At 48.0% G+C, this 72089-nt stretch overlaps 1 protein-coding gene across 3 annotated transcripts; it reads left to right on the forward strand.

The window, feature by feature from the left end:
• The first annotated feature begins 5679 nt into the window (after positions 1-5679).
• On the forward strand, positions 5680-52751 carry LOC142579341 (uncharacterized). Of its 3 annotated transcripts, XM_075689420.1 has the most exons (5): positions 5680-6086; positions 12606-12686; positions 35120-35411; positions 36834-37017; positions 45629-52751. In XM_075689420.1, the coding sequence occupies exons 1-5, from the start codon at positions 5998-6000 to the stop codon at positions 46096-46098; spliced, it is 1116 nt and encodes a 371-aa protein (XP_075545535.1). In that variant the 5' UTR covers positions 5680-5997; the 3' UTR covers positions 46099-52751. The 3 variants fall into 3 exon arrangements, with proteins under 3 accessions (XP_075545535.1, XP_075545536.1, XP_075545537.1); XM_075689421.1 differs by lacking the exons at positions 5680-6086; positions 12606-12686 and adding an exon at positions 26466-26728; XM_075689422.1 differs by lacking the exons at positions 5680-6086; positions 12606-12686 and adding an exon at positions 33699-34183.
• The last annotated feature ends 19338 nt before the right edge of the window (positions 52752-72089 follow it).

Below are 72089 nucleotides of genomic sequence, written 5' to 3' on the forward strand. Positions count from 1 at the left end.
TTCAACATTTCTTGCATTATAAAAGTAAGCGTAATTCAAATTCATTTCTCAGTAACTCCTATTTGGACCACGGGGTAGGGAAGCAGAGCACCCCGCTCTCTCCGCTCGAGCGGGTGAGTGATCCGCCGGGCTAAAATTCTTTTTTCGCGAGCCGCTCCGCTGGCGCAACGGTGGAGACCGCGAGCGGAGCGAAACGTAAACCCGCTGAGCTAAAACTCTCTAGTGTTGCTGATCTCGCTACGTATGTCTAGCATCAAAGGTAAAGTAAAAGATTATCTGCAGCTTTGTTCTTGGATGTCAAGGGGGCATATGATAACGTATCTCACGAGGCTTTTCTCGATGCTCTTGAGATGGTTGGCCTTGGGGGCCGAGTTGTTTAATGGATCTCTAATTACTTATTTATATTATCGTTATTTATGTGTACCGGCGATGGCCAAACCGCACGACATTACACCTACCGAGGTGTTCCTCTAGACAGAGTGCATGCTACGCCCCACCCTATTAAACTTCACACTCATTGGTCGCGTTGGACATCTGCCAGCAGCAATCAAGATATAAATGTGCGCAGACGGCATATGCATATGGACTTCAGGCGTGACCCGTCCTCATATGTGTGCAAGACTTCAAAAAGGCACTACTTTGACAGCTGTATACCTCCGCAACCAATGTCTTGAAACCTGGTCAGACAAATGTGCACTAGTGGTATTCACTGGCATGCCAATGACACCCTATGCCATTTCTATAAATGGCCAGATAATTTCTTACGAGAAGACTCACAGATTTCTGGGCATAATCATTGACCGAGATCTCTCATGGAGCCCGCACGTTACCTACTTGAGACAGCGCCTGACAGATTTTTCCCAGCTTTTCAAGTTTCTGGGTAGATAGGCTTGGAGAAGGTTAATGCATGCAATGTTGGAATTGTACAGGGCTCTCTTTCTGGGCTTTTTGAGATACAATTTGCCCGTACTGAGCAACACTTGCAGAACAAGTCTTCGTGCTCTACAGGCTATTCAAGCTCGGGTTCTGAGAGTTTTTCTCGGTTTGCCTAAATGCGCATAAACCCTGGCGACTATTGCAATCGCCCGAGACCAACCAGTACAAACACATTGCGGTGGAAGTGCTGAGAGTGCGCATTAGGCGCTTTGCTCGAGCCCGTTCCCACCATCTTGTAACACTACCATCAGAAAGGCCGCAGGCATCATTTTGTATTATAATTTCAGATTATTACACCCGCCTTCCATCAGGCTTCACCTCCGCAACTAAGCCATCGATTCCTCCACGGTGTTTGGCTCGACCTGCAGTATACATCACCACACCAAGAATCAGAAAAAATGTCTGAAGTATCGTCACCTGCTCTTAAACAACTACGCTCATTTTGCACGACAGGTTGGCCGACCACGCACATATTCATACAGATGGATCAGCAACTCTACAGTGTTCCTCTGGAGCCGTGATTTTCCCAGCGAGGGCCACCACTATCAGTTTCAAGACGTGTCACCCAACGGCATCGATAGCTGCGAAACTTGCAGCTATTCGTGCTGCACTTGGTCTCGTCAGCAAAGAGCAACTTCGAAGACGGTCCATAATCAGTGACTTGAAGGCAGCACGGCAGTTTTTACTATCATCACTGCGGCGCAGACCACACGAACAGCTGGTATTCCAGATTAGAGAACTAATACATACCTTGGCTGAGAAAGACACGACGTGACATTTCAGTGGCTTCCAAGTCACTGCGGCGTCATAGACAGCAAGTACGCCGATAACACTGCTCGGTCGGCTCTTCAAGGCGACAAAGAGGAGTCGATACCGTTATCAAGGACATATACCGCTAGAAAACTTTGAATGCTCACTCAGGATATCACGTTCTCCACGCGGAACACATGAAGTTTTCAAAGCAACCGGCTGCGCCACCTTGACTCTTCGCCTTCGTATCCCAGCTCGACTCTGCCGACGCGAAGCTACCCTGCTTTGTCGAATATGGCTAGGAGCGGCCTTTACGAAGTATTTTGCTTTCCGAATCGAATGGGCCGAGAGGCCTCGCGCGATGACCTGTGATAGCGAGGAGACTCTTCAACACCTTCTCTGTGACTGTCCTCTCTACAGTTACTAAGATGATCGCTCGCAATCGCGACAGCGCACTTCGGAAAAAACCATTAACAGAGGAAACCATTTCAGGATGCTGACATCACAAGCCATCGCAGCTGAGTACGACAAAGGCTCTGTCAGTTTTTAAAGACAACAGAATTGGGCAAGCGGATGTAGCCCGAACTGATGTTTACAGTGCTACACATTGTTGTGACGAAAAACTGACTTGTTCTGTAGACGAAGATGAAACGAAAAACGTTATACAATATTTACAGATAGTGGGTGATAGAGCACAGGTAGCAGTAGGAGCGCATCAGACCGACCGGGCGACTGCAAGCGGCTCTCTTATCTCACAATGGGCCGGTTCTCCCTTAAATCCCTTCGGCGACCCCTCGTCGGCAGGAACCAGGCGGGGCAGGGTGATGACCTCGCCCGCGTCGAATTCTTGATTCGTCGCGGAGATGGCTGGGCACTTCTTGAAGTCGCCTCCCGTGTCGAATTCTTGATTCGTCGCGGAGATGTGGGAGTTCTCGTCGCCTCGTGGTAGCCACGTGGTGCATGTAGTATGGCAGCTCCCGTCGCCTCGTGGTCGCCACGTGGCGCTCTTAGTATTGCACAACAACATGCTACTGTGCTGTGCGGTGATTGTATGCAGTGCCAGTGACCGACTGTGACTGTGTATCTGTGCTCGCTTTCATTCACTAGCTCTTCCTTCTTGTAACTTTACCTCCCCCTCCCCTCTCTCACAAGCATAGGGTAGCAAACCGTGTCTTCCCTTCTGGTTAACATCCCTGCCTTTCCGCTTTATTTTGTCTCTTTTCACAGCTATATATGCATGAAGGTCTGCCCACTTAGCTACGCTCTAGTTAGCTTATCGGTCATCAAATACTAAATATATGGCGCCGGAGCTAGTAGCGCCATTTGTCTTGCGTTCCGCCAACTAACCGCTGTAAAGCGTTTATAATTAGCTGTGGGGTTCAAGAACATCTTCGGGTTGCACATAGAGATGGTTGATACTTAAGCCTGTGAACACAGTTTACCACGAAACCATCGACGATATTTTATGCCCCTGCCTCGAATACTCTGTGTAAGAGAGTCGTTTAATGTGCTCAGCTCGACGGAAGACCATGCTGGAACAAGCGATTCTACATCGAGATGACTTATCACTGCATTGTGAAGCTTTAGAAACACCAGTTTACATTTCTGCGATTTGCTGTGTCTCCTGAACGCCTTTAAAAGGATACTAAAGATAAACAATAAATGAGATTAAAGCAGTGTTTTCTTTAAAAAATCAATTTTCCTTAATTTCGCGCTAATATATGTTGATAATTAGAAGTGAGAATAAAATTCAATGCGTCATATTTTTTTTTCAATTTTACGTTGCAACGTCAGTGTAGCGTGATGGATTTCAAAACTGTTTTTGTATTTGTTTGTGTTTGAGCCGCGCCAGCACAGTGAAAGTGTTCGCAACTATACTCCACATTCTGGCCGACCTCTCTGCCAGTCAGTAAACTTTTCCTTGCTATGTTTAATTCCTGGCTCCTATAGAATACACTGCAGTCCATCTTTAGCGATAAACAATTAACTGTAGGTTCCTGGCAGACGCCGTCAAAACAAATTTCGTCACGGCAAGTTGGTGCGGGAAATTAAAGGTTGCGGGGCCACCCGCCTTTCCTTATTGCACCTTCCTCTGGCTTACCGAGCCTCTTCTCGCCGTAAAAGTGAGTGGCGTTTTTGTTAGTGTAGAAGCGTAATTATCTGATACAGGTGAAATCATTTTACCCTTTAGTGTCCCTTTAGCACTTCAAATTTTCGTATTTTCTATCAGGTGTGCCGTTCTCCTCCTTTCTCTTCCTCTTGTGATTCTAGCCCTTCTTCCTCCATTCCATCACGCCGGCTACAAATCCGCATGTTCACGTTTGTCCAGCTTATCTGCTGCTTCTGGATCTTTCTCTCTACCGCTCTCCGAAGTAGTCATCTTTGGCTCGCGGCCAGACCGATGACGTGCTTGTCAAGGGATAAGAGCCGTTGTGGACTTTCGAAGAGGAGCAGTCTAGGTGAGCGGCTGCGTAGAGAAGCTGTCCTTCTGAAGCCGAATTAGCCAGCCACTTTGCGATAATTGACCGACGTCGCAGCTCTTGTCCAAAAGTTTATCTCATTCATAAAGAAAGCCTAAGAGAACGCAAGGCTGCCAAGACAAGGGGATGTCTACTCCATCGCTGTCAGAGTCTTTGCACGATGATTCGAGGTGCTTCCCTGCAGTAAGCTGGGTCAGAGGACAATGCCTGTAGATCACTATTTACTTACGCGTCCATTTCTTAGTGCCGCTAGAAACGTTATTTTTTCAGTCATGCGAAATTTAATTCCTACATTCAGCAGCGATAGGAGGCGAGGCGCCTATGGTTCTATTCACGCCGACTTGCTGTGATATTGGAAGGCTTATAGCAGGTGGACGTCCCTTCTCAAATTCACAATTTGTAAAGCATTAATAAGTTTACTTCAAATCCCAATAATCTCAAGAAAGGACGCTTGAACCTCTGGAAGCAACGAGAGAAATATACTAAGGTATGCATTTCGAGCAATGAAAGGTGAGCGGGAAGCGCTATGAGCGGGCTGGGATCCTTCGCAGCCAGGTCCGTTGCCAGAGGCGAGGTGCCGTATTTATTTTCGCACTCTTTTTATAGCGCTTATGTCTCGACAAGGGTTGTGGAATTCATGCCACGTGTGCCACGGCTTGGCGCACTTTTCTTTCGATCCATCAGTGCTAGGATTGTCAAAGTGTGGTTAACTCACCTAGAGGCAGGACTTAAATTAGTGCCTATTACGGCAACGTGACCTTAAAGTAAATTGAAGCATTGTTTAGAAACCATATCTATGCATTTTTATTATAACTATATATTCTCCTTCTAGAACACCTCTGTCTAGTTGAAGATGCTTTTCGCGCGTTGACGAGCCGGCAAGACGGGACCGAATCCCAAATGGAAAATCGGGAAGTTCTCGCAATTGGTTACGTCGCATGAACAAAGAAAAAATTGAGGATTTGGAATCGAGACTCTAGCACTGCAGGTCTCTTAGCAGTGTGCTTCAACAAAAGTGCGCGCTGAGGAAGACACATGAAATGTTATTCGGCGCTAATCCACCCAATCGACTTAATACATTAGGCTTTCACTGAGGAAAATTTCGCTACCGATTCTAAAAGAAGGCGCAGCGGACACAGCGGCGTTTGTTCCTCCGCCTCACAGCTCGTCCGCTGAGGCGTGACGAACTTTGCCGCAGCGGCTAGCGCGATGCCTCAACTGATCAGGTAGGCAAGAGGCACCCCGTGGCGGCTTCATTCATCGAGCACCTTCTGCGGCTTTCCCGCCAGACGCCCGCGTCCCGCCATCTTTCAACCGACGCGTGTCCCACAGGACCGAGCGTCGGAGCGAAGAAGAAAAGCTACCCCGCCGCGCCCAACCCGCGGACGTCCACGTAGCAGCGGCGGCGGCAGGCGCGGGCGAGCGCACGCGCTCGGCGCGCCGGTGTGTTGTCTGTTTGAGCGAAGCCCCCGCGGACCCGTAGCAGGGAGCGCGAGAAGAGCTGGTGGCGGGGGCAAGCCGGAGTGTTGTCGCAAGATGGCGTCGTCCAGCCCCGACCACCGCGCTCGTCGCCGACGAGCACCGACCGCTTACCGCGAGCTACAGGTGTTGGCCAGACGGTCCCCGGGCGTGGCGACGTGCAGCTGCCTCCTGTGGGGAAGAAGGGGGCCCCGGTGCGTGACATTGAAGCCGCTGCTGCTCAACGGACGTCCCCGCAGCCGAGGGGAGAGGGGGGACGGCGTCCTCAAGCGAGGGGGCGCACGACCGCCACCGCCGGGTCGACCCTAGCGGGCGCCGCGAGAACTAGACCTCTCCTCCAGCAGAACCCAACATGGCGCACACGTCGTCCGCTAGCAAGACGGCGCGACTGAGCCTGCGAAGCAATGGACACCAAGTCGACTCGGACGCCATGGACGACCGGTGAGTGAGCGACTTGGACGCTTATAACCTAATTGCAAGCGGGACTCGGCAGCATGCGCGCGCGTGTAGCAGCGTCAAATGCGAAGCGTTTGCTTTATCCCCCAGCCGTGACGCCTCGTGGGAGTCGCCTCCACAGCTGTCGTCGCAGTGCCGTACGCGTCTTCACGACCTCTCATAGTCGAGGTCGTCGCATACACTTTGAGCCTGTTTTATTCGTCGCTAGAAGAGTGCGTAAGCGGAGGAAGCAAAATCCTGCGTCAGTTGGCTTCGTCACCGCTTCCATGTCTTGGCGGCGGAGGCACCCCTCCGGCCGCCGCCGCTGTCCGGTCGATGCCGTCGCTCGTCGGCTGCACGGGTGAACCTTCGGGCCTTGTCGCGCGCTCTGCCCGTCGCTGCCTTCCTCCGCTCGCGCTCTCGGGAAAGGGAAAGCTCCGGCGGTGTGCCTGGCTTGGCGCGCTGGCTCGTCGCACGGGCAGGCCCGGCTGGGCGTTCTTTTCCTTTGCTGCACGCTTGTTGCTGCCGCCGCGTCGTGGGTGGAGTTGTCGCTCGGCGCGGTCTGCCGAGCGGCGCGCGCGCGAGCCGGGGCTTCGCAGCTGCAGCAGGATGGGCCGCGCCTTCGTGGACTCGTGGGGTTCGCGTGCGCGTCTGCAGTACAGCGTTCGCTGCTCCTTAGGCGCTCGCGCTCGCTTTGAGCAGTTCGTAATATATGGTTCTCGTAGCTGCGACAGCTAGACGTGCGGTCCGAACGCGAAAGGCGCGCTCGCAGGAATGTTCTGCTTTTTGCCTCTTCAGCGTGACCATTTCTAGCTTTCTTTCCCTTTCGGTCTGCGAGACGTTTTGCCGTTCTCAGGAACGTGGTGTCCTGCAGTCTCGAGGGAAGTTGCGAGAGCTGGAGAGGCCTCATTCGATGTATTCCTTGATTAGGCGGCACAACTTAAAAATTGTTTTCTCTTCCTCACTTGGCCCGTTCCCTCATTTCTTAAGCGAAGCTTTCTTTGCATCTTCGGTCGACTTTTCCACTCTGCCCCTACTGTCGCTGTCTTGCACGCCCCATCAGGAGGGGATTCAGAGCGTGTATATATGTGGCAGGAGCGAGGCAGAGAAGGAAACGCTACGCTAGAAAATTATTTGGACTTTTCCACAGCGCCGTCGCAATGCCCTGGGCGTCGCCACAATATCTTCTAGATTGCTGTGACCCGTGACCCCCCACAAACGCGTTGCAGAAGCTGCCGCGCGAAAGCATGGTAGAGAAAAGGTAGGGAAAGTAGGGAGAGAGTGGGTAGAACAAGTAGAACCGACGCAGTCACGAAACGAGTGAATAACAGCCTTGTCGCTTTTCGCTCTTCGCTCGCGTACATGGAGGGAGGGCGAGGGAGGGAAAGGACGACTTAGGAAGTCAAGGAAACACTACTACTAGTCACAACAGCGGTTGCGGGCAAAAACGATAAATTCAAGTTCAGGGAACGGTATCGTGCGCTTCTACTGTTTTTCTGAAAAATAACCACTGTGGAAATTTGTCAAGTGGACAACAGACGCAGGGCGTGCGGATGCAAAGCCGCTTAGCAACACCGTAACGTATAGGCGATACTACGGAAGCGGCCGCACGTCGAATCAACACTTCTGTGCCTGCTGCGGTAGCATTGCCTCTATGGCGTTGCTCGAGGTCGCGCGTTCTATCACGACCGCGGCAGCCGCATTACGACGGGTGCGAAATACAAAAACGCTCGTGTGTTTAGACTTTGGTGCACATTAGAGAGTTTTAGTTTAGGGGACGCAAGCGTCTTGCGTACGCAAGAACTAGGGGCCACAGTACTGCGCATGCGCAGAAGCGTCGGCGCATGCGCAGTACCGTCGCCCCTAGTTCTTGCATACGCAAGCCGCTTGCGTCCCCTTAACTAAAACTCTCTATTAAATAAGAACCCCAGGAGGTCAAAATTAATCCGGAGTGCGCCACTGCGACGTGCCTGATAATATTGTGGTTTCTGCACGCACAGCCTCATAATTCAATTAATGTTTACTTATGCCACGAGGTAACAGCATTGCTAACCTTTTCGGAGATTATGAACAATGGCTCAAATGCCTCAAACACCACCACCAATGCCTCAAACAAACACGTCTCGCTGTGTGTTCTGTCTACTACAACGACAAGCAGCAAGGGTGCACGCAAGGTAACGTTTAAGATCAACTCGCCATTCTCGTATCGTACTAAACGTTGAAGAAGTGAAACATTCGCCGTCGACATCGCCGCTAATGATCGTCAATCAAAGCACACAGCAAAGAAAGCTTCGCTTACATCGTGGGATCCGCAGAAATTTTTCTCCTCCTCTTCTATATATTCGTAAACCATCAGTGATTCATTTGAAAGACGTCATCCTTTTCTGCTCACTTGTTACAGTTCTGTCGAGTCGAAATGAATTAGAAAAGAAAATGCACGATACATGGTAAGCGCTCTGTTTATGGTCATGTCGCTATTGAGCTTTCATGCTGACTTCCGAGAAACAACAAGAGTTTAGCTTTTTTTTCTTTTGTATTCTTTGTGTAGATTCCCCGATAGCGTGTTTCTTCGAACATCGACTGTTAAAGGAAACCTTCCGTTACGACTGCGACTGCTCTTCGATTATATAGCTACTTCGTTGAGCCTCGCTTAAAACGGACAGAAACTGTCTTGTCGGCGCTTGTATTTGGAGTTAAAAGCAGTTTTTTTTTTTATTCCCTGGGAATTTCAACCAATGTAGCGTCTGGTCAATGACCTGCATCATAACGGGGATATTTTCTTGAAAAGGCAATTGGACTTCTAAGTAAAAACTTGGTGAATGACGTAGTTATTTCAGGATGCCATGAAAAAATGTATATCATGCTTACGAGCGCTTCTAGCCGCAATAATAAGTTATCTGTGAAAAGGGGAGAAAAAGGAGTCACGTGAACCTTTTCTCAAAGAATGCTCCTTTATTTATCGGGAGGGCATGCCTTTTGTTGCAGAGATGTGATTTTCACGCTGACTTGTCTGAACTATAACTTCACGACCACACTCTTAGTTTACTTAAGGAATTCCACCGATATTTTACCTTACAAGTAAGTACATATACTCCATGCTAAACGGCGTGCGCAACGATACCACAGCTACGAGCCACGTCATGCTGTGAGAGAATTCAACTTGTACTCGCGTGGTGCTCATTCTGGGCTTGCGAATCCATATTTGGCCAAGAGCAGTCACGAAAATTAATTCGTGGCTTCAACTGTCCATATGAGAAGCACACGAGAAGGCAACACACATCACTTTAATCAGATGACGTTAATTTCTCGATTGCGTGTTCAGAACGTCGTTCTTCAACCTTCTCCTTGCACCCCCGGAAGTTTCCCGTGCCCTGCACGAGCGTCCTTCATCATCTGGTTTCGTCGCCAGGAACGGAAATCACTGCATGCATACCTGTCATGGCACGCTAAAATGTGGTTTCCCTCCTCTGTAGCGCTGACGACCTCCGCCGCCGAGATCATGTTGGTGGCCTAATGGCCTCATGCTTGACCCCCCCGCCCCCCCAGCCTGGCCCCGTGAATAGGCGCATAATCCCTTTCTGCACTTAGGCTTTGTCCTGCTTGGCCTAATGACCGGAGAAATTTACCAGGTGATGCCTAAACGGACCCCTAACAACATCCGTCCGGCTACGTATATACGATGACTAGGCTTACACTACTCGCCGAGTACCTCTGTTCCGCCACTCGCTGAACATAATACACCTAAGAGTGGGTTCCAATTCTGGCCAGCATGGGAGACAGTCTACGTAGGCAGCAATGGAGACAGCCGAGACAGCTTTGATGCCATGTAATGGAACACACTTCTAGCCGCCTGTAAGACGTACGGAAGACACTTCTGCAACGTGACGCCACCTGGCGGCGATAAGTACATGTTGAGAAAAGCAAACATTATTTCTGTATATTAAGCCTTTGCGCCTGCAAACCTGAAAAAAAAAAACGCTGCAGCTCACATTAAGGGCGTAGGATAACATGTCTACGTTTTCTTGTTCGCAGACGTCGTCTTTCCAACGTTATGGTGTTCTAGAAGGGGGGGCTCTAGTTCACTATACCAACGTCGTGCTCAGCCGCCACCTTGTTTGGACAGGAAAGTTGCCTACATCGTTTTAAAGCGAAGCTTGCTTTTACTCTTCCTTCGACTTTCCCACCGCTGCTCCTGACCGAATCGGGGAGAGGGGGGGAGGGTGGGAGGGTCAAAGCATGTGCATACATGACAGGGGCGAGTTGTTCTTTGACGTCTTCGTGAGAATCGGAACGAGACTTAAGATGGCCGCAGTCCACTTAGCCGTTTACGGCGAGTATTTGAACACAGCCTAAGAGAGGAAAGGCCACGCTAGAAACTCGTTTCACCACACCGCGTCGAATGTTCACAATGCGCTCTGGAGCTCCCTGGCCGTCGTCACCTTAGCCTCTTGACAGCTCTAATTATCCGTGACTCCCCTCAGAAGCATTGCAGAAACTGCAGCGCTTCCCTTTCTTCTAAGGTGCGAGTCCAGAGGGGACGTAGGTAGAACTGTAGGGAGGAGGGAGGAGTTCAGGCAGTTCCCATACAAGGGGAGGGGAGGGGGGGTGACGTGAGAAGGCATGCAAACGCTACTACTATACGACAGTGGTTTCGGGAAAACTGGATTTAAGCTCAAGATACGGTACAGTACGTTGCGCCTATTTCTGAAAAATTAACACCATGCAAATATGTCAAGCGTTTGTCGATCCGAGCGGTAGTGGCCGCATTTGAGAGAGCTCGCTTAGCCGTAGCTGGTATAATCCATGAAACTCAAACATGTGCTTATTAGGAGTTATAAGGCTTACAAGTGTGTCATCTTTTTTTCTTGCAGAAATTTAATTGTTGTTTAGTTATTGCACCCCCGCGTCGACACGTATGGTTCTGAAATGACGTCGAGAGACTCGGGCTGCAAGACAGACGGATGCCAATTCGCGCCCGCCACCTTTCACCACAGCAGGGCCCACTACGAATTAGGAGCGAGCATGATAGCAAGATTAGACCGTGACATCCTCAACTACCCGTATAAATAGTTAAAGATGTAAGCTTTGGTATAATGCGTTAGTAAATGTCACTTATGTATTTGGTTACGTCCATTTCTGTATCCTATATAGCGCCCATACACCCTCAGCAGCACGCACAAGACCTTTCACGTCGTACCTCACTGCGACTGCGTCCCCGATAAAGCCTGCCCGATTTTTTTCCTTCTTTGTTGTCTGTTAAACCGCGATCGCACGCATACTTCGGTCGTGCCTTGGAAACGTTTGGGACGTGTGTAATGTGCCTGCTTCTCACAGTCTTCCCTAGAGATAGCGAGCGCGCTCAGACGCTATGGTAGACTGCACCCACCACCTTCAGCATCGGCCCACATTCCCCAGTTCTTTATTTGTGGCAGCTAACGCTATGTAGAAGGTGCACGACATTGCACCGCCTTCATGATCGGCACTGGTCGAACAGGTTCTAACGTTTTTTTCGCCAGAGTGCAAATGCCGTGTTAAAGTACATGGCATAGACATATAGGTACGTACGAATACGATTGTTTAGATTTTAGTCGCAGAGAACGTCACAATTCGTGTTTCTCTCGCTTATGCCATTTCAGTGCCAGTGTAGAACTGAACAATGTACATGTCGTAAACTACAGTACACTCGCGTACTGCTGTAGCTGTTATCTCAAGATTTTATGCCTTCTAAAGTAAGCGCTGCGAGCCTAATGGTGACTCAATTTAAATCCTCCGAGCTTCTCGAACAGCTTTAGCGTTTGTTGAATGACGGCATGGACGTATCGATGAATAAATGTTAAGCACCGCATTGTTTGACGATGGGGATGATAGTTCCCCCTTGTTATACTGAAGTAGAACTAACGCTTTTGTAGATCTGAAGCACCACGAGTATAAAAGAAATGACGGATGGTTTTACTTCCCATAATGAAAGTAGTATGGCCTCAGTACCACCATAAATCCCACGGTTGCAGCCGAATCCATTGGCCGAGTGTAGCGCACTATACCCGCTCTGCTGGAGGAGAACAGTTGTAATGTATTTCCGTCGTGGACATTGGGGCGAGCCTCACCTCCTTCACTTCAATATCTCGTGCATGGATAGCACTACGTTTATTTATTTATTTACTTATTTATTTATTTATTTATTTACCTGTTTATTTATTTATTTATTTGTAGTATGGGACGCCCCACATAACGCTGTCACTGGACAGGTTCTTTAAAAATTTCAAGAAATAGAAATAAAGGTTAATTAAAAAGAAACCTTCTTGCTCATAAAGTAAATGACATTTAGGAAATACATTGCTTGTTGTGGTTACTAGTTGCAACTTAAATATGAGTTAAGTGTGCAGAATAAGAAACCATGTTTTATATTATTCCTTCAGCCAATTGGGGTATCCTTTTTCTACCTTTTCTCTTTTATTTTTGAGGGCATGTGCAATATTTAAAAGAGTTTTATTCCCAACATTTCTCTTGTGAATTTTCTGCTTCCAGGTCCTCCTCACCGGATCAGGAGTCGTATTCCCGCTCGAAATACGAGAAGCCCTCCAGGAGCTCGAGGAAGTTGGACACTGAGTGAGTGACGCGTAACCGATAGACGAGGCTGCTATTTTGAAAGCACTGGACAACTGATACGAACGTTTTGTCGTTGTCTCGTACAACTGAGCGTCAAGTTTACGTCGTCACGCAACGAATCTATAGGCACGCGTAGGCGCGACTTGTTATACTTCGAAGGGACATAGTCTCAGATGATCACTTTCGGTGACACGCCATCCCTTTCGCGTGACGTAGGGCTCAACCAGCCAATCAGCTTATCCGGTTTCGCTCAACCAACCAATAAGCGCTCGCTTAAAGAAAGGTCGCCGCAAGTGACCGTTCGACAATACGTCCCCAGTTTGGCCGTGACGCTGGGCTTACAGCGGTACGGTAAGACAAAATCAGACGCTTGCCGTAATCAAGCCGTGCAGTTACCGCACAGTGATGCCTTAGAGGCACGATTGTGTTTCACTTGATATTGTCTATAGTCGGTTCAATATGTAACCGCCATGCAGTGCAGTGGTGTACGACGCTGCCATGTCGCGGTGACCACAATAAGGCGGGAGAGAATTGTAGACCTTAACTGCACAACATCGAGTGCGCTCGCACGTGATACTGCATTCCAGCTGCGGTGCCGATTCTCTTTTGTCACCAGGTTATGGCGCTGTGCCTCATAATTTATGCTTTATGGATCGCTGTGGCGATCGGCAGTTCTATAAACACCACACTGCGCATCATCAAAATAGACACTCGTCTAATAAAATAGCCTGCATTGCTTGTCGCGCGCGGTCAGAGGCATGACTTGGTCGGCGTCGCATTGTTTGGTCGCGAGCTCTCCTCGGAAAAGTTTCGTGACCGTTCGGCTATTGCGCACTCCCGGATGCTGCGGCGTGGGGCTGAAACCACGGCGGGTTGAGACAACGCGCTGTTGTTGGGGTAAGCGCGCACCTGTACATTGCTAGCTATAGTTTCAGTTTGGTCTTTGTTGTCGATGTTGACGCGGACGGCATAGTCACAATCTTGTATTAACATAGTAAGGCGACCGCGTATCCTTGCTTCGGGTAAAATCACGAACACAGAACGAGTGAATCCTCCCGGCTTGTTTGTTAATCTACTTCGCGCAAAGAAACTTCGAGCTCACTTTTGCTGGCGACCCATTGCGTTCTAGCTACAAGCACGAGGAGTACATATACACAAGCAGTATATATATATATATATATATATATATATATATATATATATATATATATATATATATATATATATATATATATATAGTTCTTTCTCGAAGTCCCCTCCACCCCCACCCCCCAATACAGCGCCTCATAATCAGGTCGTGGTTTTGGCACGTAAAACCCGAGAATGTAATTTAAATTTAGCAGTCAAAGGCGGAAGCTTTCCGTTCCGGTGGTAACCTGGTCTCCCCTCGCAGTGCCATTTGCCTCAGCATCTCGCCAAAGGAACATCCTTATCAATGTTCGGTCATTGCGCGGAAGGCGTTTCCCGTATACTGCGAAAGGTTCGAGCGTTCGCGCGCGTCATTTTGCACCCAATATAGGCGACGCGCAACGACGTATAGTTCTCGCTCGGCAAAGCTTCGCTGCCACACCGCCGGCGCCGTTTCCACAGCCTCCTTCCGTCCGCCTGTTATCTTGGGGCGCCGCGGAGCCGGCTTGATCAGCAGGATGCGTGTTAGCGCGCGTCTTCTTGTGCCACGCTGTGTCGGCGGCCGTGCTTCGAGAGCATCGTCGGAAGCCCAGCCGTCGAGTGCCGCTCGGATGTCGCGCTTACGTGCGTTATGCGGCCTGACTCACCGCTTCCCAGCGCTGACGCATAATTGTTATGAAGGTCTTGGCCGATATCGTAAGACTTGCCTCCGTGTTCACGGACACTCATGATGCAAATAATAGGAGAAAGTGAGGGGGGGTCAACCGGAACAGAAAATCCGGTTTGCTACCCTAGATGGAGGCGCGGACGGTACTAGAGAGAGAGAGAGAAGACGGTATAGAGAAGATAAGAAAACAGTGGAGAGTCAGAGGGGACAGACACAGATCACAACCGGCAACGATCACTGCACACTATCACAACACAGGATCACACGCAGCAGACTGTGTGTGATCCTGTGTGATCCCCGATTAATGCTAAAGCTACTTTTGCAGGTTTGCGTAGGAAGCATGTTCTGCTACCCGCCGTGGCAGTTCAGTGGCGATGACGTTCTGCTTCTGAGTTCTGCTTCGATTCGCAGCAGCGGCGTCCACATTTCGATGGCAACGAAATGCAAAAAATAAAAGAAAACAGAAAAAAAAACGTTTGTGCACTTATGTTTAGGTGCACGTTAAAGAACCCCAGCTAGTCAAAATTAATCCAGAGACCTCCATTATACGGCGTCTCTCACAGCCCAAGAGTTGCCCCAAGACGCTAAACCCAATTTATCATGCAGTCAATCAACTTCCCGACTGCTCGTAATTTGCTCGGCCATAATACATTTGAAGCCTAGACTTGAGTACAGACAAAATACGCGAGTCTAAAGTCCCAACCGTCTATTGGTCTGTAATTTTTCAAGTCTTTGGCGTCCCCTTTCTTATGGATTAGGATTATGTTGACCTTCTTCCAAGATTCGGGTACGCTCGAGGCCATGAGGCATTGCGTATACAGGGTGGCCAGTTTTTCTAGAACAATCTGCCCACCATCCTTCAACAAATCTGCTGTTACCTGATTCTCCCCAGCTGCCTCCTGTTTGGATCGGACTGCTGGTACGATCTGTTGGGAACTCGGCGCTGACGCCCGTGGTTGTACCTGGGTCGCAAGCCCCAAGGGTAGCGTTGGCCTGGCGGCCTGGGGTACAACTGCAAGCATCCGAAGGTCCCGGCAAAGCATGAGTCGACAGGTAACAACGAAACAACTTGTTTATTTTAACATCGCAAAGAGTTGGCGGTCAGGTTTGACCGAAGTAGAGAGACGGGAGAGCACTTCACTCAACAGAAGAAATCGGAGCCCTCCTCTGGCGTCCGGGGGCAGCTGTTTTTATACTCTCGCAGTTGAGGGCAAGAAGGAACCCCTCAAAAGACGAGCACGTGAATGTACAATGGGCTAATGGTGACGCACACTGTCGTAGCGATGCCGTAGCACCATGTCGTGGCGCTGCGCACGATCTCGTAGCACCTGGTCGTGGCGCTGCGCAGCACACTGTCGTGGCGCTGCCGGTCGGACACAATGACTGTAACGAGAAGATGGTCCCTGCTTTGGCATCGCCGGTTTCGGGCACAATGACTGGAACGAGATCCCTGCTTTGGCATCGCCTGTTTCGGGCCCAATAACTGGAATGAGATCCCTGCTTTGGCATCGCCTGTTTCGGGCACAATGACTGGAACGAAATCCCTAGGCGGTCGCATCGCCGCAGACGCGCCTGGAAACACCTGGCGATGAGTGTTGCGGTGACGACGATCGGGCCAAAATGTCCGCCGCCCCGCCGCCGTCGCGCCGGCAAAACCACGTGTCGCAGGCGAAACGCAACAGACCGCCCCGCCGGGGAAAGGAGATCCCGATGGACAGGGGACTGCATCCGCTGTCCGGAGGGATGTCGCTCGATGATGCTCATAACCGAAGTCGGGCGTCCCTTGACGTTTCTTGAGCGCAGCGCACAGAGAAGGCCTCGTTCTCTCGTTCAGGTTCGCACGGGACACTGCAAAGTGACTTCGGGAGAGTTCACATTTTTGTTCTCGTTCCCGGCAAGCGTTAGAACTACGCTGAAAACTCAACCGCTCAGTCAGCAAGCACGGCACAACCCTCACTAAGCCCTGCCAGGCTCTTTCCCCTTTTTATACCACTGCCTAGTTCCTTACAGTAGTCTAGCATCACTCAGAACGCGTCCACAAATTGAAAAATTGCACTAGAAAGCATATCATCACTTTGAAACACTAAACAAAAGCAATATGTTAAAAAAAATCCTGCCTCAGGAAGAAAAACATCAGTAACAAACAATTTTGAGGCTGATTCCTACGTTAGGGGCTTCGACTTAAGCCATCGGCGTTACCGTTGAGACTCCCCTTTTTGTAACGCACCTCAAAGGAATATTGTTGTAAAGCGAGGCTCCAGCGCAGGAGGCGGCCATTTTTGGGAGAGATGGTCTGCAGCCATTGGAGAGGGCAGTGATCTGTCTCAATGATAAACCTCGAGCCGGCTAGATAGCATGACAATTTCTGAACGGCCCACACGAGACATGCACACTCTTTCTCGGTGGCGCTATACGCCTGCTCACGACTGGTCAGCTTACGACTAGCATACAGGACGGGGTGTTCTACTTCTCCATTTTCCCGTTGGCACAGTACAACGCCCATGCCTCGCTCACTAGCATCGCACTGAACAATGAACCCTTTTGTATAGTCTGGCGATCGTAGCACAGGCTGGCTTGTTAGGGCACTCTTTAGGGCGCTAAAAGCTCTTTCCTTTGTCTCGTCCCAGACGACTGTTTGAGGCTCTGTCTTTCTTAGAGCATCCGTCAGGGGAGCCGCGATATCAGAGTACCTAGGGATGTACCTCTGATAGTAGCCGGCGACACCTAAGAACGACCGAATATCGGTCTTTGTGCGCGGTTGCGGAAAGTCTCGCACAGCGGCCACTTTTATTTCAGAGGGGCGGCGACGACCCTGACCAATCACGTGACCGAGGTAGACAACCTCGGCCTGTGCTAACTGGCACTTAGGAGCCTTTACTGTCAAGCCTGCTTCGCGCAGGCGGGTTAGCACTGCCCGCAAGTGTGTCATATGCTCAGACCAGGATGCGGAGAATATCGCTACGTCGTCTAGATACGGTAAAGCGAATTCTTGCTGTCCCCGCAACACTTTATCCATGAGACTTGAAAAACAGTATGGCGCGTTCTTCAAACCAAAACTCAACACTTTAGGACGGAATGTTCCCATTGGTGAAATGAACGCCGCATACCTACTAGCCTCTTCTGTAAGTGGAACCTGCCAATAACCCCTGACAAGATCTAGGGTGGAAATAAACTGAGCGCTACTAACTTTCTCAAGGCGCTCCTCGATGTTAGGGATCGGATAAATTTGATCCTTAGTGATGGAATTAAGCCTGCGGTAGTCGACGCAAGGACGAGGTTCCTTGCCCGGTACCTCAACTAAAATCAAAGGGGAGGTATAATCACTCTCACCTGCCTCAATAACACCGAGCTGTAGCATTTTCTTTACCTCAGCCTCCATAATATCGCTCTGGCGGGGTGACACCCGATACGCCTTGGATCGTACTGGCTCTGTGGAGGTAAGTTCTATATCATGAGTAAGTACAGAAGTCCTACCAGGCCTCTCAGAGAACAGACCTTGAAACTCTTGTAATAGCTGGTGTAGTTCGGTTTTCTGCTCAGGCGACAGCGGTGCTTTACTGATAAGGTCACTAATGACTTGACCGGTGTCTTCCCTGTTCGTCACTGAGCCTAGTCCCGGAAGCTCGACCGGAAGCTCTTCAGGAACGTTTACCATCATGCACACCACTGCTTCCCTTTGTCTATAAGGTTTGAGCAGATTACAGTGGTAAACTTGCTGTGCTTTCCGCTTTCCTGGCAGACTTACCACGTAGTTAACGTCCGACAGTTTCTGAACAATTCGCGCTGGGCCCTCCCACTGCACGTCTAGTTTGTTGTTTAGCGATGTGCGCAATATCATGACCTCATCGCCAACCTCAAAACGACGGGCCCTGGCTGTCCGATCATAATAAACCTTGGCCCTCTGCTGGGCCTTTGTCATTGCTTCACCTGACAACTCCTGTGCCCTTCTTAAGCGTTCGAGGAGCTTAAGCACGTACTCCACCACGACTGGGTCGTCGCCCCTACCTTCCCATGATTCTCGAAGCATGCGAAGCGGAGATCGAAGCGAGCGACCGTACACCAGTTCAGCTGGCGAAAACCCCGTAGCCGCATGCGGCGCGGTCCTTAAAGCAAACATCACCCCAGGCAGACACAGCTCCCAGTCAGTTTGATGTTCAAAACACAAGGCTCTCAACACGCGCTTCATGACGGAGTGGAGCTTCTCAACGGAATTCGACTGTGGGTGGTACACTGAGCTGTGTAGCAGCTTTACCCCACACCTTTCGAGAAAAGTTGTCGTCAAAGCGCTAGTAAACACTGTGCCCTGATCTGATTGAATTTCTGCAGGAAAACCAACTCGCGCAAATATGGACAGTAGTGCATTAACTATCTCAACTGAGCTGAGTTCTTTAAGCGGCACTGCTTCAGGGAACTTTGTCGCTGGGCAGATCACAGTCAAAATGTGTCTGTACCCCGTGGCTGTTACCGGCAGAGGTCCCACTGTATCAATAACGAGCCGTCTAAAAGGCTCCGTAATGATAGGTACCAATTTCAACGGCGCCCTCGATTTGTCCCCTGGTTTGCCCACCCGCTGACAAGTGTCACATGTCCTCACGAAATGGTCTGCGTCCCGAAAACACCCTGGCCAATAGTACTCTTGCAAGAGACGGTCCTTAGTTTTCTTAACTCCTAGGTGTCCGGACCACGAACCCCCATGTGACAAGCGCAACAGATCCTGACGATAGCATTGAGGCACGACCAGCTGATCGAACTCCACTCCTCGGCGGTCTAGATACTTCCGGTACAGGACTCCACCTCTTTCCACAAAACGCGCAGTTTTCCTGGCGATACCTTCTTTGACATTGCAGCGCACGTTTTCCAGGCTGCCATCCTTTTTTTGCTCGGCTATCAAAGCCGTCCGGCTGACTTTTAGCAACCTATCAAGTCCGTCTGACGTAGGCGCGATGAGCAAATCAGTAGATAGCTCTTCTAACTTTCCCGCGTCGGGCGTTTCCTCTCCAGTATCTGGCGCCTTTAACGTTACAGACTCTAGTTTATTCAGTTCGGGCGTGCTCTGAATATCAGCTTGCTGCGCCTCTGACCCTTTTTCGTTGTTTGATAACGTCGGCCCCGCAACTACCGCCTTTGCAGCGAGCTCCCGAACCTTCGATCTGGTTAAGGCCTGAACACTAGCTTCACCAAACAAAAGCCCCTTCTCGCGCAGGAGGTGATCGGACCTGTTTGAAAATAGGTACGGGTACTGGGGTGGCAGCATAGATGACACTGCCGCCTCCGTCTCAAGCGCTCCGAAAGGTCCTTCAATAAGCACTTTTGCTACCGGCAGACACACGCTATGAGCTTCCACGGCTTGCTTGATCCACGCGCACTCGCCCGTGAACATATGGGGTTCTACGTAAGACGGGTGAACTACATCCATCGTAGCTGCGGAATCGCGAAGCACTCGGCACTCTTTCTCGTTCACGAGGAGGTCTCGCATGTAAGGCTCGAGAAGCTTCATGTTCTCGTCAGTGCTGCCTATTGAAAAAAACACAACTTTTGGTGTTGTTTCCGGACACTGCGCCGAAAAGTGACCCGGCTTCTGGCACGTATAACACAAGCGCGCTCGCCTCATCTCGAACCGCTTTCTGCGTTTGGCTGCCGCCGTCTCTTTACGTTTGGTCGGACTGCTTTCACTCGCATCCTCACTACGCGTGTCCCCCTTTGCTCTCATGGGTGTGAACTTCGGCCTCTCAAACTTCGAGCCAAATTCACCCTTTTGACCGTCCTTAGCTCCGCGAGCTCGACGCGTCACAAACTCCTCGGCTAGCTCAGCGGCTCTAGCCACCGTACAAACGTCTGGCCTATCCAAGACCCAGTATCGCACGTTCTCCGGTAACCGACTATAAAACTGTTCTAGCCCGAAACACTGCAGAACTTTATCGTGGTCACCAAACGCTTTCTCTTCTTTGAGCCACTCCTGCATGTTCGACATAAGCCTATACGCAAACTCTGTATATGACTCACTTTTGCCTTTCTCATTTTCCCGAAACTTCCGACGGAACGCTTCCGCAGACAGCCGGTACTTTTTTAGCAGACTCGATTTTACTTTGTCGAAATCCTCTGCTTCCTCTCTATCCAAGCGAGCGACTACGTCGGCCGCCTCGCCGGGTAACAAAGTGAGCAAGCGCTGTGGCCACGTTTCCCGAGAGAACCCCTGCTTCTCGCACGTTCGCTCAAAGTTAACCAGGAACAAACCAATGTCCTCTCCAAGCTTAAACGGCCGCATCAGGTCAGTCATTTTGAACAATACGCGTTCTCCTGCACCGTGTGCCTGACTTCCATTACGAGCGCGTTCCATCTCTATCTCGAGACGCTTCATTTCCAAAGCGTGTTGACGGTCACGCTCTTCTTTTTTCTCTTGTTGCTCTCGCTCTTTCTGTTCTTTACGTTCGCGCTCTTCTCTTTTTGCAGTCTCCCTCTCTTCAATAGTCTCAAGGCATTCCGACAGCTCGTCATCCTCAGCCTCTAACTCAAGAATAGCCTTTATCAGTTCTGGTTTTCTGAGTTTGTCTGAGACATCCAGACCCAACTCTCTTGCAAGCTCCAACAATTTCGGTTTGCGCAACGACTTCAAATCCATGGCTGCTCTGAATGCTGCTTTCTCTACTGCTTACTATTGTCTTGCCGCAAACTAACCCGGCAGCAACGACAACCACAATTACCAGCTCTGTTTCTGACACTAACAAAAAGCCTGGCAACGCTCAGAAGAAGAAAGTCCCGCACTCACCAAACCTCGCAGGCAGGAATTCCGCGCAGTCGTTCCGCTGCAGGCAACCAGTCGTCACACAGGGCTCGTTGCACTGCTCCCGGATCGTCGTTGAGCTGCTCAGCATACTGTCAACTGCATCTCTTTGCTGCTGGCCTCCGTTGTCGTGATCTCGCCGCTGGCAGACAGTTGTTTGAAGTCGTAGGCGATCTCACCGCTGGCAACCAGATATTTGGATCGGACTGCTGGTACGATCTGTTGGGAACTCGGCGCTGACGCCCGTGGTTGTACCTGGGTCGCAAGCCCCAAGGGTAGCGTTGGCCTGGCGGCCTGGGGTACAACTGCAAGCATCCGAAGGTCCCGGCAAAGCATGAGTCGACAGGTAACAACGAAACAACTTGTTTATTTTAACATCGCAAAGAGTTGGCGGTCAGGTTTGACCGAAGTAGAGAGACGGGAGAGCACTTCACTCAACAGAAGAAATCGGAGCCCTCCTCTGGCGTCCGGGGGCAGCTGTTTTTATACTCTCGCAGTTGAGGGCAAGAAGGAACCCCTCAAAAGACGAGCACGTGAATGTACAATGGGCTAATGGTGACGCACACTGTCGTAGCGATGCCGTAGCACCATGTCGTGGCGCTGCGCACGATCTCGTAGCACCTGGTCGTGGCGCTGCGCAGCACACTGTCGTGGCGCTGCCGGTCGGACACAATGACTGTAACGAGAAGATGGTCCCTGCTTTGGCATCGCCGGTTTCGGGCACAATGACTGGAACGAGATCCCTGCTTTGGCATCGCCTGTTTCGGGCCCAATAACTGGAATGAGATCCCTGCTTTGGCATCGCCTGTTTCGGGCACAATGACTGGAACGAAATCCCTAGGCGGTCGCATCGCCGCAGACGCGCCTGGAAACACCTGGCGATGAGTGTTGCGGTGACGACGATCGGGCCAAAATGTCCGCCGCCCCGCCGCCGTCGCGCCGGCAAAACCACGTGTCGCAGGCGAAACGCAACACTCCCCTTTGCATAGCTCCGAAGGCTTTCTTTACTTCTTCCGGCGTTACTTGTGGGATGTAAAATTCCTCTAGACTATTCTCTCTTTCAGTATCGTCGTGGGTGCCACTGGTGCTGTATAAATCTCCAGAACTCCTCAGCCACTTGAAGTATCTCATCCATATTAGTAATGATATTGTCAGCTTTGTCTCTTAACGCATACATTCATTCTTGCCTATTCATAGTTTCTTCTTCACTGCTTTTAGGCTTCCTCCGTTCCTGAGAGCATGTTCAATTCTATCCATATTATACTTCGTTATGTCTGCTGTCTGACGCTTGTTGATTAACTTGCAAAGTTCTGCCAGTTCTATTCTAGCTGTAGGGTTAGAGGCTTTCATACATTGGCGTTTCTTTATCAGATCTTTCGTCTCCTGCGATAGCTTAATGGTATCCTGTCTAACGAAGTTACCACCGATTTCTATTGCACACTGCTTAATGATGCCCATAAGATTGTCGTTCATTGCTTCAACACTAAGGCCCTCTTCTTGAGTTAAAGCCGAATATCTGTTCTGTAGCTTGATCCGGAATTCCTCTATTTTCTCTCTTACGGCTAACTCATTGATCGGCGTCATATGTACCAGTTTCTCCCGTTCCCTCCTCAAGTGTAAGCTAATTCGAGTTCTTACCATCCTATGGTCACTGCAGCGCACTTTGCCGAGCACATCGACATCTTGTATGATGCCAGGGTTAGCGCAGAGTATGAGGTCTATTTCATTTCTAGCCTCACCCTTCGGGCTCCTCCACGTCCACTTTCGGCTATCCCGCTTGCGGAAGAAGGTATTCATAATCGGCATATTATTCCGTTCTGCAAACTCTACTAATAAGTATACCCTGCTACTCCTAGAACCTATGCCATATTCCCCCACTGACTTGTCTCCAACCTGCTTCTTGCCTACCCTGGCTTTGAAGTCGCCCATCAGTATAGTGAATTTTCTTTTGACATTACCCATCGCCGATTCCACGTCTTCATAGAAGCTTTCGACTTGCTGGTCATCATGACTGGATGTAGGCGCGTAGGCATGTACGACCTTCAATTTGTACCTCTTGTTAAGTTTCAGGACAAGACCTGCCACCCTCTCGTTAATGATATAGTAGTTCCTGTGTGTTACTAGCTCTATCCTTATTAATCAGGAATCAGACTTCTAGTTCTCGTCTCTCCGCTAAGCCCCGGTAGCACAGGACATGCCCGCTTTTTAGCACTGTATGTGCTTGTTTTCTCCTCCTAACCTCACTGAACACGATTATATCTCATTTACTGCCCGCTAGTTCCTCCAATAGCACTGCTAGACTCGCCTCACTAGATAAAGTTCTAGCGTTAAACGTTGCCAGGTTCAGATTCCAATGGCGGCCTGTCCGGTTCCAGGGAGCATCCTCTGCTGCGTCACAGGTTTGACCGCAGCCGTGGTCAGTTGCTTCACAGCTGCTGGGGACTGAGGGCCGGAGTTTGAGTGTTGTATTCATATAGGAGGTTGTGGCCAAGTACTGCGCCAGGTTGGCCAATCCTGCTCTGGTCAGGGAGTGCATTACCGGTTCTGGTCACCGGGATCAGTCCGCACTCCAGGCCTGTTTATGCAATTTTATCAACACGCGGATTTTTTTATAATCCGGGGGCAAATTGCGCAGCACAGGGATTCGAACCACGGTCCTCTTGCATGCGAAGCGGATGCTCTACCTCTGCGCCACCGCCATATATATACATAAGTGACCTGCTTCCCACACTTCACACACATACACTTTTTTCCACACTTTGACAGTCCGAATGCTAACGATACGTTGAGTAAGCAGAGGGTTTAATTGGGCTGCAGCTCAATATGCGTGGACAGTTTCGAGCCGTTGTCGTGGCGGCGTGCTCGGTATCAGAAACGCAACCTGCCTAGGGCTCTCAAATTTTTGTGCTGAAACGTAAGTATCAATGATTATAAAACAAAGGTTACCTTCCGTACACCTGACTCAATTATACAACTTTCTTGCTCAATATATTTTTAGCCAGTAATTCGACTTTTTGTTTGTTTTTCACGTCGTATTTTACTGGCTCCACAATGGAGGCCAACTAGACATTTGTATACGCCTGCGGTGGTAAAGAGCAGCTAGCAACGGAGTCTTCATGGGAGCCCCGAAGCGGCCGTATTGCTGCAGAACGTCAGTGACTAATCATCACTGAGAACAGTCGGCAAATAGAGCTTTAGTACTTCCGAAGGGTGTGAGAACTCGCTTCGCTATCTTTGATGCATCAGTTGCTCAGTTTTGCGTACATCTGCGAAGGATTTTTCAACCATTACAGGCGAAATTCGTCCACTTCAGAGCTATCATAGCCTGTCCCAAATAACGTGGCTGATCCCCAAGGCAGTGCAGCTTGACAAGTGTGGACCGATCCCCATGGCAGTACTGTCTTACACAGCGTCTCAATATAGCTGTCACGAGGGGAGAATGCGAGAAAGAGGGCACGTGACGGACGTGCCAAACGTTTCAGAGCGACCCTGACACGGGAGAAACAAGCGTGTGATCTGGGCCTAATGGCTAGAACATTGGGCTGCTGTGCCGGAAGTCTGAGTTTCGATACCGTACATCGGCTACGCATTTCTTCATAGCACTGTAGGCGTACTTCACCCGCTTTAGCGATACCTAATAGAAAATCTGAGGTTTATTGAGCGTACACGAGCGCGTCCCAGTGTGCCCGAAATCGCAAGCATGTAAGAAATACGAGGTACAGAAACATACTCTGGATAAACGAAAGTGCGCAAGGATAAATGAAAGCACTGATACATTAGCATACTTAGAGAGTTAGCGATGCAAAGTTCTGGCCTGGTCTTTTTCTTTGCTGATAGAACTGGCAATAACAGGTCACGTTTACAACAGCAGTGGCTACTGAAGGACATAGCCGTACATTTTCCATCTATCATCATGGCAACCGCATACTAAGCGCTTATAGTATACGTGAAGGGCTATCGGAACACGTCTAGTTGCGAACGCCAGAGAGCTATCATGCCTTGCGTTATGGTTCATATATACGCTGTGCTATGGTTCCTTGTTCTAAGTGTTCAGACGTTCATTGCTGCCACCTAGGAAATATAGTTACGCTCTTAGACGCTGTAGGACTCGGGGCATGAGTTAATGTCCATAGTTTGGAAGCCACGATTTCGATGGAAATATATAGTAATCAGGCGAATAGCCCAGCACGTGGTATGCACTTACTGTTGCACGATACGCGTCAACCGATATTACGGAAAAGACCATTGCATAAAGCAGCAGATCGTCGCAATTGAAAGCAGGAATAGTTGCCTAACGCTCATGTGACAAAAGGAACGGAGCCGGGTACCACAGCGGCAAGGGAAGGGTTGGCATCACCGTCGCATAATGGAAAGTAATTACGGAGGCAGGGGACTGGCAGTTTCGTAACAACATTCACGCGTGATGTCACTCTTCGTAGGCAACCCCATAACCGTTGCACGCCGTTTGATAAGCACAATAACCGTGCTAAGTTCGCGGAATGGTACTGTTTTTGCTTTTCTTCAGTACGCCAGAGTCTGAGGAGTGTAGTGCGTTGTTTTTCGACGCCGCCAAGGAGGCGACACACAGAAGAATTAAATAAAATAAGTGTTGGGTTTTACGTGCCATAACCGTGATATCATTATGAGGAACGCCGTAGTGGGCGACTCCGGATTAATTTTGACCAGCTGGGCTTCTCTAACGTACGCGCAACGAACAATATGCCCGGGCGCTTTTTCATTTGGCCCCATCGAAATACGGCCGTCGTGCCGCTGTGTCCGGGATTCGATCCCGCGCCCTCGGGCTTAGCAGCGCAAAGCCAAAGCCAGTACGCCACCACGACAGGTAACGCACGTCTAGCAGCATGCAACAAGCGTACGTGCGAGTCAGACATGCCTTCCGCTCCGACAGACGGGGTGTTTCATTCGGCGACGTGCCTGTAATCCTCAGAGCCAACGTGCCTTAACGCATATCAGTGCTTTCCCAGTTTTGAGCGTCTCGCCGCCTTTCGCGCAGATAAGAAAGAGCCTTTCGGGTGCTCCTGCAGAAGTCGCCTAGAAACCAGAGAGAAGGAAGATCGAAGAACTCCCCCGACGGCACGTTCACGGCGCAAGGCGAGGCGAAGGCGGGAAGCGCGAGCTTCCTAGATTGCCGCAGATGCGCCGTGTCATTTCGAGCACTGAACAGGGTTTGCTGTCTTGCCCCCGGTACCGGTGACAAGCCGGCGACGTCGCGTCCTGGCTGCGTTTCACTCGCACGCAACTCGCTCTCGGGAGCTCAGGTGATCGCGGCCCGGTCGACAGGCCGCCAGGAGCGAAGCAGCCAGTCGAGGAGGCGTCTAGGTGGTAATAGAAGACGTGGGCTCCAGATATGGTGGCGGATAAAGCTAGCGGGACCAAGGCCGGCGGAGGTGAACAGTCCTCGATGAAAGGGGTCGCTATGAAGCCGGCCGTGGGTGGAAGCTCGAGGTAAGGTTCGCTCGGTCGTCCTCAGTCGTCACAACGACAGGTAGTTTTGTGGACGGCACGGACAGCTCGACCTTTCGCCCGAATCTTTTGCCGGAGGACTTGCGAGCCACAGTTCGTCTTTTGGTGGCTGCCAATCGCTTCCGCGTTCCCCGAGGCCTGTCTTCTGGCAGTGAGCACTGCATAAAGATGTGCGGATTCGCGCAGCCGTTTGCCTTGTAACGCGTCCACTCAAGACGTCCTGCGCGCGACCTCTAGCCCGTCGCGCTGACAAAGCGGCTGTAACGTCCTGCTCAGGTTGAGGGTTTGCTTCCACCAGTGAATTCCCATGAGAGCTGTCCGGAGCCGTCTGCTATACACTGTGTTATACTCAATGAGCTCGCGCGTCCTGTTGGATTTCATAGAACGAAGTGGATGGAAGCGGTATGGGTTTGGTGAGCCTTTGTTCCGTTATAAAGATATTTGCAGATAGAAAGCGCTGCGCCCGCAGAATGCATCACGTTATCGCTGGGTCACTGAAGAGGCGTGTGTGAGGTCGGGATTTCACTGGTGTTCGCAGTTTGTGTTGCCGTCTGTCGGTATTTCACAAGAATGCACCCGTTAACGGGTGTTTGACCGCGCGACGTGAATCTGTTAAATGTGATCGTGGGGCTGAAGCCATAGTACTCGTTTCCCGTATTCATGCATTCTACGCCTCAGTGCGCTCATTAGAATGTTCTGGGCAAACGTTTCGCGCCGAAGCGAAGTACGCGGAAAAGATGTTGTGCATACATGCAGGAAAGAGCTGGTTTCAGGTTTTCACTTCGTGTTTCCTTTTGATGCCCCCTCTACGAGCCGTTTTCGTTTCCTCGGTCATGTGCAAGCAAGGCCAGCCGCATTGTTTGTTTTTCGTCCGCTATCGCAGTAGTCGGGCTTATTAGCGCCAATGCGCCTTTACTCGTAGTCACGCTTGCCACCTTCACACGTTGAAACTTGGGTAGGTGTAGAACCATTTTCTGTTTACGACTCTTCGCCACGGTAATCTTTTGCTATTGCGCCTTCATAAAACCTTATAGCCCGCTTCCTAGCCTACTATTAATAAACGTAAGCGGGCGTCATCACAGTTTCAACCGTCGCGTGCGCGCTTTGCACGAAGGCCCCTCCCACGCGGGAAATTACCTGCGCGACCGGCCCTTTTCTTTCCTGGTTTTCGACAGGTCTCATTTCAGCGGCTGATGCAAGGCCGAAGTCATTTAGGATGCGCCTTGTACGCGCGTCTTTCGGGGAACGGTGGCTGTGCTCAGTCGGCCGCAAAAGCTTACGGGACACGATTTCCACGAACATTGTAGCGTCGCGGTTCTACTTTAATCGTTAAATAAATAAATGACTCAATCGACCAAATTTGTTAATTTCAAGAAAGGAAAGACTGGGCCACTATGTAGATCGTAAAAACCACGACAAATAGAAAGTTTGAATTCGATGCTTCGTGCAACGGCCTCGCGGATATTTTTTTTTTTTTTCATTCGTGCAATTTCCGTGACCCGTAAGCTTTTCGTGGCCGAATTTACACTCTAGGACAAGAATGAAAGGCCAGCCGGCGTTGATGATCGCGACTAAAGTTACGCATGTTTCGTATTCATCGACAAAATGTGTCATCGTGAGTGCACTGTTGAAGGTTTGCGGACGGATTAGTATGAACGGCCGTCACAATTGCCGGAGTGGCTCAAGTGCCATGACGCGCTGGATTTGAACACGCAGTCACTGATGCGATTCCTGACTTTGATGGCCGCATTCAGATCAAGTGGAATGCAGAAAACACGCCTACGTAAGTTTATGTGCGTGTTTGAAGGGCCCAGGTCAAAATTACCTTGAAGTTCTGAGCTACGGCGTCGCTAGTGTAGATTTCATACATACAAGGACCAAAATTTTTTTTTTTTTAGATTCTGCGGTTTAACGGCCAAAACAACGATCTCATTATGAGGCACGCCGTTGTGGGGGACTCCGAATTAATTTTGACCACCTGGGTTTCTTTAATGAACACCTAAATCTAAGTACACGATCGTTTTCGGCGTTTCACACTCATCGAAATGCGGCCGCCCCGCCTGGGATCGAACCCGCGACTCCGGGTTCAGCAGCGCGACGCCACAGCTACCATGGCCGGTGCCAAAATCTGGTTCCATAGAACCAAATTATTTGTCATCATATTGAGCTGTCATCGTTGCATAGCGGCAGCACGTCTATGTCCGACTGATCACATTACGAGAGCTTAAATATTCTCGGCAGGCATCCGCATACGTACTTAGGAATGACTCGTATACGGGGCGTTTTTTTCTTTTTTTTTGGATGCACCAATCTTTTTAAAGATTGCCTATGGCAGATATAACAATTCTCACCCTTGATCTAAATTATTCCATCAGGCGGCCATTACTTCTACGAGGAATCAATGTTATATTGAATAATCAACTCAATTACGCTAATTAACTTTATAATTAATTACTTTACGCCACATACTTCCATCTACGAATTATAGCTGCTGAGTTCGCACGGCGTATCCCCTTGGAACGAATTCTGTGGACAGCACCATTTCCGAGATATTAATTTTCAAAGTGTCCCACGAAATGCATTGCCATTCCAGTTACTTCTTTAAGAAGCCGCTGTTGTATGCATTGAAACACAAAAGTAACTGGATTACCAATTCATTTCGATGGACATTTTGACAATGAGATACGCCGTGCGACCTCACTGGCTATAATTCGTAGATTTAAATATGTGGCGTAATGTAATTAGTTAAAAAGTTAATTAGCGTAATTATTTTGATTATTCAATTGAACATTTTGATTTCTCGTAGAAGTAACGCCCGCCTCATCGAGTAATTTAGATCAAGGGTTAGAATTGTGCTATCGGCCATAGGCAATCTTTAAAAGATTTGTGCAGCTAAAAAAAAAAAAGAAAAGTTTACATAGTATGTTAAAGATATGTCTAGCCGTTTGCTTTTTGTATTGGTCTTCTCACGAACAGTTCAGCCCGGACTGCGGCTGTGGTACAAGAAATTAAGGATATTCTACTTCTATAGGAATGTTGCTGTCGGGCAGTTAAAAGGAAGCTTTAGTTTGGGTCACACTCCCACGCGGCCTATTCAAACACATGTAAAACGCAAAAGCGTTTTTCTGAGATAACCCCTGCGCGGATTTCAAGGAAATTTATTGCATTTGAGAGAGAAAGTTAAATTCTAATGCCTGTTGGAAGCGGTATTTCGATTCAGGGCCTGTATTTTGCTAAGAATATTTTCAAAAATTCGGAAGCTTGAAAAATATAGAAGCATGAATTTTACAAATTCATAGATTTGCATTAAGAATAGATATCGCGGTTATGTAAACGGCATCCATTAGATCATTGAAAGTGCACAAATTCTGCCGGCGATTTTATATCTTACATGAATTTGTTACGTTGTGTACAAGGGTTCTGCAAAAGCTGCATTTCCATATTACTTCGTTTTTTCAGATTCATGTGTAACATATCAATTTCGTCATCTTTAGATGTACTATTAGATGCAATTCACAAAATTGCATTATCGTTTTTCGTTGCTGAGTTACAGAGCTGTAAACTTGTTAGTTTCGTTTCCGGAAAATTTTGTATTTTTGCCAATTTTTAATAAAAACTTAATGACCTAAATAAAAATTCGAAACAAACAGTCACTAGATTTTACGTTTTTCTTTTAAATGCAACAAACCTCGTCAAATTTGGTGCAGTGGTTGCCTAGAAAAATGAATTCTCCTTTTACATGTATCTATATAGGAGCGCCCGAGCTAAATCTTCCTGTTAAATGCAATTACTATCAGTCTTCCCCTTCTTTTGAACTGTAATTACAGACTTAGCTGATGAATCGTCCAATACGAGTTTTGACAGAACCTGAACTACTATTTCAATTTTGGACACTGGTTGCTGGACGAGAACTTCCTGACTGAGCCAGTCCAGACATTCTAGACACTCAAATCCCACTGTGTTACAGTGGCCATGTTGCAAAGTTTCGCCATTTTGACGGTTTGAGCCAATGGGAGAGGCCGTAGCCACCCTGTGAGCCTATCAGAGCTGATTAGATGGCGTATTTGACATGGCGGAATTCGACAGCGCCTGTAGAATGGCTACCGCGCCGGTTTCATTGGTAGCGCCGAGACAGGACCGAGGCATTCCTCGCAATAACACTTTTCCAGCTATTCCTAGTGCCTGTTCTCGCCAATGGAAGCAGCACGTTTGACGACGCCTTCCTGTTCAGTGTTCGTGGTCCCGTGCATTACGCCGCATAGAAGAAAACCGTCGCTACGTCGCAGTGACCTCACCCGCAGGTCTATAAGCGCGCGCTTGACGCGAATAATCGCCGATTACAAGTTGCCACTCCGCGAGCCGCCTCTTTCACCTTGGCACGGTGCCCAGCTCGGCAGCGCGGTCACCACCACGCTGTGGCAATTCATGGGCGGAGGTGGCGGAGCGGCAGCCTGCGGCGAGTCCTCGCTCTCTCGCCACTTCGTCTTACAAACACACGCACGCACGTATACACACGTTTCCTATATTGTTTTGGATCGTCTTCGTCTCGAGCGGCGGAGTCATGACTAGAGTTACTCCCGGGTACCGACAAGAAAAATGTCGCTGCGGAACCGTAGCGTAGCTGCACTATGGCATCGCCGCCACGCCCCCTTCCTTTGGCACGAGTGACGTCTTCTGAACGCCTGCGTATAAATATAGCCGCACGCGTTGATTATCAGTTGGGACACGCGCGCTCCAGCCGGAAATTGTGACCGACTGGAACACAAGGGTTGCAAAGGCGCGGTGCTGTTGTACGCCGCACGATACCGGGAATTCCCCGCCTCTGTCGTCTATCGCAAGGTTGGGGCGCGTCCAGGGGTCTGACACTCGCTTTCACGGCGCACGTAGTTACGAAGGGTAACCCGTCGTTTTGTCTTCAGCCTGCACGTATCGCCGTACTGCAAAGGGAGAGGCGAGAAAGTGGGAGAGAAGAGAGAGATAGAGAGACAAAAGGGAAATAAAAACGGGGAGGTTAGCCAGTTTAAGTACCGGCACGGCTACCCTGTGCTGAGGAAAGAGTAAAGGGAATGAAAGGTGAAAGAAGAAACAAATAAAAAAAAAGGTGCGAGAATGGTCTACTATACGAACGGCAGGGATGCGTCCCTGTTCTCTCCTCTTTGCACCTAGTCCTGTTCTCCCACTTCACCAGGTATTTCGTTTCTTTTTTCTTTTTTTTTTTTAGCAGCGCCAAGTTTTGACAGGTAGCACAATTCTTACTCTTGAGCTAAATAACTCGATGGAGCGGCCGTTACTTCTAAGAGAAATCAATATATAAAATGAATAGTTACCGTGATTACACTAATTACATTTGTTTAATTACATTACGGCACATATATCTCAATCTACGAAATATAGCCGACGAGTTCGCCAGATGTATCTGCTTGAACGAATTCTCAGGACTGCACCAGCTTCGACGTATTAATTTTCTATGTGTCCGACGAAATGCATGGGCGCTCCAGTTATTTTTCTGCTTCAGTGCAGTTCAGACTACAAAAAGTAAGTGCAACAAAACTGCATTTTCACCGTAAGTTGGACGGCGCATATATCGAAACTGGCGCCATCCTCAGAATTCGTTCCAAGTCGATATACTTCGCAATTTCACTAGCTAGAAGTCGTGAAATGAAATATGTACCGTAAGGTAACTAATTAAAGCGTCCATTATTGTAATTATGGTAATTATTCACTTAGTTTTTTTATATTTCTTGTAGAAATAATGGCCGCCTCATAGAGTATTGTAGCTCAATGGTCAGAATTGTGCTTCCTGTCAGAAGCAATTTTTTTTAAAATTTGGTGCAGCTAAAAAAAAAATACCTACATATTTTCAAGCATGAAGTGCAGATTGGCTTCTACAAAAGAGGCATCTAGAACATACAATCCCATATAAGATCAGTTGTCGAGCAGCAGCATGCATAAGTATGTATGTTTTGCATTTGGTTGCCTCAACTTTTTAGACTACCTTCTTTTCAGACTTTCGAGCGCCTGCCGAGACTGAAAGTCGGTTGCGCGATACAACACGCAGCACATGCAGGCTACCGTTTTAGAGTGCAATTTTTTTTTCTTTTATTCCGCCGCTGCCATACGCATTGTTCCGAGAAGGCTCGCCACCGCCGCTGTAGCCAGAGCGAGCGATGGAAGAAAAAATTGCGGAATCCACGCGTTGTGGGAGCCGGTTTAAGTGAGGCTTTGATTGGTATTTGTGAATTAAAGCTGTTCTTGTTTAGCGACAACTTGCAAGTATAGGGCGCACGACCTGTTTGGGCACTTTTTCATCAGAAAACGCCGCGCTCGACATAAACTTGTGGTACTCGAACGTGCTTCCACGCATTGCAGCGAAAAATTGACGATGCCGGTGTGACGACGCCGGTGTGACGACGACGTAATGTCGACAATGGTATGACGACGACGGGATGACGGCAGTGTGGTGACAACGCTGGAATCACGACGACCGTATGACGACGACAATGTGATGATTCTGGAATGGTGACGACGGCGTGACAACGACGGTTCGACCACGAAGGCATGACAATGACTGTATGACGACGATGGGTTACAACTACGAAATGACGATGGCGGCTTTATGGCGACAACGAAATGACGACGGCACATAGTGAATACGACAGCATGGCAACGAAGGAATTATCACGATGGAATGAGACGACGGCATGTTTGTGTTAGAGCTCGCATCCGCGCTTACGTATGCGGGGTCACCTGCCATCCCGGGAACCTCGGTTTGCACATTGCCCGGTACCGGTCAACCGACTGTAGCCAGTGCCAACAAAGTGAAGGGTGCTGGCTTTAAGATGCTTTAAACGGCCGCCGCGAACTGCGCAGCGTGTGCGCAAATCGTCGTCATCGTCTTCTATGCACCGTTCTACTTGGCGCGTCCGCAGCCCCCCGCCCCACGCACATGCCCTCGGTCGAGTGGGTGTGAGCCCTCGCTCATGGCGGCTATAGTCCGCTGCCTCCCCGGAGGGCCCGCGGCTGGCCCTCGCGGCCTTCCACTGGCTCACTGCGGAGACGAGAGGCCCACTGCGCCGACGCACCGGCACCCTTTGGCCGCGGGTCACGCGAGGGCCGGTCCAGCGGCCATAGACGCAAACGCGGGAGACGCCATGGACGGCTGGCGCCGGCGACGACGACGATGTCCCCGCCACGTGAGAACGCAGCGGCTTCGCGTCGAGCTCGCGTACCAGGAATGCCACGGGGCATTCCATTCGCAGGAGTAGACTCGCGAGGACTGTACGTCGCAGACCGAAGGCTCCGGCCGTTGTGTTAGCCCTTTCACCCATCGGCGGGTAGCGTATCTTCGCACCACCGAGGTTCCACTCGAGCGGCCGACATGTCTGCCGCTGATATCGCCATGGCGCTCGAGGCCGTCGTAAAGAGCTCCCGTAGGCGGTACGTCTTGAAGGTTCTTTCTCTTTGATTTTCGTTTTCTTTTTCTCGGCCGCTGGTCGTGACTGGCCCGTCCACAGCCCACGTCTATTGTCGCCGCGTACGTCGTCGTTCCGCGCTCCGCATTGTGCGGCGTCGGTGGGAGCAGCGCCGCGACGGTAGTACTTACGACCTATCGGCTCCCAGCTAAGGACGTCAGTAGACCAAATTGCTTCTTGAGCGTCGCCGTCCCCGCGAGAAACGTTGCCGAGTGGATCACGAACGTGAGCTTTGTCTTTGGATGACCGCTGACCGACTGCGAGGTATCACTTTCTCTGGCTTCTGCAACGACCTTCTTCATAGAAATCGCATCTATGAGTCCCGACGTGCCTACGTTCGTTCCGCCTTGAGTATATTGAGAAAGTATGCGAGATAGCGTGCAGTTCTAGCAACGTACCAAGAGGCGTTGGTGGCTGCCGCTATACTGAACAGCCGCTCTGCAGATAACTAGATTGGTGCGGACGCTTCCCTCACGCACCGTTACCCACGCATGTATTCACTGCTGTTGGTCGTATCTATAACACTTATCGGCTTACAGAAGCACCGGCAAAGCACATTTATTCTGGCTGTGCGGAAGCGTCAGTTTTTGTTTTGTCTGCTACCCGAACAACGTAACTCCGCCATTTGCCATTTATACCACGGCTTAAAGGGGGTGATGCAAAAATGCTTGCGTGCTTAGATTTAGGTGCACATTAAAGAACCACCGGCGGTGAAAATTAATCCGGAGCTCCCCACCACAGCGCGCCACATAATGATGCCGTGGTTACGGCACGTAAAACCCCATAACTTAGTTTTACATTTAGCAGCAACCCCTTCTGAATCAATATTCTCGCCTGCATTAACGAAGTGTAGTATCTATCTACCGCACGCCTCATTCGTGTCATTGCCCCGTTTTTGCAGCGGCAATGGCGAGGAGACGGACAAGCGGAAGCGGCCGATGCGCTTCTCCGGCCAGCACGACATCCGGCTGCTGCAGGAAGTCGTGAGCCTGAATCCGTTCAAGGACACGCCACCCACCACCACGTGGGCGTCAATCTCCAAGAACCTCGAGCACCTGTTCACGATCAGCTCGAGGCGATGCCGGGAACGAACCATCCTGCTGTTGGACCAGTTCATCAAAGGCGACTACCCGAGCCTGCAGCGCTTCTGCACCAAAGAGGAGTTCGCTATCAAGGAGCAGCTGCTTCAACAGGTACCAGCCTCGCGAATAACGCTCGTATCATTAGTGAAAAGGCTTGTCTTGTCTGGAAGGAGTGCTTCTAATCGGTGTCCGTACAGGTCTGTTTGTCCACAACAGTTCTAAAGGACTCTGGAACTCTCGTCGCTCTGGTGTCTTATCTGGACTGCTGCACTGCGACATTATTTCAGGAGTTAACGCACTGTGTTCCCTTTGTCAGCCTCGGTCGTGTTGAGCAGCGGAAGTGCGCACTGTCCTTTAGCCCCAAACGAGATAAAATTCTGGACACCTCAAGCGCAGCCATTCGGGTATGTTTTGTTCTACAGTGTCAATGCGCGCTGGGCAGCCTACGTGCTGATTGTGCGTGCGAAAGACTACGGTAGAAGAATATCTAGGGTTAACTGTTATGAAACATCGCTAAGGAGATGCGGAATGCGAAAACGTATATTAAAAAATGGGCATCGTTGAACGGGGTGTATTGATGCGCTTGCAAGTCAAGGGGGCACAGACTAGTGTGTTGACGAAGGTCGCGTCAGGATCCGTCTACTCGGCTTCTCCTCCTGAGGACACTTTGCGGGCAACCGTTGGAGTGCAGTGATTTACCAAGCACTGCCACGTGGCGTGGGGAGCAGCCAGGATCGTGCCAAGCTCTGCTACATGACTCTTGGGGGGAGGGAGGGGGTCGTGCCACAATCCGTCTATTAGCCGCAGCTGAAGTGCTGGAACAGCGTATTTTGTTTCTCCTTGATTCACGCAGCGTTGGTAATTGGTCAAGCTTTGATGCAAGAAACTTTGTATTTTTATTTATTGCATTGCTTATTGGCGGCGTGCAGATGTAGTAAGCCAGATCAGTAAACGAATACAGGAGAAGGCTTTGTATCTAAAGAGTCGTCTGTTTCGGCATAATATCTGCGTGAGAATAAACAATACACAACCGCAAGAAGGTAATGAAAATTCGCTATATCGTGTCGACGCAAGGGGAATTCACCGACAAGTATAAACAGGTGGGGGAAGGTATACTATAGCCTTTGTATCACTGCCAGAGGTCGGGAAAACGCATTAAGCACCGACTAGAAAAAATTAACTTTCATTGACTTCTCGTACTTTTCTTTACTTGCTTGCTGTTTGATGTCTCGCACATATATTATGCTGAAGCAATCGATCAACGTCATTTCGGATACAGAATTGTTCAGCGCTGTTGCGCTGCTTACCTAGACTCGTGTCCCAAACTCTACCAACGAGTTTCATCGTTCTTTCTATAATTAATGATCAGGATTTCACCATGTTGTATGGCTATACTGAGTACCAGCCTTCCGAATAACTTGCTATAAGCCCCCCGCCTGCTGCTTTCCGCACACCTTCTCACGCCTACCGTTTCCTTTGGCAGACTCGCGATTGTGTAGCAATGCTTTTCGTGCAATATCATTATCCACGCAGGTTCTTCAGCAATACGAAGACGGCGCAGGTGGATACAGCTCTCGCATTGGCGGCGGCTTTGTCACTGCTGCCGCAGCGGCAGCAGAGGACGAAGAGGATGACGATGACTTTGACCCGGAGAAGATCCGGCCCCGTGTCATTCTACACGAGGACTCAACGCCTGAGCCGTACACCACTCGCCAGGGTGAGGAACCTAAACAGAATTTATATGGGTATCGTGCCACATGTGCTTCACTTGAATTTTGGAACACACGCCGCGGTGACCAAGGTGCGAGGCGCGGACATAATCCGGCGTTTCCAGCGCAACGCCAGGTAGCCGCCGGCAAAGTCGGATACGTCACGTCGACGGCATCCCTGTTAGACGCGGCTCGCAGCAGCGCGGCGAGCGCTTTCAAAGCGGATAGCTTTGTTTGCTGCTTTCGCCCGTTTTCGTGGTTTGGTTGGTGGACGGACTCATCAAGGAAAAGTTTAGTTTGTTCATTCTTGCTATTCGCTTACCTTGACAATCGTCGTCGATTTGTTTGCACATTTCTTTTTTTTTTTTCGTTTGACGAAGGCGCTAACTCAGCATGCTCCCTTCAGCGCACCCGAACTGTGAGCCAGCATGCAGCCGGCCAGTAAAGCTAGCACGTGAGGAACTCTGGTCTGGATGCTCCGGACTTAGGACGTGTTCTGTTCCTGTGCCGGCCGCGTCGAACGCTGCCAGTCACGCTAACTGCGCCTAACGCTAGCCCCTTGATCGACGGCACTCTTTCGAGCTGGTCGGCAGAAGACGTCGTGGAGGGGAGGGGCCTTGAATACGCCGTCACTCTCGACTGTCGAGCATCCGCTCTTCCTTTCATCCACGGACGCACGTAGCGTGCGTTATATCTGCACCTTTAGGTTTTAAATGCCAACTGCAGGCAAAGAAATTTTCGACAGAGTAAAAATCTTAGCAGAAGGGTTGAAATCTGGGCCAGTTGGTACATACTTGAACGAAAAAACCAGTCAAAAACACAAAGGACAAGATGAGAGGTTCACACCACAACGACTGGATACCACAAGTACCAGTCGTTGTGGTGTGAACCTCTCATCTTGTCCTTTGTGTTTTTGACTGGTTTTTTCGTTCAAAAATCTTAGCTTAGGATAGCCTATAGATATTGAGGAGCCTCCGTACGTCTAAACTTTCACGTTTAAGATACGAAAAAAAGCGTCGCGAATAGCTCGAAAAAATAGCCGTTTTTATACTGAAACAAAAAAAAAAGAAAAGAACGCCATTACCATTCGCCGGAAGTGCCGGATGACCCAACGCTCATCCGTGAAATTTCCGATGCCATGCTGCTACATATCGTGGATACCGCGGCGGCCGCGGGGTGCTCTCGTCTCGCCGATACCTGGCCTACCTAGCCGTATGGTGCCCCGATTACCTCCGCAACGGTCGAGGAGGTGCGCGCTTAAGCACCCTATTTTGTTGTCAAGAAGCTCAGACAACCGCGTGCTCTGTGGTTCTCCAGGCTTGGCGACGCGAGCGAGCCTGAGCGGCCGGCGCACGCCCGTGCTGCGCCGAAATGTCTTCGGTCGCGGCGTGTTGGGAGTTTCGTCACAGCAACGCCACCAAATGAACTCATCGTCTGCTTAGGTGCTGCTTAAAGGCTCCTAGCAAAAAAAAAAAAAAAACTTTACAATTATCGGATGTACTGTGTTGCCAAGATTGGTACAGTGTTTACACACTACTCATTCATAACAAATTTATTCAAACGGAAAGTTCGTTGCAGCTGGCAAGCAAAAGACCGCAGGTTGAATACCGTAAAGAACCCCAGCTGCTCAAAACAATCAGTCCTGAGAAGTTTACGACGGAATCGATCACCGCCCGAGTGCGAATGGTCAGTTATGGCTAGCGTGGCGCTTGATGGACGCATTCATTGTTTAACGTACCTAGACTGAAAAGCTGCCTGAAGGTGCAAGCGGCGTAACTATCTAGATGCTTGCAACCCAGCGTGTAATATTCCGGTGGCGTGCCGAGACTGCTTGGCATTCTGTTCATATTGAAGTAGCGGTTTAACGTGGTGAAGCTGGCACGAAAGCGATCGCTCCTGCTGCACTCGCCTCACAATTCTCCTCTCTCTTTTACACGTAAGCTTTAATGAAATATCCGTTTAATCGGCTTTCAGTTACCATACGCTGAAGTCGGTACTAAGAGTGATGCTTGCAGCGTCACCAACAAAACTACCACGTGATGCGGGATAAATTAAGCTTGCCTCACAAATGTCTGCATCATTTCCTCTTCTACGTTCTCCCCTATGTCCGCAACAGGGAGTATGTCAGTCGTCGCCGGACGTCGAAACAAAAAAATTACAAAAGAGATAAACTGCCCCACCTTAAGTGTGCAGTTTCTTTACAAGAAAGCTTAACTTTCCAAGCAAGTCAAATGTATCGCCGTTTTTTTTTGGGGGGGGGGGGGGGAGGGGGGTTGTCATGTTGATGTCTGTTTATTAGAGCACTGCGTGTAATTATTGTCATCCATCTCAAGTGAACGTGAACGTATATGTTGCGGTAATGTGCTATCAAGTTGCAGCAAATTACGCTATGAGTATACGTTTATGCTTATGTACTACTGGGGCGCGATCGGAGATATTTTGTTCGATATGCGTTCTGTTCAGTTGCTGCAACGTGACATAGTTGCAGTATGCAAAATTTGTGACAGCGGGGCGGAGAGAGCAGCCAATCAGGAAGCGGTGACCTCCCCGGAAGTTTACTTCCGTCGTTTGTCGTCTGCTTGCAGACAGTATATACTACAAAACGAAATGTTTCTCGTCTTCCAAATGAATGAAATCTTTATCTAAAAAAATGTATTTTTTCTTCTCAAGCCCAAGCACGTTTTCAAATAGTAGTACGTGTGACTACTGGAATTTATAGCTATTAGTTTCTTTGCGTCGTCCCTAGGTGATGTTGCGCACAGCGAGAAGAAAAAAGAAAAAAAAGCGACGGGAAGAGTGGCGCACTTTTCAAGAGGCAGAGATAACATTCCAGTGGCTCGCTGGCACCAATGATGGGTTCGATTTCTCTGTACAACCAGCGAATAATTTGTTTCGAGAATCAAAAACGGCGCCGGAATTCACTTTCTGCCATTTCTTCAAACGCGTTTCGCACCGCCACCCGCTCTCCTCCTTCCTCTAGAAACGCCAGCGCAACAACCTAAGTTCCCAACGGAAGCGCCATTTTCTCGAATTAAACTATGGATTCAATTCAAACGTGCCATGCCGCAGCCGCCTGTTGGATCCAATCCAACCCACAAGACGCGCCATGCAAAGCCGTATTAGGGTGGCTAGAAGGGCCACCCTAGCCGTATGATCGCTCTAAACTTCCCAGCTCCCGTCGGGTTCGGCGCCTAGCAGACGAAATGCTCGGTGGGAAGATGATTGACAGGAGCGTGTCGTCATTTTGACGTCACCAAAAACGTGGCCGCGCGCCGGTAACCGAACGAACGCGCCGAACAACCATCTCCGATCGCACCCCTGGTACGTATCCAGCTTGAAACTTTGTTATAGAGAGCTGATATCAGTTACGACGGAGGCTTGTCAATTTCTTCCTCTAAACACTGTGGCTATCAAGGAAAATAATCGATATTGGGCCCTGGAAGGCTACTAGAGACAAATTATAATGGAATATCTTGCTTGATTTTGTTTTTCGTGTGGTAAATAACTGCTTATCTTAGCAATCTGAAATTTGCCGCGGGGGAAGTCCGAATGTCCTCACTGCTTCTCTATATAGGACAGTGAACTCGGCTGGTTGTAAATTTTGTTAAGGCATTTAGCGTATGCGTCGTGTGGTTTTGTGGGGCCTATACTTCTACCCACGTCACTTGAGCGTCGTTTCTTTCATTCCGTGACCTGCGAACGCTTGCTTTTTCTCAAACGTTTCCTTCGCCATCGCATCGGTTCGCTCTTCATTTTGCAGAAAATCAGTGAACCTGCCGCTACGTATCGCATTACTGACGACCAATGTGTGGTCGATAAGTAATATAGTGCGAGGGCAAATGCGAATGTTCTGACGGGTTTTGTGAGCGTTCAGCGTGTTTTCCGAAAAAAACATTTAGAGCCTGAGCTGTTAAGTTTGCCCTCGCGCCTTCGTTAAACGTGCGGAAGGTCAAGTATACCCATCTATTCATACTTTGAAAAAGAAAACATTAATTGTGGGGTTTTACGTGACAAAAACGCAATCTGATTGTAAGGCACGCCGTGGTGGGGGATTCCGGATTAATTTTGACATTTTGAGGTTATTTCACGCACACCTAAATCTAAGAACACGAGCGTCTTTTTGCATTGCGCCCCCATTGACATGCGGCCGCCGAACCCACGACCTCGAACTTAGCAGCGCATTTAGCGTCAAATCCACTGGGTTACCTCGGCGGGTATCCTTTATCGGCGAACACGAGGCCCTATGTCTTTTTGAAGTGTTAACATCGTTTGAGTCATTGTAGGCTGCACGTTTAGACGTGCGCGCATGTTGGCACTCAGGTTGGTGTTGGTGTTCACGTCGCTGTCGGAGATAACAAGCCATGCAGTACGCGTACATGGTTGTCGCTCATGATTGCGGTCAAGGGCGTCGTCTTCGACGGCTTGTTTTTGCGGATGCTGCTCGAAACATATGTTTCGTATCGAGAATGTACGCGCGGACTTACAAACAACTTTCACACGAGTAAAGTTTCGTTCGTTCTCCGTCCTCGCTTCACCGTTGGAACTTGAAGCTTCTCGGACGATGATCGGCAGTTGTTGATCAAACGCAGACAGGAAGCGATGCAGATCAGATGTACAAGAAATATTTATACGTAAACTTTTCTATATACATGGCAGGTAAAACAAATACATTACAAACTTGAACAACTGAGAAACAAAGTCTCACTCTTCGACTGTCTCAATGACTGTTAGAGCCCAGACTCGTTTTAACGTACATAGTACGGAGGCTCACTGATCTATCAGCAATCCTGATTTCAGCCAAGTCTAACGTACATGGTACGGAGCCTCACTGATCTATCAGTAATCCTGATTTCAGCCAAGTCTAACGTACATGGTACGGAGCCTCACTGATCTATCAGTAATCCTGATTTCAGCCAAGTCTGAGGGACAGCATGTCGTCCCGATTTTTATAGCCCAATTACACAAAGAAAAAAAAAGGCGGTAGGGCCGTTGGCCCGTCCCACAGGTTCAGTTGCCAATCAGAGTCAACCGTTTGTTAAGCCACAACCCACAGGGATGGGCTTACTCTTCAAAATAAACATATTGGAAAACAAAGCTATTTTCCCTCTTCCCTAAAACTCCGATGCCCTCTCATTTCTCCGTAGTTAGTGACGGGGTCAGCAAAACACGCCAGGCTCGAACAAGTTATCGCTAGACCGTTTCAAATCCCAACGGCGTCTAGGCCGCAAATGTCTCGGAAGCAGGGGCATCGATACCACGTAGTGCGGCCGTACTCAAAGTTTGTCCGCGTGGGAGACTGATGGCCCTCCTTGTCCTTCAAACTTGTTGTCTACAAGACAAAGTTCTCCGAGTGCGCGTTTCCAAGACGCCGTCGTCCGAATGCACTCTTTACGTGTGCACCGCATTCCTACAGCGTGCACTGTAAGCTGGCCTTCGACACCACACCGGCAGCCGCACCCAACAACAAGGCTGGCGATTGCGTTCCGGACGCGTAGAAGATTAGGTCCCTGCTCACTGCATGCGGAACGGGGTCAGCGTTGCTAAGCCCTTCTTAACCTCGGCGGCGCCTCCAATTAGTCAGGCACTCGGGAGCCACAGCCACAATACCTTGTACAGCGGTCCCTTTCAAGGCTGGTCTGTGTGGACTCGTGTGACCGTCGGCGGACTGCCAACACCGTGCGCACAATGCCGACTTCCCGGAATCGGCACTCGCCCACCTGACACCTGCCGCGACGCGTCACCCAACACCGCGCGGTGCCTGTGACCCCACATAACACAGCAACTGTCGCCCGGTTGACACGGGGGCAAGTGAACCCCCTCTCTATGCACAAAGCACGTGGCTGATTCGTGACACTCAAGAACCCGAACAATCAGAGCGACCTTACAACACGTATAGTTAAGAACGCAATCTTGCCTAAAGGCTGGCTTCTGAAGTACAAAAAAAGAACATGCAATTTCTGATTGACATCTTGGCGCTTCCTCAAAGGTGAAGCGCCCAGGGCACGGCATTTGCAAATGACCCAAGGACGGTTGTGTGAGAACGTCTATAGGGAAAAGGCGCCATGTTCTAAAGAAATCAATTTTCTCGTTGGCGATGTGCGCCGTGTGCAGCGAATCGAGCTGAAGCACCGACTGCTTTTGGCCAGCGATGTTTTGACCACTGTCAGTCTCGATTCACGCCCTGTCGCTGTCCCTACTGAATAGAGCACGTAATTATGTACTGGCAAAAGTCCACCATCGTCGAAGACGCTGCGGTACATGACTTGTTTTGAAAGCCAAACAGGCACCTTCGACGTCGCTTTAAATAATCATTAGTATTAGCTCTCGTTCTGCCATTTGTTGATGCCTAGTTATATTTTGAATCTATCTCTTTGTTGTCTCTTCGTCGACATGCCTCGTTCTCTCTCGTTGTTGCTTGACCTGCGCGCTTTTGGCATGACTGTTTCTTCATCGCTTGTTCTCACTTTGGACACAGTTCGAAATAACTCTCCCCTCGTATTTATTTTTCCTGCGGTTTTCTATTTGCTTGGTTAGCCCGCCATGTTGACAAACTTTGTACTTGATTACACTGTTTTAAGACGTGGCCTGCCAAGCGCTTCGCAGCGCTGCTCGCCGACTTTCCCAGCGATTTTTTAATTGCTTAACCGATTGCAACACTGTGGGCGATGAGGCGAGCCATATCGGAGGTCTCTGGATCGCAGATATCCGAATACTGGGGCACTTTTCCGTTTTTTCGCCATGAATATGCAGCTGCCGTAAAGTGGAAAATAAATTCGCGGAATAATTAGCGTTTATTCATCTTATTTAATGCATGCTTTAAAGTTTGAATGCAGCGTAAGGACAGCAGAGGGGACAGAAGAGCGCTAACTTACAACAGTTTATTTTATTTTCAGAAAGCATAGCAGGTTATAAGGCCACACACTAGCACACCAACCATGCGCAGAACGCCACGACAAAGCCATACAGAATTCAACTTGGCATCGATAGCCCTAGATAATTTTTCTATCTTCGCTTACATTGAAACATGCAGCAGTGGGTGGAAGGCCAACCCTGTTTTGCGTGGTCAACATTGTACTTGTGCTCTTTCAGTCTTTCATTGGCGCATCGGTCCGTCTGTCCCATGTAATATTTACCAGAGGACAGGGGGATCGATACACCACGTTGTTTGTGCAATCTATGAATTTATTCTTGCGTGTGATAAGGCACCCTCGTTTGGGCCTAGATTCTGGGACGGTCATTTTGCAAAGGTTGCCTAATTTTTCAGGGGCAGAGAAGACCACCTCGACGTTAACGCGCTGGGCGACCTTTTTCGGATTTTGCACGATTCTATGCATGTATGGGATTACCGCAATTTTTTGTCTATCCCCGACCAGCCTGCTATGCTTTTTGAAAATAAAATAAACTGTTGGAAGTTAGTGCTGTTTTGCCTTCTGTCCCCTCTGCTTTCCTTGCGCTGTTATTCAAACTTTAAAGCCGGTTTTACCAACAGGCACAATCCTACACCCTTCTTTAATGCATTGTATAAATTGATCAATCATGAAAGCTGTCAGAACAAAAAGCAATTAAAACGGAAAACGTAGCAAGAGGAATAGCAGTGTGTGCCGCAAGCATAGTATTCATTAGTATCTTCATTACCATCTGGAGTTGCCGGGGCTTTAGCATCCTCATTGCATACAGGGTCTCGGATCTTTGGTGGCGACGTTTCCTTTCAGCCTGAAATATAACATTTTCTTTTATTTCAGAACAAGGCAGTGCTAATCTGCAACCTTATTTAAATCAGAAGGATAACGCTAACATGCCAACTTTTGAAGCACCCGAGCACGCTTTTGGGAACCGCACAGCACCGCGCACGGCAAGATACTACAATCCGAAACACATAAGCCGCGGCGACTGGTGTGCTTTTGCCCCCCGCAAGATGGTGACACGACGGCTTCACTTGACGGGCGCTCCCTCCACTTCGGCAGTTTTTCTTTAACCTCCTTTATGTGAAGAAAAGTAAGATACGACATAGTCAGTATGTCATACATATGGTGGAACTGTCTCACCTGTAGCAATGCGTAACAGCCAAAATGCTTGCTTTACACAAAGCGCGCTAATTAGGGCAACAGAGTGTAAAGATGATAGTCTAGTATTAAAGTAAATAGCTTTGCGTGGTTCATTCGCGCGATTTCGTGGTCACTGCTAGGACTTTCACCGCCGATACAAAGGTGCCGATGTAGAGGGAGAGTGATGTCGCCCGACTAAGTTGCGCGGCGAGTTCATCACCGACCACCAACTACAGTTATTTGAGACGTACACGCTGTCACGCGAGATCTTTAGGGCGCGTGAACGTTTGCATGGTCTGGTGGAGCGGTCTGGAAGGACAGCCCTCCTCCTCTTGTTACATTGTTGCATTTATAATTGTTACATTTATAACGCGATATTCTGTTGTCGACGATCAACTTGCAATGCCACAAAGCCATTTGGAGCCATAAGTAGGACAAATGCATGGGCAGCCTATCACTCCCCCCCCCCCCCCTTGATGAATCACCATACTTGCAGCTCCCGTAGACACTATACCGCCAGTGTCCTGTGGTAACTTTTGCACTGCTTTCTCATTCTCGCGCTCGTTTAACGCAGGAAGCGTCGAGCACGAGCAGAACGGCACGTCGACGAAGGAGCAGACCTCTTCCACGTCATCGTCCTCGGCCAAACGGCCACGGCTCGCCGATGGCCGATCGCCTTTCTCCGGCAACGGCGGCGGTGCTCTCACCGATGACGACGGAGGCCTCGAGGAGTTCGCCGTGGCCGCCGCCATGGGCGACGCCGCGAAGGGGACCGACTTCCCGACACAGGTGGTGTCCTTCCTGGTGACGCGCCAGGCTAAGGAGATGCGCGTACGCGAAAAGGAGCTCAAGCTGCGCCGCGAGGAGCTCGAACTGGAGCGAGCCAAGCTCAAGCTCCAGGAGGACCGGCTCGCTCTCGAGAAGGCGCGCTTCGAGATCGAGCGCCAGGAGCGCGAGCTGCGGCTCCGCTCGGAGAGGCAGGAGCGGACGCTCTTCATGGAGGTACTCAAGAGAGTGGTCAGCTCGGGACTCGCGGACTCCTAGCGCGCTTTCCACCTGCCGCGGGTAGACAGCCCGTGTTCGCCCGCTTTTTCTCTCACTTCTACAAGTGTATGTGTGTATGTCTGAAAGATGCCACTTCCACTTGTGCTGGTAGCGTCTGCCTCTCGGGGTTGCATTGCGTCAGCGGCAACAAGCGCACGGCTTGTGCTCCCGACCGACAATGTGGCTACCATGCCGCTCAGAAGTGTTGAGACAAGTGGTCTAAGGCATAAAGTGACTTTATGGGTGCCATATGACGTTCACCTGTCAATGGCATTAGGTACCTGAGTTAATTCAGGAAGGACCCTGAAGCGAACGCATCACAGTGTAGAGGCTGCGTGGAAGAAAACACAGCTTTTTTATATAAAGGAACCGGGGTCATCTCCGACATGACTCACCAGCTGGCTGCAATAGGCCTGGTGATGAGGTTTACATGGAGAATGAGGGCGAGAGCTCTACGATTTGGCCTTTGCAGCTCATGCAGCAGAAACTAAACATGAGAACCAGCAGCAGCACGGCCCAATGTGCACCTTTTGAAAGATGCACTTTTGGAAAGTGTGCGAGTCGAATCTGTCTGAATGCCAGGCTACCCAGTTCTCACCCAGCATTTCTCACGTTACCAAGGCGATGTTTTACTGCTTCTGTTCAGCGCTTCTTGAGGATGGCAAAAGAGACTGCGACCTGTACACTTCTGCGCCTGTTTAACAGTTTATGCACAGATAAGATACGAGATGGAAAGTTGGGCTTATTGACAATCCGTCATTATACACACAGTGCAGGAACACAGGACAGACAAGACAGGCAGGACCAGGCACTGTGTGTGTCTGCTCCCGTCTTTCTCATGTTCCTGCACTGTACAAATAATCTTGAATCATTTGCATAAATGCACAATTGTCTTATTTTGTCTGCTGCCACCCTTTGTTTTAAAGCAGACTACGCACCGCTGATAATTATTCACCTTCTACATGTTGTATTCGTTTCAGGGCTCCTTTTGTGAAAGTGCCGTTTTTCTTTGCAAGTGCACTATTGTAATGTGCGTGTGCTTGTTTGTGGATGTGCATTCACGCTAGTGATGAGAGGACTCAATGCACTGTGTAGTTACAAATCTTGATAGTGAGACAACATTTATATTTAAGTGCACTTGACACCGGTTAGTCCTGGTTTCTTGCACCAGTTGATGCAGGTGCATTTTTGTAGCAACGATTTCATATTTCACATTGCACCAGTGGATACTAAAACACGGTTTGTCGCTCGTTTCCTGTGTGCCATTATTTTGCTAAATTATGTTTGAAACTATGCATACATGCTTGAAGAGAGTGCTTCCAGTTTCTTTTTATTTTCATCTTTATTAGCAGGCCTAAGTAATGATAACTCCCTCAATTTTGGAAACACAGTAGACTCCCGTTAAGATGAACTCGAAGGGACCACAAGATATGGTCTTATCAAAAGATTGCCATAATAAAAGTATTCCCCAAAACCGTAAATCTTCTCTTTTTGGTGAGCCGAAATATTCATGGCATAAAAATATTAATAAAATAGCATTAAAATTAAAACAAACAATGCCATACAAAGTATTGCTTTATGCAGTCTTGGCAGTTGAGTAGATGTTGCCTTCTGGCACTGTGCAAATCTGCACGCTGTCACAAAAGCTGAAATTTCAGGTAGCTTGCTTAAAAGGTCATTGGTATTCTCATGTGGCAGAAATGTAGCAAAATATTCAGGGCATTGTCATCTGCACCATTCGTGAACACCACTGGTTCTTGTGGATCCCGAGCAGTGTCCTGACCACAATTATCAGCCTGCAGGGGGGGCCTCGAAGACCTACTCAATTATTTTCTATTATGTCAACCCTACAGGCACCCATATGATCATCGATGCTGGCGTAGCTTCTTAAATGCATAGAAACACGATTTGCTTCTTGAGTGTAGCTAGCAATGCTGTCTCCATATTGGCTTATCTGAGCCTCTCACTGAGTTGCAGGCTTTAGTCGGCTGCAGGAGTTAAGATTAACCAAATCAGTGGTTTATTAAGCAGATTTTGTTTTGCATTGGGTCTGTGGGAAACGAGCGAATTTCTCACATGGTTCCTCACATCCGAAAATTTGGCTTAATCGGGTTCAACGTAGCGGAAGTATACTGTGTAGAACAGGACAGCTGCAATGATGTCATTTGCAGTGTAAATTTCTTGCAGAAATCATTTGAAAACCTCCCCTGCACATAAACTTGCATGCAAATTCGTGAAATTTCTTTTGTTTTTAGGTGAGCCAGCATATCAGCATTGAATTGCCTTTGGTTGCTTCAGAAACCATCGGACTTTAATGTTTCCGTTTAGGTTAGATTGGCTCAGCAAATAACTTTTGAATTTTTAAAGGTTGAAGACATGTTCATTGCATCCAAGGACATCTACAGTAATTGTATCAAGTTTATTTCAAGCATGTTGTCTGAATGAAAAGAGAGATTTTGTAAAACACGTACATACTGCTTTCAGTTTCAAATGTGTTTCTTGGGACCATCGCCTCACTCTCAGGAGTTAGCTTGCTTTGGTTTGACCTACATTGTAAATGAATGAGTGAATATAGAGCACATTACGGACCTACTGTGTAGATGGAAATAGCTTGCATCGGTATCACTAAGACATATCTTTTTAGATACACCACTGGGCCTAGAATATTGCTTTGTCAAATGTTTGCATGCACTATTTTTCTGCAGGGAGCACTAGTCTCTGTCAAATGTGCAGGAATATCAAGACACTGTGTGCTTCAAATGTTGTGTTCTTGAGGTTTGGAACAGAACGCTTGGACATATCTGTATATTATTTTATGCCCCAGGCAAAGGCTATTGCATTCCTAGTGAAAACAGATTTGTACTTTCGAGTCTAATTGATGATAAAGACTAGTGACTAATTCAAGAAGCGCCTAATAGAGTGCAATGTTACATCAAACAAAACCTGACCAACCATATGACCATCTTTAGACGCTATAGGATAAAAGCATTGCACAGGGTATATCAATTGTGGAACTAGGACTAAATGCAGATATTCTTGGTGTTCCTTAGTTTGGTCATTTCCAAAAAATGCATCCCAAGTGTTCAAGACAAACAGTACAAGGAAAGTATGTCACAACCATTCTTTACTCTGAGATAGCTTTTCTTGCCTTATGCAGTAAGTTGTGATGTCTGTTCCTAAACATAGGTGTGCTGTCCAGACATTCGCAATAGAAGCTGAGATAGGTGACAAGCAGGCTGCAAAGTATATAGAAATACATAGGGATTATAAGTAGGTTGCCTTAGTTTTCATGCTATTACTACCAGATGAAAATGTCTCGGCACCATGAACTCTTAGCTCTCTCGTGAGCCAACAAAAAGCGGAACGAATAATTATTCATTTGTATTCTGGTAGGAAAAGCAAACATCATTGGGACCCACATGCAACAGACTGTTTCAAAGAGAAACAATAATGTGTGCATAATTTTACATAAGCGAGTGCTCACGATTTAGTCACTTGTCGTATAGCTTGTGTACTGTATATGGTCTTTCATTGAGGCCTTCAGTTGCATGTCAGTGCCAGTGGTGCCTCTTTCATCTCTCATTCTTGTGCGCTGTTCAGACATTATCACAGTCCTTGTATTATCCATTCTTTCATGAGAACTCAAGCTGTACTCAACTCCTGAATGCATGAACATGGTGTATATTCACTGTCACTTATCATTGCCATATTCCACTCGCGCTGCGACATCGCAGCTGTCGGGAATGGATGTACAGGACAGTCAATTGTTAGGCTGGCCTTTGAAAGTGTTGAAAACCTGTAAAAAGGCCTTCTTCTATGCTGTCGGTGACCACAATGCCACCTAAGGTTTTGCATTGCTAGTGGTACATAGCGATATGCTGTGTGTTCTGTCGCAAAAGGTGTGAAGCCATGGAGCCATTCTTGTCACCGTAGCATGTTGACTGATTTATTTATTTGATGATAATGGAAATGTTTATAATGTTTGTCACTTTGCTTTTCACAACATTAGATCGTCTAATGAATGGGCAGAAATGACATGAACAAGCAAGCAAATCGGAAAATAACCGCACACACCAGGATGAGCACTCAGTGTCAACATACTTGAGTCATGATCAGTGTAGTGATTTGTAATTCATTGTTGCTTTGTATGTTCCAATATATATTTCGATTGCTGTTTTCGTTGCCTGAATAATTGCTTGCACATTGTACCAAATGTCGTGTCGCGCCTACTGCAATGCCGTAGCATGTCAAATCCTCTATGTTGACGTTGATCTTTTAAATTTACCACAAGCGGACACCTGCGATCGTAGTTCCAGGGTACAGTAGTGGCCACTTTCCGACAACAAAAGCGGTCTGCTCTTCTCTTTGCAAACGACTTTATTTCAACTAAATGCCGTGAGACCTTGTACATGTTCACTAAAAATTAGATGCGAAGGCAGCAAATGAATGGATATGCGACTTTTTGTCATTGAACGTATAAAGCTATGGGTTTCATTGATTCCCCTGCACTTCCCTTGTCACAACATTAATGACGAGGTGCCATTCATGATGCTGATCGAGAGCGTCGCACAGCTTAAAGCCCTTTCTACCAGATGTGTTCTGGCACTCCTTCTCGCCTTATTTTTCTCACGTCCTCTTCCCTGTGGGCTCATTCTCACTTAAGCGCATACTGCTCAGTCCAATACACCATACACTGCTGTCGCATTTATGTAAACATGGTTTAGTCATGTTTACATGAATGCGACAATAGCGTATCGCAGTTCCTAGCGCATCACAATAATACTATGTGATAGCGTGTACATATGGTGCAACAAGTCGTAGCCTGTTTCTGGTGTGTCTTGCCGGTGAGCAGAGAACACACACACCGGCAGCCGTCTCACATTTCTTCTTTCCCTCGGTGCGATGCGCTATCGTTTGCAAGCACCGCGTAAGTACACTTAACGTGTCGATTTACTCCTCTCCGGGCGCATTAATGTAATTCGCTTTCTCAGTGCATTGCCGTCATGTACATGCATGCGATTTGCTAGAAATGTGATGCGCCGCTGTCAGATCAGTATAAATGCAGATAAAATTGCATCTTGGAAGTTGCATGTGCAAATGATACCTCATCAAACTGCAGTCGTCACTTACACCCTGTACACACCTTGCATTCTGTGTTTTTTTTTCCTCCTTGTTGTTCACAAATAATGTATACCAACTGAACTGTTATTATGGCATTCTTTGTTACCGTTCCAAATTTTTTTTTCGTTGCGCTGCTTCCGTAAGTTGGAGAGAGTTGGTTGCCTGCTAGCTATGTTTGCATTGGAGATCAGTGTTTCTACAAGATCTAATAACTACCGCTTGGCCGTCCACTTTTTCTTTCTTTGTGTTGTCACAGCGCTAACGAATCCGAGAACAACTTGCCAGGCAAATTCTCTTGAGCTTCCTGTCAAGTATTACATTCCAGCTTTGATGCTGCTGTTTTTTCCTGTAGTTGCAGTTTAATGAGCTTCAAGTGTGTTTCGTTAATTTCTACAAAATATGTCGTTGATTGCAAGGTCTGTGAAGGCTACTCCTGTTTGTATAAATGTTTTTGATGTATAGGTTTTTGTAAGTTACCAATCAGAAGATGAAGCAGTCTGGTCACTGAGCCGATAAGAACGCTGAACATGGCTCGGCATTGTAAAGCAAAAACAGAAGCTTATAAAGAAAGGGGAGAGAACCGGATAATACGAAGTGCACACAATGCGTAAAGAAATGCCGCCATACAAAAATGGGTTTTATTAAACTGTTTTGATTTCATTTCCCTGAGTAACTTAACAAGTGACACCCACACTATGAATAGCAGCCGATCATGTGTAGCTTGCTATTGTACGTTATCTTTGTCTGGTTATTAAAATGTGCACTTTCTCACAGCGATGAAAATTTCCAGGCATCCAATTTTCATTAATTACCGCTAAGTAAATATAGCCATTTCGAATGTTAAAGCGATTTTGTACTCAGATTATACTGTCAAACATTTTTCTGTTTCCACTCGCCATGATTGAGCAAAAACATGAGAATATAATCGCCATCCTACCAAGGGGAAACAATTTATTTGGAGCGGTCACTTTTCGCATATACCATGTGTCTCAAATACACGGACCGCACGTGGCTCGCCGAGCTCCTGTTTGTGTTTCCTGAACCATATCCAATTGCTGGATGGATGTATAGGCATGGATGTACTTAAGTAGCATTCCCTTTGAAGCGGTCTAGCAGCTGGTGCCACTGTGTTCGCTTTTTCTTGCCTTTCTGCTGCGTTTACTTTTAACCTTTAGGAACCATGGTCCGCATTAACAAGCCATCAAAATTCTCCCAAGAAGCCCGCAGTGTGGCCCCCTTGTGTTTGACCTGACAACTGACGCGAGTTTGAGAACCATGACATAGGTCATCGTGGTCATCGCAGCCCAGTGAATCTCTTCCTGCATGTTGCGACAAATTCATGATTGTCAGTTTCTGTGTTGTGCGGTATATCTCTTTGTCTCTATTTTGTTTGATCTTGTGCACTAAAGGTTTTATTTCGAACGCCCAAGCAAGGACGTTCTCAATGCCAAAGTTGGTACCCATTTCAAGAGTGTTTGTTGCGCTCCTATACGCCTTTGTGATATAAATAAATATCGTATTTATTGACTACAGCATTGTCTCTTCTGTTGTTTCATCGAAGCGAAGAAGTTCGTGGCAACTACAATACTCTACAATGGCGTTGTTATGTAGAGAATTGCATGCAGCGTTGGAAAGGCAGGGACGGTAAATTTTGCATGGAGATAAGGGTTTAAGTACCACTAACACCAAATTTAAAACTCGATATGTTTGTGCTGTTGGATTCCCCGATATGCATAGGTACCTTTGGCCGAGTATTAATGGCGCACGTCAATTGCCTTGAACATATATTAACATTGTTCTAAAGTCAGTTGGAGCGGCTTATCCTTAGTCCGTGGGCTCACCTCAAACTGCAGCCCTCACGACATCGTCATCAGTTTGACGCGTTCTCTGACTATGCTCTGACTCCTTGGCTACTCTGACTTTTTGCAGGCTCCACGAGTATTGTTCTCGTCATAGATCGGTGCGCTTTCGCGAAGTGCAATGGGATAAACTGTGTTTACTTCCTCGCTCCCCCTTCGGACTGCTCGCCTGCTCATATCTGACTCCTCACCATGCTCTTCGCTGTCCTGCGTGCGCCACCACTGATATGAACACATCGTCATGACGAGGCATCGGTGAGCAGTGCAGCAGTACCCATCAAAGCGACGAGACGGCACCACGTCCGTAATTAACAGATAAATTTTGCTACTGGCAGTTCAACAAGCGTGCTACTCAAGAAGGAGGGAGAAAGACAGAGACTAAACTTTATACAAAAGAGCATGCGAGCGCAGGCAGCTACTCCGCTTTGCTGTGGGTGGTCCCCTCAGTGCAGGGGTCCAGCGGCCTTTCTCGCTTGGTTGACCAGGTTGAGCTGGTCCGTCGAGTCGGTACTGGACAGCGCGGCCTTCCCAGAGGCAGCGCTGGGTTCAGCGCTGTTAGTGGAGTGTGTTATGGTTGTGAGCTATGGTGTGCTTGCGCAAGCCTATACCATGTTGTAAAGCGTTGCGCATTGGTCACAGTGTGGGCATTTACACGTCACTGGCTAGTGAGCCCACGTACGTGATCACGTGCGCGCCCAGTTGCGACCGTCGCGCGGTGCGGACCGTGCGGTGCTCGATTCGTACGGTTTTTGGCGCTCGTTTTATAGTGATACTAGAGATGATGATAAATAGCGGTGTTGTCATTAATTATTCGTCGGTTGGATCATTAATTGATTTATTCAGTGATTATCCGGCGCAAGATCAGTTCACTAAAGAATAAAAGCCAGAAAAAAGATGTTGCTGTCTATGATCCTTTAGGAGATGAACAGTTCGGAGAAAGAAAAACGAAGACATTGTACGCGCTGAACGATGGAACAGTGCGCACAGGTAGCAGCTTGTCACGCGATCCTCTTATCGTGAAGTAGGCAAAAATGCGTTCAAAACTGTCGACGCAGATGCGCCATGTACGCCGTTGGCTATGTAAAGCGCGCGAGTTGCGTACTTCATATTTATGTGCCCGTGAACAGCTGATATCTCGACGGGAGGATCTGGTTCAGCGTCTGTACACTGTCTTATGTCGTGGGCGACGTGGTACATTTCGTGCGGTTGTACTCGCTGATGCAAAAAGGAAGACGCTGCTTTACAGCCTACAGAAAAGAGAACCCATCCCTTCGGCGCATTCCCAGTAGATATACTATAGTGCTGGCAGCGGGACCCAAGACGGGGGAGAAAAGAAGTCCCGCGCACTCTGTTTCCCTCTCACCGTGGCACTGATTCGCTAAGCACCTGGTGATTTTACCTCGTTTTCGCGTTAGAGCCGCTCAGATAACCCATTTGTCAGCCAAACTTCTCAATCTTTTGCCCACTACAAAGCAACGCGCGATTATCATCGTCACCGCTCAAAGATCAGCACACTGTAAAGTGCAGAAATAAGCAAAGTAGATACGCTTTCAATCGGCATTATAGAAACTGAGAATTCTAGCAGAAGGGACCGGCCGATCTCGGACTGTGCAGGACGATCTCGGTAACCTATAGACCGTTTTTTCGTAGGCGCCGCCATATTGTGAGCGAACGCAGTGGCGCCGCCTATGAGCAGCGCCATACTGGCTTGGGTGAAAGCGGTCTTTTGCTCGGCGGCAGGTTCTGTCGTTTGTTTTCGCGGTCGTGCGGTCTGTTTAGTATGACGTGCGTCTTCTACGTAGTAAACGGTTCTGTGAGACGTGCTGAAGTGGTTTAAGGCGTCATGACCGGAATTTCTGCAGGCGTTGAGGTGGACGGAACACGGAGCGTGATGTGCGCGCGCATATTCGAGTCTACAATCATCCTCGGAGATGAATTGTGTATTTCTGAATGTTCCAGTCACGAATGAGACCTTATTGCAGTATTATCCTCTATTTCTAAGCTGCGGTTTAGGAGCCATGAAACATACGCGACGATCGTAACAGCGTGAGCGTGGGTACCGTTCTGCTACGATAGGAGCTGTGATTATACTCTGACAAGCGTTCGAACTGTTCGATGCAGGTTACATTGCGTGACTACTTGGTTCGTTGGATGAGGTTTCCGCCCCTGAATAAAATAGTTTTGGCAAGTGATAGCAGCATACCTTACAGTCTGAATTACGCTTGTCCAGCAAAGGGACTGTTTACGAACTGCGCGAGCATCCTAAGCAGGGGTAGGTGCTGGATTACATATATATTTGTTCTGTATACCGCATAGTCCAAGCATACTGCATCAGCGGATATATTTATAAACGTTGTGCGGCGTGACTATGAGAGGCCCTATTGCGGCGTTAGGCCGTTGTCTCTTGCTTTTTCGAGAAAGAGGATGATAACCGAATTTCTTTTTCGGTTGTGTTCGTTCCGTTCTCTACGACGCCCTCACACGCATTATGGAAATTTTGTCCTCAAAAATAGGCATCGCATTCTTTTTATGCGATCCCTCATATATTATGGCTGTCGCAGGCCAAAAAGGCAATGCCGAAGCGCACAGCTTACATGCATATGTACCGTGCTGGTTCACTAACCGCAGTGATCGCTCTGCTGAGCAGCGCCATCGGCCTCAAGCAGAAAGGCTAGCATAGACATATGGTAATTTGAAGCCTACTAGACTTGAAATGCGCGAGAACGATGCCGGTGCACGACAAATATTTGATTGCGCCTGCCGCTTAGATGTTTCGTGGTTGCCTTAGGTTGGCCGTGCACGAGCATGCGCTCTTATGCTTTATGTTTTGTTCCCTACGCCAAGCCATCAGATATTGAGCAGATTTATCATCTCGTGCTGCTAATACAGAGACACCGGTTTTCTTTGTTGAATTAAAACCGATATAAGCAAAATAGTTCACAGAACATACACACACCGCGACTGATAATGTGCGTACACCGCGGCTGATAAAACGCGTCACATTTTTGCGCCCCCAAAAGATATTTCCGCCTACTGTAGCTGCCGATGCACCGAAAGGCTTCCCTGACGACCTTATATGAACGGACACGGCGTAAATTTTACAAAGTACCATCTAAAACATCTCAAAATCGTTCCGCAGCACGCGACAGCAATACTTTCAAGCAGCGCCGCGCCGGATCGCCCAAGCCAGAGAGGAGGAAAGGCTCTCCGCGCGCCCTATCCTCCTCGCCCGTTGAAACGGTCTATAGATATCAAATGGCGGCGTTGCGGCTTATTAGTGAACGCTTAGAAAAAAGCGTTGAAGAGTCTGAAAATATAGGGTGCTTTAAATGTGTCAGATCATCAAAAAATAATGACACTCGCGACCGTTTTCGGTATAGCAAAATGCAAGAAACTCACGCAGAAAATTTGAACTGGTGGAATGAAAACATCTATCGCTAAATAGCTTCTACCAGATGGAGGTAGGCTACTATCATCTGCAGGCTTTCCGTCTTATACCAAAATGCATTGAAAACGAGAAAAAAAAGACAGTTTGCAGGAACACAGGACACAGCGAGGTGGACAGAGGATGGGCATACACTTTCAATTGAAGCTAAGTGGAAAAAGAAGAACGCTAACACTACAGACAATAACATTTTACATTCTCAAGTGTTCCAAAATGCTGAGGACACTTTGCGTATATCTAGGCAATCTAATTATGAAGATGCCACGGCTAACCTACAATATGGTCCGCAACAAGTTGTGCATTGGTTTCACAATAACTTGATCAATGTCAACCGCAGTAAGACAAAACTGCTGTTTTCGTAATCCTTTCAAACAGATACGCCTCAATGTTTAATTTATTCTAAACGTTCCTAGTTGCAGCAATTGTGTCTGCCTACCTATGCAATTTGTGTCTTCTATGAAATACTTTAGAATTGTTTTTATACTGATATGTCCTGCAACACACACAAGGAACATGTAATCTGAAAATCAAAATATTGCACGCCTTTTGTGTTCCATCAAACCACTGTGTCTGCCACAACTACGAAGGCAGATAGCATACAACCCGCCGTGGTTGCTCAGGGGCTATGGTGTTGGGCTGCTGAGCACGAGGTCGCGGGATCGAATCCCGGCCACGGCGGCCACATTTCGATGGGGGCGAAAACACCCGTGTACTTAGATTTAGGTGCACGTTAAAGAACCCCAGGTGGTCGAAATTTCCGGAGTCCTCCACTACGGCGTGCCTCATAATCAGAAAGTGGTTTTGGCACGTAAAATCCCATATTTTTTTTTAGATAGCATACAGTGTGCTGTAGTTTGGGATTTCATGTTTTTATTTCTGTTCAAATGATTGGTGAACTAAGGTTGATTCTCTTCTAAGTAGCATGTTAACACTCCTTATCTATTTCTTGCACGAGTACCAGGTACGGAGTGTATTCTTACTCCTGAGCTTTCCTAATTTTGATTTATTGATTAATGAGACAATGGTGTTAATGTACATCTGAACAAAAGAGCTTCGGCTCGTTTATATGCCCGACCGAGAGCTTCGTCCACGTCAGCGTTTTGCCGTTCCTTGTTCCCGCACCAGGTGGGGGAAGTGTATTTGCGAATATTACATTACACTCTTTTTTTAATAATTTGCCTGGAGAAATGTTCTCCTTGCATGGCTGCAGTGCTATCAAAGAACTTTTTTGAAGTTTACTGCATTTAATCCTGTTATTCATCCATTGTCGTTGACTGTGTTCTCTTGTCCCCAGCTGCGCCGGACACTGTCTCTTGAACCCTCGTTTGACTTCTGCTGGGCCGTGTTTGTTCACGGCTAATGTACTATGCTATACTCTATCGTTATTATTATCAGTTACGAAAATTGTCAAGGAGTGAAGCAGTGTGCCCAGTGAATTACGTCCGACAACCAAACGTTAGTGGAAAGAGCGTTTATAAATAATACGAAAAGCATAAACGGCGCACTCGTTGATCACGGAACGAGTTAATCACGAAATTTCGAGGTAAGAAAAACGAAAAGAAAAGAAAACGTGTCGGTGACGCTCTTTGTCTGGTCGGATGATAATTATAGAAAGAAGCGAGGATCCCGCCGTCCACCCACGACTCCGGCTGACTCTCCCTCTCTGGCATGGATCGCGCAGTAGCCGCCTAGACAATCGCTGCTCATCTAGCCGCGCAGTTTCTTCGCTCAAAGCTCAACACTGCCGCGGTTCGGACGATCGTGGAGTTGCGGAGGATCATCTCCTTGACCCCAACAGTGAACGCGAGTGTGAAGCTATTCCGCCCCCTTCGTAGTCAGGTGCACTGGAACCGGCGCCACCGCGTGCTCACGAGCGGCAACTGCTGGTCGCTCGCTTCTTTCCCCCGCCCGCCTCGCTCACGCGCAAGCACACACACGCACACACGACCGATGGAGATCAAAGGCAAAAGCCGCCTCCTCAATTAGGCACCGTTTGCGCTCTTCATTAGAGCAGCGGACGCGACCACAGCATCGACGGAAGCGAGGTGAGGAGACGCTCGGAGGTGTAGGGTAGGAGACAGAAGCCCCGCGCGGGGCTTTCTATAATGGCCACCGACATAGTCATCTTATTGTGGTCATGCCGAAAATGGGTGGCCACAAGGGCAGTCCATGCGACACAATGCGACAGCAAGAGGCAACGAAAGAGGGCGGCTGTGCAAGGAGGAAACGATGTGCAAGAGAAGGAATGTCAAAGGTATACTTTATTATAACGAAAGGAAAAGCCGATCGTCAACCGTGGGAACGGGCATTCGGTGTGCGTTCCCCCTACGTCGGGTTCTTTTTCCCTTTCTGCATCCTTCCGTAGTTGCACTTCGTAGGCTATAAAACGTAGGCGTGCTCGAGACTAAAGCTGTTTAGACTTAATCAGCAGAGACGGCGTTTGAAATGGTTAGCTCGTACTGAAATTTTGGCGTATCCGCCATTGTGGAGAGTTCTGAGCGACGTGAAAATCTGCGTGGTAATGCGATCACCCTATAGCGGCACCATTGGGGACAACATGGGGCAAGCTCGGGCAATTGAGGACGCGAATCTTCGGCTGATGACCGTCGCTGTTGTCAGTGTTTTTCAGGAGTTTCTATAGCCTGCTTATCGTAGATTACAGAGCTTAAAGAGGCACACTTATGTTCCTCGCAAGGGCGCTGTAGTGGCAGGAGTACTTTCGAACAAACCTGTACTGTATAATTTGTCTTCTTGCGCTGGTGGCGTGAAAAAAGACTAATCGAAGAAACGCGGAAGATGCATCTAGATATGCAGCAGAGAAGATGCATGCATACAGAGAAATATGGAAAAATTAAGAAAAAGAGCAAATGTTCGGTTATATATGGACATGGTATCTTGCCACTTGCGACACTTTCGTGTGGCTCGTATATGCTAGGCACGTTCGGATATCCGGGACAGACAGTCGCCCATGCAGAGTTTGCCTTTAGCTGTTGACTGCGTAATGGCTCTGGAAAAGAGTACGAAATAGGACGTTCCCAATGGTTTAGCCATGCCTCATATGTTACTTCCGTATACATTGCATACAGGCAAAATATTAGCATGCAATTTTGGCCGGGACAAGTATTTGGTGTATTTCAGCTGTAAAGTACTCAGCGGCTTCCTGAAGTGTGTTATACGACAATTATGGTTCGATTTTGTGATAATTTTTTTGACACCTTCAGTGAAATGTGTGTCATTTCTCATCGGCATTGTGGCTACTTCTAAAACTTCAATCGTTGTGGATGTTTTGCAGGCTGCCCAGGCAGCCACTGGGATTTGGCGTAAGGAAACTTCCTCTGCTTAATTCGCCTGTCCTTAACGACTTTTAATGCATTAAACTGCCGTGTTCCCCGTTTTTTTTCTATATTTTATGCTGTGTTCATGTCTTTCCTTAATTTTTTCAAGACTACATGCATGCTAGTTGATCACCTTCTCAACAGCTGGACACGACCTGATCGCAATGTCGATAAAGAATCACATACACTTGTCAACGCACAGGAAGAAAAGCAAGGCACGGCCGAGCCTGGATCGTGCCTAATATTTAACAAACCGCGATGCCAGGTTCGGTTTCTCACTGTGTTGTTGCCCTTTTTTTTGTTGCCAAGGAGGGAATCGAGGGTTCTCGATTCCCTCCTTGGCAACGCTCGACTATAGTACGGCGGTTTTAGACCAACTGTATGACCTTTCTCATTTGTGTACCTAACATCGCACTAAACTAGAACAAGACAAGGTAGCACCGTCCAGAGCATGATGCTAAACTACGTGCTCTTCCTTCTGCAGGTGTTCCTCAGACTTCACGGAACTGGCAGTGCTTCCCTGTCGAGTTGCTGTGGTCATCTTGCCACAGTGCCGACGATATTGACTGTCCGACAACACGTGGATGCCCAGTCATTGGTATTATCGCTCAGAACGCCGCTTGACCCGTTAATTCAAGGTGATCCGCCTCCTACGTCATGTCCGGATGATCCTTTTGGTGCACCAACGACACCAGCTGGCACGTCAGAGGGACAGCATGAAATTCCCAACAGACACCGGGCTTGGCAGCACCGTTCGGAGCACGATGCTCTTCCTTCTACAGGTGGGTGAGAAATGGTCCTTCGATAAATGTACTAAAACTAGTCATGTCGGTCTAGATATGCTTCCAAGCCCCCAGTGCATATTGTCTTGCTACATACAGTTTGTTCGTGTAATTTTCTTGTTACTGCGGTTGAGGGGCGATGTCGAAGAAAATCCAGGTGCAGATAAAAGGAATCAGGTATTAATGGCCGTCAACGAAATTAAGACTTCGCGAAGCAATGTCAAGAAAAAGTTGAAAAATGCGAACCAACTATTTCCGCCATGTCGAAGGAGTTCAGACAAAGATGGTCAACAAAATTGATGACCTTGAATATAGAAGCCGCCCAAACAATGTAGTTGTTTACGATCTTGAGATTTCACAGAAACCAGAAGTGCTAGCACAGCTAATGTCCAAGAAAACACTTTCTGAAATGTTAGGCACCGTAGTAAAATCCACCGAGCGTGCGCACAGAATAGGTTTCAAGAAGCCTAACCGCAATCGACCGGTTATACTGTGTTTTTACGATTTCGCTGAAAAAGATGTTGGTATTACGTAACTGTTAGAAACTGAGAGGTACACCCATATCTACATCTGAAGATTATTCAAAGTGTGTTCGAGAAACCCGGTGTAAGCTGTGGCAGGCGCGTTGAATCCCAGCAATGGAGAAAAAGTGATTCGAGTTTACCACAAGCTTAAAATCAACGGTCAATGCTTTGCCTGGCATGCAACGGCAAATAATATGATAACGTGCTTCATAGAAGGCGGTGGAAAGACAAGCGTGACATCAGAAAAATAACCTTTTGCATTATTATATTTTAATTCAAGTAGTATCGTAAAGAAAATACAGCAGTTTGAAGAATGGTTGCTTTAGTACGGTCCCGATGTCGTAGTGATTACAGAAACATGCCTAAACCACGATTTCCACGACTCGGAGATAGTGCCTTCAGCTACGCACTGCTTCGTACAGATCGAGATGAACTTTTGGGGGGTGTGGCCATCATCCTTACACGAAACCTGTTTTTCCAAGAAGAAAATGGCATCGCTGCAGCCACGAAAGTATGTAGTGTAGGGTTATTATTAATAACGTTTCCGTATTTATTGGTGGTGTCTACCGGCTTCCGGGTGCCCCTGACGATTACCTTGTACAATTACAGTATTTTCTTCACCGCTGTGTGAATGGGCGAACTAGAGTCATACTAACTGGGGATCTTAATATGCCAGAAATATACTGGGGTAGTTTATCAATCAAGAACACTGAAGTTAAAGAATCAGACATCCTTTCAGATATATTGTTTGGTTCCTCGCTGACACGGCTAGTGACGAAACCGACTCGCGTCCAAGGGTCATCGTGTTCAGTGCTTGACCTTGCTTTTGTGTCCAACTTTTTAACGCCAGAAATGAGCATTGGAGAAGGCATATCTGTCCACAACCTCATTCTATTAACATTTCATGGCCTCGGTAGCCGCGTATTGCATGCTGGTCCAACGACACTTATATCAGTTAAAGACTACATCAAAGAGAACGACGAATGTGTTAGACTTCCCTGAAGCATTACGGATGCTTTCTTTAATAAGCGATCAGGTGTTGTTGATCTATGGCGCAAACTTAAATATGGAGTCGCGCATTGCGAATCAAGCTTTATACCCAATAGGTTCAATAGAAAACTAATCGATAAACGTCTTCGATTACGAGAAGTATAATCCACCTGCAAAGAAATGTACAAAGGATGCGGAAAATAAAAACAAACCCGTTCTGTTGAACAAGCTTTCATAACAGTTAAAAACACAAATAAAGTCTGCTTGAGAGAACTTTTCCAAAATTTATGACAAATCAACAGCGCAAATTCTGAAAATATTTATCCAAACCCGACAGCCCTGCGACTAAAACGGAAATTTCAGATAGTTTCGTTGGAGATGCGCGTACTATTTCGAATGCTTTTTATGGTTACTTCCAGTCAGTTTTTTTGGCGTACGCAGCCCTCGATATCCGCCACGAACAAACAATGAATCCCAGGTGCCAGACCTAACATATCAGAATCTGGTGTTCTTAATCTGCTTTTACAACTAGACGTTAAAAAGTCACATGGCCTGGACGAAAATTCAAACACATTTCTTAGACGCTATGGTGCTAAGTTATCCCCTTTCCTACAGAAGATATTCGCCTTATCATTGGAAACAGCAGTGCTGTCTGCTGACTGGATGTGTGCGAAAGTTAAACCTATCCATAAAACTGGTGACAAACAGTTGATAGACGCCTACATGCCCTTATCTTTAACAAGCACATGTTGTAAGTTAATGGAGCACATCAGAAATAAAGCGCTCATGAATCACTTGGAGTCTAACAGCTTGTTTTACCCCAAACAACATGGTTGTCCAAGGGAGATTTCGACCACGTGTCACCTTCTAGAAACTACTCATAACTGTGCTGCAACTATTGATTCTCGATTGCAAACAGATCCAATGTTTATTGATTTTTCTAAGGCATTCGACCACGTCCTACACTCGCTACCTATAGAAAAAAGTCGCAGTTTCACCGGAAAGGCGAAGCATCGATTGCGATAGCAATTTAGTAGACAGCTTTAGTATAGTATAGTATATTATAATATAATGTAGTATAGTAGTTTTATTGGCCGTATAAAGCTGTAAACATTCGCTTACTAACTAAATTATTAAGCACGATGTCACGCGCGCACAGGTAAACATGAGCACATCACGCTCGATGACCGCGAAACTCGCTGTCGAAACGCTGGAGTTAGGAAGTGCAGCAGCAGCAGCAGCAGCAGCGAGCGAATTGACCTTCGTGTTTCTCTCGCTTCAACGCGAACTAAACGTCGGAATCACAGCGCATACGAAGCTGCTGGAATTAGGCGCATGCACTTTGTCCACATCGCAGATCGTTTTGAAGATGAGGCCCGCGCGGGCGCGCACTTTGTCCACGGCGTAGATCGCTTATAAGATACGGCGGCCGCGCCGTAAGCAGCGGCCGCCGGAGTAGAACGCGCCCTCCCCTCTACCTCGCCTCACCCCCCGTGCCTCGCGCGCAGAAGACGGCACGTTTCCGGCCCACGTTCCTCCCTGGCGCACGCGATATTGAGCCAGATCGTCGGCTGACCCTCGCAAGCTTTCACTCGCAGATACGGCGTACGACGCGCAGTGACGATGTTATCGTGTTTGGACTTTATGCGGAGCATCACGGCGACGGCGACGGCATAAATGCGCTTGGAGTGTCCGTATAATAAAACTAGAATCAGTTGGCATTCATTTAAAAATTGTCTCTTGGATTGCGGTTTATCTCACCGACCGCATGCAGTACGTCAGCTTTAATAATGCTGAATCTGACCGTGTTCAAGTGTCTTCTGGCGTACCACAGCGATCTGTACTAGGAGCAACACTATTCCTCATTTGCGACTTAGACTTTTATTCTTCCATGGAACCAGCTGTTGCAATGAGATCCCTTGCGGGCGACTGTGTAATATACAATCTGGCTTTAATAAAGCGGAAGACCAAGTGAAACAAATCCGCAGAGAATATCAGCATAACCTTTTACTACTGCATTCTTGTTTTGTACTAAACATGTTTACAAATTCTGATATTCCCACTGAGATATTAAAATGTATAGTCCACTTTATTGTTGTCCCCAATGCTTACAATGTGTCAAGCTTTCTTTGTTCTTCGCTAAAATGGAGTCCTCTGTACCTCATATACCCTCTCCAGTATAGGCCTCAATAGGCTTGCAGTATTGAATAAATAAATAAATAAATAATTAAATAAATAAATAAGCATATTGAGCTGCTTCTTGCTTTCTCATGTATTACGGCTTGACGCTTTCGTTGGCAGTGTATATCGCGCGATCTCAAGCTTGGCTTGTCCTCCTTTCAAAACCACTTGGTGTTTTGCTTACCGCAGCCCACATCTTGGGCTTACGTGGGCTTACGTGGACTTACGTGGACTGGCCGAGATTTACGGCGACAGTTTACATTTTCCGCGCGAGGCTCATTTCGCCGCTGTTTGCATCGTGGAAGCTTTTTTTTACTGCAGAAAGGCTAATGCCGTCGGATTCGAGAAGTCTTTCAAGCGTGACTGCTTTTAGCGCCGCGTACGTCCCCAATGCTCGCTTCGTTTAAGAAAAAAAACGCCGTCGACCTTCGCGAGGCGCGTTTGTAATCGCACGTTGCCCGCGCGCGGCGCGTCACGGCCGTGCGCTCGTGCGCATGTGCCACGGTGTTGCACCATGCGCGGGAAAGAGGCTCGCCCCGGCACACCCTTCCGCGGAGGAAAAGCGAACGCGCGTCACGAACTGAATAGGGCCGCCGATATATGCATATGCGCCATATTTTGCTTCAAAACAGCTCGTCAGAGTGACGCTCGACTCCAGTGCCTCTTTTCTTTATATCTTTTCTTTTCCCTGCGAGCCGTTATTTTTAACTACATATATCTGGGTAACGCCGGTCACGATCCGGACGTGCCGCAATTCGTGTCCTGCGGTGCGGCTGTGCAGATGGTTGTTCCTATCTCTTCTTCAATCGCCGTCGTCGTGCGCTTATTGCATTGGTGAGACGCGTTCGGTGACGTGTTTTGCTCATGGTGTTTGTGACCCGAGGCTGTCTTACATTATACATGGCTACGTCGAGTTCTTGTCTGGCGTTATATGTGGATACGTCGAGTTCTTCCCGCGCAAAGCTTGACTGCACACGCGCGTGCATATTGGAGTGAATGATTGAAGGTCATCACAATTTTGCAGCGACCGACCTAATTTATAAAGGACCCCTAACACACACAGGAAGTGGAGAAGCAGTTGTCTCTACAGAATATACGAAAGGCGCGCGCCGCTTAGACAGACCGCAAGTGTTAAAAATTACTCACAGTCCTCGAACTTCATGCGTGTATGGTTTTGCGCTGCATGACTGAATCCGTTTGCGAAACTCCTCACAGTTACCTGGGTGGTAACAGCAGTGCATAATTTTGTCGCAAGACATTCTGTCTGCAGAAAAATATTATTTTCGTTCAGAGTATACTGAAACAATTTCCGAACAAAGTATAATGCATCGAATCGATGAAGCAGGTGATACTATAAGGATTATGTACTCCGATTCTGTTTTCTTCCAACAGTGCGTCTCCAAGGGATGTGTACCATTCTTTTCTGCCTCATTTTTCAAAGTATAGTGACGGAATCTCGAGGGAACGCATATATAGCTAGTCTGGCCGGCGCTGAGAAGCGCCTGCCGACGCGGTTTGCCGGCGCGCGGTTTTGCCCTGGCTAAAGCGTCGTTTCACTGTAAGGCAATGCGTTCGCTGGTTAGATTATAAAAGTATCACAGAGTCTCTGGTTATAAGCGTCAACAGGTTGAACAGCACAATCAAGAGTACTACTTGTGTCACCGCGGTAATTTCGAATGTGAGTAGTCTTAGCTTAGTAGTGGCGGATAGACTGCCAGATAACAAAGGGAAGAAAGGCAGGCAGGTATAGGGAGCCTACATGCAAGCATAAGAAGGCACCCTACGCCCCAGGTCACAAGTCGTTTGCAGCATTGTGAAAGCTGTAGGACTTTTTAGTCAATAGGAAGACCGAATGCCCTTGAGATGTGTTCATCCGCGCCGCGTCGTCTGCTCACCGCCGCAATAATTAGCGGTGTGAGACGTGCATGCGCCAAAGTCGTAACATGTTACGTATCGCTAAAACGTGTCATGTACCAAAAAAAAAAAAGAAGAAGAAACTCTCTAGTGCCGTCATTATTCGTTGCGCCTGAAACTATATTCCGCTGCGCAAGGATATTGCCTGTGTACGCCTCGTATTTTCGGCAGCGCTGTAAACGACTTGTGAGATGGAGTACAGTGGGGAATTTCGCGGTGCCAGCGTGGTAGTGGAGCGGCGAAACAGATCGAAATACCTAGAATTTCCGTGAATAAACGTTCATGCTGAAGTTTTGGGTACACCCTTAGTCGGTAAATATCACCATCCTTCTGAAGTGCACCACGGTCTCAAACCACCGATCTTAGTGCGAGTGTCTGCGGAGCGAACGCGGCATAGAGAGCTTTTCTATTTCTTGTTACGTTCCTCTACGTATATACACACGGCACGGAAACTTGCGCATAGGTCAAAGCCGGTTATGTGAGTTAGCCAAGCGGAAAATTATTTGCCGTGCCAGATGAGACACCTCGATGTGATATTGAAACTCCCGTTGGCCTGCGCCCCGAAAGTGCAGCGACCGCTGCTGCCAGTCGTTGCGACACTAATCGCTTCAAGGTACACGCATACAGGCAGGCGCGGTACGCGTTCATCGCCCCTTGAAACCTGAGCAGAGCTGTAACACTCCGTCACGCGAGGAGACTGAGCTTTTACTGCGAGCAACAAGCAATTCGACATCACCGGTAGGTGTGCGGAGAAAGCATGTGTACGTGTATATGCTTAACCCCACTGAAGAAACCCATGTGGGTCCCACATGAACCCATGAGGGACCCACATAAGCACTCCTATTTCCCATGTATCACATGGGGATGCCCTATATTATTTATGGTAACACACGGGTTTTTACCTGTCATCCCTATGTTCCTATGGGATTGTTGGATATGGGGTTGACAGTGGTTTTTAAAGGAAATATCACTTTTATGCATTAACGAACGAAAGTATACGCTTGCGTGCTTTTACAGCATTCCGTGCAGGGGGATATTTCACGGACAGATAAAATTCCTTGACACTGCGAACCACGCGTGAGCAGGTGCGACCATAGGTCGTGTAGGAAAAGAACTTGCGGGTTTCGAACCACTGACATGGTAGTCAACGCTAATGCATGCGTATGCCTAAGACGCTGACTACCGGGTAATCGCGCAGTGGCCTTACCTGGTGATCGATGTGGGACCTCAGCTAATAAATAATGCATACAATCATTGCAGAAGCGCAATCCCTTTATGTGAGTGAGCAGACAATTAGCGTCGGAAATAGGTTGTCGTTACTCAAAAGACTACACGAGAAAGCAGTGTTACCTGCAGTAATACACAGAACAATACCGATATGTACATGACGTGCAAACCGCAGCTCGTCGAAGAATCGATTGCATTTATTCTTTGCCTTACCATGCAAATGTCCCCATGTGCCATGAACTCTGGCTGCGCATGGCATGAACAACCAAAGCGAGCTGGAAAACTGCGTGTCCTGCATCTAAAGCATTAGAAACTTGTAGTACAGCACCAATGGCACCCTAGACTGACAACTCCGGTCTTCACTGGGGAGATTGAACCTTATTTGTTTCGCTGGCTGGCTGGCTGGCTGGCTGGCTGGCTGGCTGGCTGGCTGGCTCAAACAGATCGCCGTGCGCAAGTTTAACACTCCCCGCATGAAGTCTACGGATGCCACACTTGGAGAATTTCGTATTTTCGCTACCACGCCTCTATCACATAAACATGGAAAAATAACGACGACTGCAGAAATGCCGCAAAGCTTCATTCGTTAGATAATTCTAACATTTTATTCAGAAAAAGCCATACTTATCATGCCCCGTTAAACAAAACAATACTTACTCACTGACATGCAATGCAAAAATGCAGTATATTGCGGGACCCAATCCGCCGCGGTTTAGCGGCTATGGTGTTGCGTTGTTAAGCACGAGGTCTGGGGATCAAATCCTGCCCGTGGCGCCCGCATTTCGCTGGGGGCGAAGTGCAAAAACGCCCGTGTCCTCTGCATTGGGGGCACGTTGAAGATCCCCTGGTGGTCAAAATTAATCCTGAGTCCCCCTCTACAGCGTGCCTCATAGTCAAGTCGTGGTTTTGGCAGGTAAAACACCAGAATTCATATTGCAGTATTCAATGTGAAGGTATAGTAAAATCAGCGGTAGAATTATATATTGGCCTGTACAGTACCCAGAGGAGCCACGAAACCTCCATTCGAAGCAGTAATGAACAGGTCGCAGCAACTCATCCTACAACTAGCGATAAGGTCAGAAGAGTCTTGCAAGACATGAAACGGGGAATAGCGGCAGAAGAAGATGGAATAACAGTCGATTTAATCAAAGATGGACGAGTCATAATGCTTGAAAAGCTGGCGGCTCCCTATACGGAGTGTCTATCGACATTAAGGGTCCCAGAAAACTGGAAGGCAAACATTATACTAATCCACAAAAAGGGAGACGCCAAAGAATTAAAAAATTATAGGCTCATTAGCTTACTCTCAGTATTATATAAAATATTCACTAAGATAATTTGCAATATAATAAGGGCAACACTGGGCCTTATAGTCAACAAAGGGAACAGGCTGGCTTCAGGAAGGGCCACTCTATAATGGATCACATCCATGTCATTAATCAGGTAATCGAGATATCCAATATCCATTATCCAATCGAGATATCTGGGAAACATGCCATTATTATGGAATGTTTCAGCCAAAAGGTAAGCATACGAATGTGTTCTGTTCAGGTAGGATTTTTTTAAAGGCGAAAGCCTTAAGTGGTTCATTGCAATGGCTCACACCCGGAAAAAGCGGCGTCTAGTCCAATGATGCAAAAAAATCAGTGATGGAAAAAATATCATCATCAGGAATGGCTCATACCACCGTAAGCGAGCAAAGATGCAATGGCTGAATAAGAATTAAGAAATGAGAGAAAGAGAGAACGAAGGAAAGAATCTTTAGGTGTGCATTAGGTGCTCGCATGTATCGTTGCGGAGGTCGACCTACAGCGCCATATGTTTACTGCACTCTGCGGCTCGTTATGTCTTGCAAGAAGTCTGACCTCTCCGATCATATAACTTAATGCATTACCACGTGTGCAGCAGGCTTTCGCCTTCGCGTGTTATATGAGCGTAACATGCTGCCCAACTTTCCTCTAACTGTTTCCCGGAGACTCTGGGAATTGGGCTGCTGAGCATGAGGTCGCGGGATCGAATCCCGGCCACGGCGGCCGCATTTCGATGGAGGCGAAATGCGAAAACACCCTTGTACTTAGATTTAGGTGCATGTTAAAGAACCCCAGGTGGTTAAAATATCCGGAGTCCTCCACTACGGCGTGCCTCATAATCATAAAATGGTTTTGGCACGTAAAACTCCAGAATTTAATTTTTAAGCTCTGGGAGGTTCTGGATGCCATACCTTATCTTATTATTACCTTATTGTCTTGTTGATCACAAATATACGATGAAATATCAGCACCTGCCCACGTAACGTAAAGAGGATTCGCGCAATTACTGCGTTGGGGGAACGAGGGTCACTTGAGTCTGATGCTTACTATGATACAGTTTTACAGAAGCGCGATTTATCAACCCTGTTTAAAGAAATACTGCTCTTTAGAGCCACTTGAAGGAGTCAGATTCCTGGCGCCGGAGAAGACGATCGCAATAAAAACTACAACAATCGATACCTATTATCATTCAGCCGTGGCCTTCGGCAGCCAGCGCGTGTTCCCACGTCGCTGCCGTAGCGCTACGTGGGCTCTGACACAAGGACGCGGGAGCACGTGACTGAGTAGTTGTAAATGTCAGCCCACAAAAGTGGTTATAGGATAAAAGGCGGGGGCAATCGCTATTGGCGCCCGGACGGGGCGTCGGGATATATGATTTAACGCAAACAGGTGTTTTTCTCGTCAACATGAGAGGCGCCGGTTGGGCCGCGTAAGCAGGACCATGAAACGGCGGTTGTGCAGAGCCCCACAAAGACCTTTCGTTCATAAGCCCTGTAGGTACGTCTCTGACAAACGCCATCACTGTCGTCTTGTTCGTAACGAATGACATGCGTCTGTTCTTTCGCTTTTGTTTATATAACGCTCTAATGACACGGCTAATGGAGCCGTATATTGCAGGGCTAGAACTAACGACGTGGCGTCGGAGGTAGCATACCGTGATTCGACGTACCAAGAAGGCTAATTTAGCTGGCCGAGTTGGTAAAGGATCAACTAAGGCGAAAACAGCGGAAAGTAAAACTCGTACAGAAGATAAAAGGAGTGCAGACGACAAAAGGAGGACTAACAACACGATGTTATCGTCGGCATAAACACACAAGGTGTGCCCAGCGCACGCGCCAGCACTCTGTAACAGCCACCACGTGTTACATGGTTCAACATTCAGAATTACTACCACAATTACGTCTTCAGACTCAAACACTTATCTTCATTTAAAGGGATATGAAAGGAAAATATTAGTCGAGATAGATTGAAAGGTTAGGCTTTCTGTGATAATGAATGAGTCATTAGTAGCGAGATCAGTGCTCCGGTAAGCTAGAAAATGTCGAAAATGAAAAATCGCCGCAAAGACGCCTATTTTTTACCATGGAACCTCTCACGCGATGTCTGCTCTGGTTTATCTAGAGAGAGCGGCAGAGATGGAGATCACGTGGAGGTATTATTTTTATATTTCATATTGTAAACCTTATCAGGCTCATATATGAGTGCGTAAGTTACTCACGTAGAAACATAGACACAGGTATACAGGCACAGGTAAAAACAAAAAATATGCAAAAAACTGAAAGAATACATTTGTTATTAAACACTAACGCCATTAGCAGTGTCAACACACCAACATTCCAAGGAGAATGAGCATATATATATATATATATAACAAAGTCGTATTGGAACACAGAAAGCGATGATAGACTTCTAGACGAATAATCTGTGGATCGAATTTTGCTTACTATTTTCCTTGAGCGTCCCTTTAATGTGATTCACATTAATACACTGATGCAGTTGTCATAGTGCTTCTTCATCTGCATTGTTTTTCGCTTTTGTTTTTATATGAAAGGTAGTGATTTACTGTACCGCAGCTCGCCTTAGCTAAAGATTGGTGTCGCATTGATGGATCTAGAGGGGGGGGGGGGGGGCTAGTGGCAGCTTGGCCGCCAACCTCGCCCCCCTCCTCTCTTGTTCTCTGCACGCTTTGGGGAGGGCCTTCTCCCAGAGGGTACGGCTACACTGGTTCCACTTCTAAGTGTTCGCATCTAACATCTTCATTGTGATTGTGAAGTTTTAGTTCTGAAGCGTGTCGCATGCGGTGGTTGTTCTTTGTGCTGGTACATGCCCTTGATTTGATATTCCGGGTTTAAGACGAAATAACGTTCGCTGCTTTCGTCCCGTGTACTCGTTGTATCATGTATGCGCGTCTTTATCGCTGGTTTTCGTCTTATATAGTTGACACCATCTGGTTGTGCTTTTCGACGGGTTCAAGCTCATCGTACTCTCCATACTTTTCTAGAAGTAACTGACTTAGGTTCACGCTAGTAGATTATGTTTGTTTTCAAACGACAAGACCTCAGACACCATTTTTTTCTATTTAAGCATTCCTTTAATAGAGTAACCTGCCTTAACCGGTCCTACTGTGCGTGACCTGTACTGTGTGCGTGCGTGTGCGGTGAGTGTCCTGCTCCTTGCTTTCCCTTTCCTCTCAAGTGTATATATGCTTTCAAAACAAATAATAATAACAATAATAATAATAATAACAGTTATCGTGGTTCGAAAGCTGCCTGTTTCACGTACAACAAGAGGATTAAGATTTGG

This window comes from Dermacentor variabilis, chromosome 4 (assembly GCF_050947875.1).
Source record: "Dermacentor variabilis isolate Ectoservices chromosome 4, ASM5094787v1, whole genome shotgun sequence".
NCBI classification, from domain to species: domain Eukaryota; kingdom Metazoa; phylum Arthropoda; class Arachnida; order Ixodida; family Ixodidae; genus Dermacentor; species Dermacentor variabilis.

Bases quoted from the DNA above. Each gene is read 5' to 3' on its own strand.
- LOC142579341 (XM_075689420.1), top strand. From the start codon at position 5,998: ATGGCGCACACGTCGTCCGCTAGCAAGACGGCGCGACTGAGCCTGCGA. The intron at 6,087-12,605 runs GTGAGTGAGCGA...TTCTGCTTCCAG, and splicing joins TCGGACGCCATGGACGACCG to GTCCTCCTCACCGGATCAGG. The intron at 35,412-36,833 runs GTACCAGCCTCG...TTATCCACGCAG, and splicing joins AGGAGCAGCTGCTTCAACAG to GTTCTTCAGCAATACGAAGA.